Source organism: Equus przewalskii, chromosome 21, assembly GCF_037783145.1.
Source record: "Equus przewalskii isolate Varuska chromosome 21, EquPr2, whole genome shotgun sequence".
Taxonomy (NCBI): Eukaryota; Metazoa; Chordata; class Mammalia; order Perissodactyla; family Equidae; genus Equus; species Equus przewalskii.
The window spans coordinates 20,407,548-20,468,156 of record NC_091851.1 but is presented as its reverse complement, the minus strand read 5'-3'; the positions used below and the strand labels follow the sequence as shown (position 1 = coordinate 20,468,156).

The following is a 60,609-nucleotide window of genomic DNA, read 5'->3' as shown; positions in this document are numbered from 1 at the left end:
AGGCCATAGAGGGCGGGAGAAAGAGGCTACAGCCCTTCTCCCTCTGCCTGGCCAGCAAAAGTCGCATCTGAGGACTGGCATTTATTGAGGGCCAGGGACCCTGTTACCTCCACTGGCCTGCACGGTAGCTATGGTGCGTGCCCCTGTGCTGATGAGGAAACAAGTCCAGAGGAATGCAGCCTGCTGGGCGAGTGCTCGGTGCACAGAACAGGAACTTCAGCCCCTTGCTGAGGCAACGTCCCTTCCTACGTAAAATGGAGGTGATGATAGCTGCCTTCAGAGCGATTGAGGGTTAAGAAAGAACCTAGGATTGGGCCCAGTGCTTAGTAGGCTCTCAGCAAATGATTCTGTCGTTGCCCTTTCCCAAAGAGACAGTTTGGAGATGCTGTCCGAGGCTGTGGGACGCTGGGCGCTGGCTCGGGAAAGCCCACCCGCCTGCGAGGGTTGGTGTTTCTCGTGGGACCCACCACTCTGGCTTTTCCTGAGGAGACCTGGTGCACCCAGGAGTAATAAAACGACAGGAGGACAGGGTCAGGACTTTGGAATGTGTATTAGAGGGGAAGATAAGACAGGCTTCCTGCCTGATGTGAGCAGGAGCGAGCTGCGTTCCAGGCCTGGCCTTTGGCATCCAGTGGCAGCTGGCGATGAAGCTTCTTGCAAAGGATGTTTCTGTACTTGGCCTGGAAAATAGCCTGGAGCTTGGAGAAGGGCAACCCACAAGTTTGTTTTTTTAATAACATTGTTGAGATAATTCACTCTCTTGAAGTATACAAGTCAGTGGGTTTTATATTCAGAGTTGTGCAACCATCACCACTATGTAATTCCAGAACATTTTTATCACCTCAACAAAGAAACCAACACCCATTAGCAGTCACTTCTCATCTCTTCCCAAACATGTACTCCCAGCCCTCGGCAACCACTAATCTACCTTTTGTCTCCATGGATTTGCCTATTCTGCACCTTCCCTGTAAATGGCATCACACAGTGTGGGGCCCTTTGTCTGGCTTTCTTCCCTTCACGTTTTCAAGGCTCATCCGTGTCGTAGCATGAATCAGTGCTTCCTTCCTTCTTACTGCCGAATAGTACTCCATTGTATGGAATGCCACATTTTACTTATCCATTCTTCGGTTGATGGACATTTGGATTGTTTCCATTTTTTGGCTTTATGAATAGTGCTACGTGAGCCTTCATGTATACAAGTTTTTGCATGGACCTATGTTTTTAATTCCCTTGAACACATATCTAGCAGTAGAGTTGCTGGGTCATATGGTAAGCAGAGTTTTTTGAGGATCTGCCAAATTGTTTCCCAAAGAGGCTGTACCATTTTGCTTTCCCACCAGTGGTGTGTGAGGGTTCCACTCCCTCCACATCCTCACCAGTACTTGCTAATATCTTCTTTATCACCGTCACCTTCACGGGCACTCCAGATGTCTACACCGTTGTATTATTAATGGCGGATAAGGGGAGAACAGCAAACATACTCTAGATTCAGATTCAGTCCCTGATCCATCAAGTGTTAGGTGCCTGGGAGAGTTCAGAGAACAGACTGGCTCTCTTTACTGGCTCCTTGACCTTGTGGCAGATCACCTTTCTGACTTCATTTTCTCATCTGCAAAGTAATAAATGTCTATAGGGTGGTTGGCAGGACTACCGATTCTTCATGCAAAGTACATGGTGGGCCCTCCTTCAGAGCGTTTCCTTCTCTCCCTGGGTCCTGGGCACTGGAGTATTAGGGCAGGGTTCAGAGATGAAAGGGTTCCCAGGAGCTCAAGGTTTGGACTTGGCTGTGGGTGGTGAGGAACCTGGGACCTGTCACTGTAACTAACACAGGGTGTGTTGAGCACCAGTCTACGCAGAGGAGAGAGGTGTGTCGCCCAAGCCTTGGGGAAAGGATCTGGCATGCCCAGAGTAGGCCCGTGTCCACTCCAGTGGAACGAAAAGTTAGACTTTGGGCCCTGCTGACCTTCCGGAACCTCCAGACCTGCTCGTGCCTGTCCTTCCAGTTCAGCCTCTGGCTTAGTCCGTTGGTAAGTCCCCGCTCCCAGCTCCGTGCTGGTGGACCAGACAGGCCCTGCTGGCCAGGAGCCCCAGGTCCAGACAAGGAAGTACTCAGAGAAGACAGCTGCGTCATAGTGGCGTGCTGGGCCTGAGAGATGGAAGACTCAGGGGCTGTGGAGCGAGGACATAGGGACTTGCTGGAGGAGGTGAGGCTTGAGGGCAGCGCTCCTCCAACCTGCTGGCTGACCGGAGCCCCTGGCCCTCTCCAGCCGTGCTGCGGCGCCTCAGCCTGCCACACCCTGACCGACTGCAGCAGGCATGGCACCCTCACCCTTTGTTAGCCCTTCAACTTGGGAACTCAGCGTCTCCCTGCCTCCCAGGAGGTCTTTGCCTCATCATATCCCACCCTGAGGATCCAAAAGAGGGCCTGTGTCATTGAGACTCCCCCCCCCCCCCCCCGCCCCGATCTAGCCCCCACACAAGAGATTTCCTTTCAAATCGTCAGGTCATGGTGCAAAATCCTCTATCAGCTTCCTTTGCTCTTAGGGTATTACCCAGGCCCTCTCCTTGGTCTGTGAGGCCCTTCACCTTCCTGCTTACTCCTCAGACCCACTTGCTGCCCTGCACCCCTCTTCAGGCTCTGCTCTCTAGCCACCTTGGCCTTATTGCTGTCCTTCAAGCACACACAGGGCATTGCTATCTCAGGGCCTTTGCACTTAACGGTTCCCGCTGCCTGGAATGCATTATATATCATTGCTTCGTAGGGGTCTCTGCCATACAACTGAGAGATCTCTCCTGGCCCCCTTATTTAAAGAAACACCTCATCACCATCGCCATCTGTTTAACATGCTTCATTTTTCTTTCTAGCACTTATCATTAGCAGAAAGTTTTATATATTACATACACATATATAATAGCTATACATGTATGTAATACCATACATATATATAATACCTATATATATATACACACACACACACACACAGAATCTTTCTATATCCTTAAACAATGTCTGACATGGCCCACAGTAGACATTCGATACATGTTTATTAAGTAGACAGATGTTATATCTGTCTACTTAATAAACACAAGAGGAACACAGCTCCAGTGGAATGAACATGCTCAGGAGCCCACAGAGTGGGAGGCAGCCCAGAACATGAACCCAGGGCTTCTCTGCCCACCCCCCACCCCGCCTGGCCTGCAACTGAGGTTTATTCACAGTCTACTTCATTCTCACCAACCCCTGAGAAATAGGAATGGAATCGGCCGCTTGAGAAGGAATCACCAGATGGGGATGATGGTGCTGTTGGGGTTTGATTTCTTTCGAGTGGAATAGGGATCAGCGAACTTTTTCTGTCAAGGGCCAAAAGGTAAATACTTTAAGCTTTACAGGCCATGGACCCCTATTGCAGCTGGTCAGCTCTGCCATTGTAACACACAAGCAGCCATAGACAATAAGTAAGCAAGTGAGTGTGGCTGTGTGCCAATAAAACTTTATTTATGGACACTGAAATTTGGATTTCATATAATTTGCAGCAGAGTGTCACAAAATATTATTTTTCTTCAACCATTTAAAAAAGTAAAAACCACACACCCGAAGTAGTATAGGGCTTGCTTCTATGAGCTGGGCCTGTGGTGGAGAGCACGGCCCACAACTGATGGGTCCCATTCAGGGTGTGTCCCTGTGTCACAGGTTAGGTATGTAAGGGTGAATGAGAGGTTATGTTGGTGGTGGGACAAGACCCAGGCCCAGAGGGTGTACTGCATCTCGAGCTGGGCTCTTGGCTGCAGCTCTGGGTTTGCAGTGTAGGGAGAGGGACATCGCCCACCATCTGACGTATGTTCATGGATCCAGAAGCAGCAGAGTATGAAAAAACACTTGGAACAGGAGTCAAGAAACCTGAATCCAGATCCAGCATGGCCTCCTACCAGCTATGTGGGATGTGGCCAATTCTGTCCTCTCTGGGCCGAATAGCATGGTGGATTCTGGAATCAGACAGAAAGGCCTGGATTACTGCTTACCACTTGCAGTCTTGTGACCATGGCATGTTACTCTCTCAGCCTGTTTTCTCACCTATAAAGTGGCAACAGTTCCAGCGCCGACTTCATGGATTTTTCTGAGAATTAATGAGATAGCGCATATATAATCCATAGCACCATGCCTGGCATGCAGACAATCATCCGAAAATGGTATCTGTTGAAAATACTTTTTAAAGGGGAAAAACAGCCTTCGAGATGCTCCTCAAAAAAAAAAGGGCTCACATTCAAATACTGTGAAGGAAGGTTGTGTATTTCCTTCCCCTCCCGGAGTGTCCCGATGCATGCTAAAGGCTCTGAGACGTCCTGTCATGAGTCCAGTTTCCCAAGCTTCTCGAATCGTCGATATGTCTACTTTGGACGCCTATTCACATCTCCTGATACTAACGTTCTGCTTTGGGAGATGCTAGACAAGATCGTCTTTGCAGCGATCAGATCCTAATTCCCTGTCAGGGGACTTTAGCCACCCCATCCTGTTTCGCGGGGGGCTGGAACCCCTTCGCTCTTGCAAAAGCCTCCAATAATTGTCTCTGCTTAGTCTACTGGGTCCTTGAGGACAGATCAGAATATGAGGAATTTAATAACCACAGTCTGGGTCCTCTGCCAAAATGCTGTAGGGCCCCAGCCCAGACAACTCGAGTGTGGTGAGAACGCAGAGAGCAGTTCCCCAGCCAGCAGACAAAGCCACTGCCAAAACCCTCGCATTCCTGGTTCCCACGTTGGCAGAGCCCGGCCACACTCCAGCTAGTGTTTACCCAGCGCAGTGAGCAGTTAGCCTTCTCTGCTGGGAAGCACCTGTAGGTTGGTGGTCACGCACGCCCGCCCTGCCGTGAGACAGCCAGGGTTCACATCAAGTGGCTCTACCTCTTTAGGACTCAGTTTCCTCGTGTGTAAAATGGGGATAATAACAGCAGCTCTGTCTGTGAGGATCCAGGGTGGCTGCCTAAACAAGACCCCAAAGAACAGCATCTGGAATGAGAGAGGAGGTGGTTTCTCTCTCACAGAAAGGAGGCGTGAGGCGGCCACCCAGGGCTGTCGTGCTGGTTACAGGAAGTCATTGGATCCCATCTCCTTCTGTCCTTCTGCTCCAACGTCTTCAGCGAGTGGCTTCCGTCTGCAAGGTCACCTCCCAGTCCAGGATGGCTGCTGGAGCTTCAGGCACGTTCTCCTCCCAGGCCACAACGGAGAGAGAGGAAGAGAGCCTGCCCCTCCTTTTGTGGAACCGTCCCTGGCATCCCACGCCACCCTTCCACTTACACGTCACCAGCTAGAGATTTGCGCACGGCCGCCTCTGGTGCCAAGGAAGCTGGGGAACAAAGGAGCCAGTGGACCTCTTCCTACGGTTGAGGGGAGCCTGGGTGTTGGGCAGGCCAGTAGCCACTCTGCCCCGTAAATGTGCCTCTAGCTCATTCTAACAAAGGTTAGGTATTAGTATTAATAACGGCTCTGCAGACCTGGGTTCAAAAAGAAAAGAAATAACCAAATGAACCAGAGGGGATCCAGGGTGCCTTCTTCAGAGCTGGGACAATGGCCACCTGTGTGGTAACCAGGGGACCATCTGATGCTGGGAGAGTTGTAGGCTTGGGTTCCTGTCTGTGGTGTGTCATTTGTTCAATAAACATGTATTGAGTGCTGGCTGTGTGTCAGCACTCTTCTGGCTGGGGATGCAGACAAGATGGGTGCAGAAGCAGTTATTTTGTGGTGATTAAGAAAGTGGCATCTGAAATACAGTGCCCAGGTTAGAGTCCCAGGTCTGCCACTTCCTCTGTGATCCCGGGCAGTTCACTTAACCTCTCTGGGCTTCATTGTCTTTGTCTCTAAGATGGAGAGGATGATAAACACCATCACAGAATTATTCTGAGGGTTAAATGAATTAATACAAATAAAGTGTTTAAACATTGAAAAAAAATCCCTCTGATCTTATCCATGGACCCATGGGGCTCCTCAGTACCTACTTGCTTCTTCCTGCCCGCCTTGAGCATTCATTGAGCACCTTCTCTGCTGGGTGCTGGAGATTCAAGGATGAAATACACCTAGACGTGATTCCCTCATCACGGGGATGCTTCCTGAGCCCCCGCTGTGTGCCCAGCTCCGTGTCACGAGCTGACGGTGCTGAAGGAGACAAGGTCAAGGTGTGGAGTCAGGTGTGGGACACACAGAGGACATCTCCTGAGGACTTTGGTCCAGGCAAGATGGACCCAAGAGGCAAGAGACTTGGGGTCTGGTCTCAGCTCTGTTGGGGGGATGCAGCCTGTGGATGTCTCTATCTCCTAATTCTAGACAGGCAGCCGGGCCAGGCCTGTGGATGGGGCCTGGGGAGGAGGCCACCCAGTGCCAGCACAGAAGAGTCGTCCTTTATTTTCCTGAGTCATCAGATGAGCAGTAATCTGGGAACAAAAGACGATTAGCCGTGGATGCCTGCAGAGCCCAGACAGTTGCCCTCGCCCCAGCGCCCAGCCGGTTCTCTGCCTTCAGGGCCCCACACTCGCTTCCCAGGGCTGTCCATTTGACCTCTTCCCCACCCTGCCCTGTTCTTGAGACCCTCACACCCCATCCCCAGCCAGCTTTGGAGAGTGGTTAAATAGTAAGTTCTGCCCACCCATTATTAATTGATCGCCCCTCAGTTCCCAGTGCTCCTTCAATCTGTGCTCTGTGAGGAGCAGCAGAATTCCTTTAAGCATGTCTCCTTTAAAGTGAGCATGATTTTAAGTTCTCAGGAGACCACCGTGGAGGGACATTGCTGGAGGAAAAGGCTTCCTGCACTTTCCAGTTCAGGGTAGGGGCTCTGCGGTAGAGTCCTACCCCAGCCGCGGGCTCAGAACACAATCCGTCTGCGAGCCTGCAGCCTCAGCCCAGGGATAACCTTTCTACAGGCCTCTTGAAACCAAAGTCCCTCATGGCCTGCACACAGTCACCTGTGGCCTGGAGAGGCTCACCTGCCCGGCAGTACTCCCTCTGCAAGCCCGCATGTGCCCCGGGGAGTCTGAAGGTCCCCTGCCCCGCCGTGCCCAGACTCCCACTGCCCATGGCGATCACCGTTTGCTGAAGGCCTGCTGCCCACACATGTACGCTCTGGAGGTTGCCTGGTGCTTTTGCCCAGAAGCGCCAGACCAGCCTGGCTAAACCGTCAAACTTCTCTGCCACCTGGTGCCTGAACTACACCTTTTCCAACAAGGTCTAAACCCCTTCCAAGCATGTCCCTCTTCGGGCATTTATGACAAGACTACGGCTCACATCGTACTTAATGATAAAGACTGAATTCTTTCCCCCTGAGATCAGGAACAAGAAAGAATGTCCACTCTTACCATTCAACACCGTACTGGAGTTTCTAGCCAGTACAAAGAGGCAAGAGATAAAACCAAAGAAATAAAAGGCATGAGATTAGAAAGAAGTAAAACTGACATGATTCTCTATATGGAAAGTCCAATGGAATCTACAAAAAAGCTACGAGAATTAATTGAGTTTCACAAGGTTCCAGGACACAAGATCAATATACAACAATCAATTGTATTTCTCGATGCTAGCAATGAATAATCAGGAATTGAAAAAGAAAAAAATAATACCATTTACAATATCATCAAAAAATATGAACTACTCAGGGATAAATCTGGCAAAAGCTGTGAAAGACTTGTATGGTGAAAACTACAAAGCGTTGCTGAGAGAAATTAAAGAAAACCTGAATAAATGAGGAGATATGTCAATCCTCGTTATCTGTGGACTCCGCATTTGTGAATTCACATACTCACTAAAATTTATTTGTAACCCCAAAATCAATAATGGCAGTGCCGCTGCAACTATTCGCAGACGTGCACAGGGCAGCGAAAACTTTGAGGAGCCCAATGCGCACATCCCTGGCTGAGGTCACACCGGGCACCACGCTCTCTCCTTGTTTCAGCTCTTGTACTAGAGGCAAGTGTCCTTCTTGCAGTCTATTTCGTGCCACATTTTTTCACATCTGTATTTTTGTTGATTTTTACGTGGCTCTCAAACACAGTCCTGAAGTGCTGTGTGGAGTTCCTAAATGCAAGAAGTCTGTAGTGGGCCTTATGGAGAAAATACATGTGTTAGGTGAGCTTCCTTCAGGCTTGAGTTATAATACTGTTGGCCAAGAGTTTAGTGTTAATGGATCAGTAATAGATATCACATAAGGTGACTTGAAATTGAAACACATAAAACAAGGTTACAGATTGATCAGTTGGTGAAAGCGTTGGGCCTCGAGGCCCCCAGGAGCCAGCCCTGTGTTTCCCCCAGAAGCAGCGGTTCGGTATTGGCTAATTCAGTGTTCTTGGAGCCCTTATAGACCATGACTGCCACGACTAATGAGAATCGACTGTGCTTTGTTCATGGGTCAGAAAACTCAATCTTGTTAAGATGGCGAGTCTCCCCAAAGACAATGCAGTGGAGACAGGATCGCCTTTTTAAAAATGATGCTGGAACAACTCGGTAAACATATGAAAGAAAAAAAGAATTTCAATTTCTGCCTCACACTGTACACAAAATTAATTCAAAATGGATCATAAACCTAAATGTACAACCTAAAACAATAAAACTTCTAGAAGAAAACATAGGAGCAAACCTTCATAGCCTAGGATTAGGCAACTATCTCTTAGACATGCCACCAAAAGCACAACCCATAAAAGAACAAACGGATAGGTTGAACTACATCAAAATGTAAAAGGTCTGTGCTTCAAGGGACATTTAAGAGAACGAAAGATAAAGCATAGACTGGGAGAAAACCTTTACAAAGCCTATGTTTAAATAAAGAACTTTTATCCAGAATATTTAAAGAACTCTCAAAACTGAATAATAAGAAAACAAAGAACCCAATAAAAAAAAATGGCTAGAGATTTGAACAGATATGTCACCAGAGAAGATAAACATATGGCAAATAGCACATGAAGAGATGCTCAACATCATTTGTCATTAAGAAAAATTAAATTTAAAAAATATTCAATTTAAATTAAAAAATTAAATTAAAACCCCAGTGAGCTATTGCTATGCACCTAATAGAATGGCTAAAATTTAAAAGATTGACCATGACAATGAAGGCAAGTATGTGGAAGAAATGGAATTCATATCTGCTGATGGAAGGAATGGAAAATGGCATAACCACCTTGGACACACTTTGACGGTTTCTTAAAAATCATGTGATTTTATACCTCCCTTGTGATCTAGCCATTCTACTCCTAGATGCTTACCCAAGAAATAAAGAGATGTATGTCCATTCAAAGACTTATGAATGTTCATAGCAGCTTTATTTGTAATAGCCCCAAACTGGAAACAATCCAAATGTCCATCAGCATATCAACACGTGGATAAGCAAATTGTGATATATCCGTCCAATAGAATGCTACTCAGCAACAAAGAGGGATGAACTCCTGGGGCAAACCCAGGGCGCAGTGGTCAAGTTCATACGCTCCGCTTCAGCAGCCCGAGGTTCACAGGTTCAGATCCCAGGCATGGACCTAGGACCGCTTGTCAAGCCATGCTGTGGCAGCATCCCACATAAAATAGAGGAAGACGGACACAGATGTTAGCTCAGCAACAATCTTCCTCAAGCAAAAAGAGGAAGATTAGCAACAGATGTTAGCTCAGGGCCAATCTTCCTCACACACACAAAAAAGAGGGATGAACTCTTGATATACACAGTAACATGGATGAATCTTAAGATAATTATGTTGAGTGAAAGGAACTAGACATAAAAGAGTACAAAAGTGATTCTATTTCTATAAAGCTCTAGAAAACACAAACTATGGTAACTGAAAGCAGATCCATCCGTGGTTGCCTGGGGTGACGAAGGGCTCTGGGGGAGGATGACAGAAGCACACGAGGAGACTTTGGGGCCATGGACACAGTCACTATCTTGAATACTGTGATGGTTTCGTGGGTGTATACATGCATCCAAACTTAATACACTGGACACTTTAAATATGTGCAATTTATTCTATGTCAACTACGCCTCAATAAAATTGTTTTTTTAAAAAAAAAAAATAAGAGGACGTAAGAGTCAGCTCGAAGGGACTCCCACAGCCTAAACCTGGAACCATTTGAACATCAAAAACAGCCATGATGATAACAGATGTTTAACGCATTGACTAGTAATTAACAGAAGAATCCATAAGTGTGTGGTAATACTGCAAAAAGAGGAAAACTTTTCTTTACAGAAGAATGTAGAAAGAATAATAGAATTACACAAATCTCCATTTCGCAGGCACCAGTGCAATAATGGATTCAGGCAAAATATCAGTAGCTGCTAAAATCACTGTGTGATAATTTGTGGGGGAACAGGATATTCACACAGTCTCAAACATCATAATTCATTACACAGATGAATTATTGTTTACAAAGAGAAGGATTAGCTTTACAACTGAGAGATCTGTCAGAACCACTTTAATCAAATGATCACATTTAGCATCACTGGTGGTGGGACGAACTGGCACGGGGCCCTACTTACATAATGCACTGGGGAGGATGCGACCTCACCTCTGCAGTGTTATTGCCCAGAATGTTCCACCCAAATCTAACCACGAGGAAACAATCACATCCGCCCAAATGGAGAGACAGTCAACAAGACAACTGAGCTGTCTCTAAAAAAGGTCAATGTCATGAAAGAAAAAAAAGTGCCGTGGGTGGTACAGTGGGCACTCTTCATTCTGGAACAGACACTAAAGGAATGCAGCAATCAAATTAAGTGTCCAATCCTGGATGGAACCTAGACGGAAAAAAGTCAAAATAAAACAGCTATAAAGGACATCACCAAGACGTTTGGGGAACTTGGGAATATGGGCTATATGATGAGAGACTGTATGCTGAGTGTATTCTAACAGTGTTATGGTGATTGTATCATAACAACAGCAAGCATTTTGGTTATCTTGGTGTTTGGTGTTTTTGTTGTGTAGAGGAATGCCCTTGTTTTGGGGCAATGCCTGGGTACCTGCTGAAGTATTTAGGAGTGAAATGGTATGATAGCTATACCTATACTGCTAGACTTCCCTCTCTCTCCTCTCCATGGAGACAGTGAAAGCGGGGGAGGGAGGAAAAGGGAGAAGAGAGCACGTATGTGGTGAAATGCAAACAGTCAAGGCATTCATTATACGGTTCTTTTAATTTTTTTGTTGGTATGAAAATACTCCAGCTAAAAGTTGGAGGAGGGGGCTGGCCCAGTGGCATAGTGGTCAGTTCAGTGCGCTCTGCTTTGGTGGCCTGGGTTTGTGGGTTCGGATCCTCAGCCATGCCCTGGCGGCAACCCACATACAAAATAGAGGAAGGTTGGCACAGATGTTAGCTAAGGGATAATCTTCCTCAGCAAGAAAACAAAACAAAGTTGGAGGAGAACGGGTAGAGTTAGCTGGCCCAGAGAGGTCTTTCCAGCTTGGAGGGTGGGCTCAGACTTTGACCACCAGGCAATCCCTGGGCCTCTCCCGACCTACCACCCCTGACACCTCTTTCTTCTCCCAGAAGCCGTAGCCCTGCCCCATCTGGCCTGGGCCACTGTCCTCTCTGCCGGCTCCTCCTCCTGCCTCTTCCCTCTTAGAGCCCCCTGGAGTGGAGCTCAAAATAAAGCAGAGCTGGGTTGCCAGGCGAGGAAGAAAATATTGAGAATTTAGTACAATGGCAGCCTGCAGATGTCCTATGGAGCCCCTGCCACGGCTTCAAGAGCACAGGCCACCAGCTCTGTTTGTAGATGACAAACACAGTGTGTGCTTCCAGGGTCAGGTTCGCCCCACACCTGCTCGCCAAAACCCGGAGGGGCTTCCATCTCATTGTGGATAACAGCTGTAGTCCTGCCGTGGCATCCAGACCCTGCATCTGCCACTCTCCCCTCCGCGACTCATCTACTCTCCTTCTCACCTCACCATGCTGTTCCAGCCCAGCACTTTTGTGGTCTTTTGAGGACACACATCCTGGCGACACACTCCTGCCTCGGGGCTTTTGCAATCGATCACTCTCCTGAAATGTTCTGATAGCCACTCGGCTCACTCCCTCTCCTCTTGTCTTCCTTGCTGGCCTCATTTTTTCCTCCAGAGCACACACCACCCTCTCACCTACCATCTCTTTGTCCTGTTTATTGTCCATCTCTCCCACCAGGGTGCCAGCTCCCCCAGGGTGGTCATCTTTGTTCACTGCTCTATTCCCAGCACCTGCAGCATCGGAAGTGCTCAGTAAAGATTTCTTTTTTTTTTTAATTTTGTTGAGGTCACATTGGTTTACAACATTGTGTAAATTTCAGGTGTACGTCATTATATTTCAGTTTCTGTGTAGACTGCATTGTGTTCACCACCAGTAGTCTAGTTTCCATCCGTCACCATATATATGTGCCCCTTTACCCCTTTTGCCCTCCGCCAACTCTCTTCCCCTCTGTTAACCACCAATCTGTTCTCCTTATCCATGTGTTTGTTTATCTTCCACATATGAGTGAAATCATGTGGTGTTTGTCTTAGTCTGTCTGACTTATTTCTCTTAACATAATACCCTCAAGGTCCATCCACATTGTTGCAAATAGCACGATTTCATCTTTTTTATGGCTGAGTAGTATTCCATTGTGTACATATACCACATCTTCTTTATCTATGCATCCATTGCACACTTTGGTTGCTTCCAAGTCTTGGCTGTTGTGAATAATGCTGCAATGAACATAGGGGTCCAATATCTTTTCAAATTAGTGTTTTCATATTCTTCATATAAACACCCAGAAGTGGAACCACTGGATCATATGGTAGCTCTATTTTTAATTCTTTGAGAAATCACCATACTGTTTTCCATAGTGGCTGCACCAGTTTGCATTCCCACGCAATGTATGAGGGTTCCCTTTTCTCCACATCCTCTCTGACACTTGTTATTTCTTGTCTTGTTAATTATAGCCATTCTGATGGAGGTAAGGTGATATCTCATTGTGGTTTTGATTTGCATTTCCCTAATGATTAGTGATGTTGAACATCTTTTCATGTGCCTCTTGGCCATCTGTATGTCTTCTTTGGAAAAACGTCTGTTCAGATCCTCTGCCCATTTTTCAATAAAGATTCCTTGAGTGACCAACTCCAAAGCCAGGTTTCTGCTCTCCTCTGGACAGTAGTGTGTGTGTGCATGTGCACACATGTGCGAATATGTGTGTGTGTGTGCTGGGCAGGCCGGGAATGTGAGCCAGCTGGGTCGTCCTCCTGAGACTCATTTCCTGGGGTGTAGACAGAGTTCGCAGAGGGCTGAGTGCATGCCACTGGCAGCATTGACATATTACATAATCTGGCAGCGGGCGGGGGCAAGAGGGGCAGGCAGGGCCTTTATTCTGCGTTTGCCCAGAGAAGCTTCCCCAGGCCACATCCCGAGCTGCCAAGCCTTCAGCTTTGCGCTCTCTAATCGCCCCGACAGGGCCCAGTGCCCATTCACCCTGCCCACTGGCTCTGAAAGGAACCTGCATGGATGCTCGGGGCCTGGGAGGAGCACAGGTGCTGGTGTGTCCGGACGCTGTTGCCTGAGGCCTCAGCCCTGCCTGGGCATTGGTGACGCTGGGAGGCTGAGCTCACTTGTCCCCCTGCCCACACATGCCCTGGGCTCCAGGTGCTTACTTGGAACTCTGCCTATCTGCCTGCTGACTTTCCTGCGCTCGGACTCATGGCCTGAGCTGCCTTGAGGGGCACAACCCAGCACCTCAGGCATCCTCTTAGCCACAGAGTGACCAGGGCAGGTCATGGGGTTCTGCCAGCCTCAGCATCCTCCTGTGTCTGCCAGGGAGTCCTAGTGGTAACTGACCACACACGGTTATGGGTTGTAATGCACATCAGAGGCCCAGCTCCCTCTCAGAGGTCAGCAAGAGAGAGCTGCTGTTATGGTTCCAGTCATGGAGGGTCTACTCTGAGCCAGGCTGCAGCCAACGGCTGGGGATCCAGAGTCACGCATGCAATCTGCTTCTTCCTTCTTGGCACTTAGAGCCCAGTGCAGGGAGACAGACATCAATAAAAGTATGCAGCAGGCGGTGAGTGCTTCGAAGGGGAGAAATCAGGGCAATGGGACAGAGAGGGTCGGGCGCCAGGGTGCTTCCCCGCAGAGTGACGTTTGAGGAGGGGCCTGGCTGAAGTGAGGGGTAAGCTGGGCGGATGGCTAAGGAGGGGGAGCAGGAGGTACGAAGGCCCTGAGTGGAGGATCTGGGTGGGTTGGAGGCCAGGGTGGCCGCAGCAGAGTAAGCGAGGGGAGGAGATGAGGTTGGAGCATCAGACCACGCAGGGCACTGCAGGCCACTGCCAGGTCTTTGGTGTCTCCTCTGAATGGTAGGAGGAGACTTCGGAGGGTTTGAGCTGAGTGATAGGATCTAGATGCCATTTTCAGAAGGTCCCTCAGCTTCTATGTTGGGCGTAGATTTGGGGTGTGGGGTAGTTAGAGAAGCGGGGGGCGAGGGGTGTGGGGAGGCCAGCACCGTAACCCTGGGAGAGGCGGCCGTGCTGGGCCTGGTGGAGGTGGAGGTGGGAGAGGGAGCCAGAGTCTCCTCTGAGATTCTGAAGGCAGAGCCACCAGGATTGGCTGACATTGGACTTGGCAGAGGGGACCAGCTACAATAATGACAACTAGTGACTAACCCTTTCTCAGGGTCCTGCCCTTACGTACAGGAGACATCTCTAATGACCAGCACCCTGAAAGCAGCACATTATTGTCCTCATTTTAAATATGGGGACGGGGCACAGTGAGAGGGGGTTACTTGAACCTGGTTCAGCCTAGGCATGGACACAGAGGGCTGTCACTACCTTTCTCAGAGAAATTTCCTTCTCAGGGTGGTGGGGTCCCAGGCCAGGGCTCACATCTGCCTTTCAAACTCTTCCTTCTACCAGAAGGACACAGCCAGACACCACTTCCCCATCACATGACGGGGCTTGTGAAATTGCCACACCTTCAGCCGTCTGTGCCGCAGCCACCTGCCCGGGGCCTCAGCCCTGCATCCAAACGTGCCCATGACTCCACTCGTCCATCCAAGGGCACCTCAAGGTCAACAGGTTGAAAGTGGAGCTGACCTCACTCCGCATCCTCCCTCCTTCACACTGTTCCTCGCAACTCTGGGGCAAGGCCACCACATGCCTCCCTCAGCGCTTAGCAGATATTAGCTGGCTGGCTCCTGGCATCTGCCCTACGAGGTAGCACCATGGATAGTCCCACTGTGCAGATGAGAAAACCAAGGCACAGAGAAGAGAAGTGTTGCCTAAAGTCAGCTGGCTGCTGGGCGGCAGGGCTGGGGTTGAACCCAGGCTGCCCCCTACTGCAGAGCCCACCCTGGGCTGCCCCCCATCAGGACCAGGAGGAGGCTCAGGCCCCAGGAACACAGGCTCACCCCCCACCTGGCCTTCCCACAAAGTACCGCCGACTCTGGTGAGGAGCTTCTATCCTGCCCATTTTACAGATGAGAAAACCGAGGTCAAGAGCTGCTGAGTCATTAGCCAATTTGGCACCACTAGGCAGCGGCAGAACAAGGGCTGGACTTGCGTCTGTCTGACATGGAGCTCATGCAGACCTTGAGGAAGATAGTTTCTTCAATGAGCCTGTTCTACGTGACCATTAAGTGGAAGGGGAAGGGGGAGAGGGGCAGGATCCCCCGTGTTCGCTGCCCAGCCTGGGGGAGTCCCGAGAAAGCAAATCCGCGGCTTACTGTACACTTTGGGGTTTTCTTCTGGGTGGAAAGAGCAGTTCATTATCTAGGTGGCCGCTGCGTTCCGCCGCCTGAAACGTCGATAGCCGAGGTAATTGGGGGCCTCTGTCTGGCCGCTGGGTCCCTGGGAAGATTTTTCAGGTAGATTTCAGCCGGGAGCGCTCACTTCTACTTTGAATGTAAAATGCATGTGTGAAGCGCTTTCTCTGAAGTGGGAATAGGTAATTGATTTTTTAAAGAAGGCGACCTTTCTGGGCTCTGGAAACCGCTTTCAGGCTCCTTTCTTATTTTTCTGGGCACAAAGGCAATTATCCCAGGTCAGCACTCCACACAGGAAATGGGACTCGCTAATTTTGCACAACAAATGTTTCAGTGTCACTCTACAAGGATTATTGTATCAGCTTGTTTCACATCAGACAGAAAACCAGGCCCTGCCTTAAACAGGGGCCTGAGGTGAGAGATTCCAGAGGGTGGGGAAGATCCCCACTCTGCCTCTAGCCACCGTGCGCTGCGTGAGAGGCTCTTGCCCTCTCTGTGCCTTAGTTTTCTCGTCTGGACAATAGCCATCATCCCAGCAGCCACCTCTAATAATCCCCGCGGGTGGTAAATGGTGAAAATGGCCACACATTATCCCCTTCCTCCATCCATGCCCTTTGGTGGCCCCCCCTCACCTTGACTCGGGGCCCAGCTGTGCGACTTGCTCTGGTCAATGGGACACAGGCAGAGGCTTGCAAAGCACGTGCTGTTTGGGACTTTGAGACCACCATGTGAATGAGCCGAGCTGGCCCACCGGAGGACGGGAGTCCACGTGAGACAGAGATGGGCCATCCCAGCAGAGACGGCCAGACAGCACGCGAGGCCGTGCTAGACGTTCCCGCCCCAGATGGGCTAGTCCAGAAGAAGAGCTTCCCAGTAGACCCACAGAATTGTGAGAAATAATTGCTTGTTGGAATCCACAGATTTTGCGGGGTGCTTTGTTCCACAGCATCAGCTAGCTGATCCATCCCCTCTTCATCTGGTTCTCCATTAGGTTCTTTGGTACTCGCGTAAAAGGAGGATTTATTGGGAGATTATTAGGGATCAGAGAATTGACCTAAAGGCTAGAGAGCCAGGCTGGGGGTCAGGCAGGAATCAAACCGGCAGCTACGTGATTGTCGGGGCCCTGCCTGTGGGAGGAGCGACTCCACCAGTCCTCCCAACCTCGAGTCACTCTGCGCAGGAGTTAAAGTCCCAGGCGGCTGATGAGGCCACATGTCTGGGCTCGGTTGTGTGGTTGCAGTAAGAAGCAGGGCCAGAGGGAAAGACCCCACAGGGCAGTGATAAAGCAGGAAGCCTCCGGGCCAGCCTACCTCAGTCCCACTCCCCTTCGGCTGCAGACGAGCAAGCTCCTCTCCAGGCCTCTGCAGACGGGCCGGGAGCCGCATCTCTACGTCCCTGGGTAACTGCGAAGATGAAATGAAGCGGTGTGTGTAAGGCTGAGAACAGGACCTGGCATTCAGGAAGCACCCAGTAAATGTTCCTTGGTATTATTATTATTAATTGTTATTATTATTATATTCTGTAGTGGGAGGGGAGAGCTACAGAAATTATCTAGAGGGATCTGTCATATTGCTAAGGCTCCACGCAATGTGGGAAAGGTGATCTCCTTAAAGGAAATCACGGCATTGTTAGGAAGGGGAGGATGGCGGCTGGCCCGACCAAATTTGATAAACGTCCCCACTGCGGGTGCTGTGAGCACTCAGCTTCGTCATTCCTGTCACTGAGCCGAGTGCTGTGCAGGAGGACAGAGACACCTGCCACCATGGACCTAGTCCCTGCCCCCGGGGCTGACCTTCTAGCTGGGGGGAGGCTGGCACTGAATAAGTGAGTCGGTGAGTGACAGGAGGACTCCTGAGAGCACCAGGTGCCAGGACGAGTGGGAGAGAGGGACGAGGCGCTGCTCAGGCCACGTGATGGGATGAAGGGAGGCCCTCGTGGTACTGGCCTAGAGGGAGTGAGTTACCGTCCTATTAGCTGCTGCTCGGCGCACGCGAGGTCCCAATGTACTCCTCCGTGTTGTCTCTCTCCCCTCCCCCTGGAAGCCCCAGGTGGGGATGTGGAGGCCGGGCTTCTAGGCCTTGCTGGGCTCTTTGGGAAAGCCCCTTCCCCTGGGTGAGCCTCAGTTTTCACGTTGATGTAATTAAGATGCTGAAGGGTGGGCAATCTTTCCAAAACATCCTAGCCTTCCTTTGTTCCTTGTAAGACACAAATAAAATGGACGAAAATGGAGGAGGAGTCACAGAGTCCCACTTGTGAGCTCAGCTTTTCTGTCACCTCCCCTCCGAGGCCCCTGAGACACTTCTGCAGACACCTAAGGCCCCAAGGAGTCCCACCTGCAAACACAAGTGTACATAAACGATGTCTTGGAATGGACAGATGTGGCTAGAATACTGGCTTTGCCGCTTTCTCACTGTGTGATCTCAGGTTAGTCACTTGACCTCTCTGAACCATATGCATCATCTCTCCAGTGGAGACGGGAATGAGGAGATCAATCTGCGTTCTAGAGCCCACGCTCCACCACTGACTTGCTCTGTGTCTTGGCAACTCCCTTCCCTTTGCTGAGCCCCAAACGTGATGACGGATAGGGATCTTTCATTCTAGCCTCTCCTGGGGCTGCCTCTCAAGGGGCATGACAACTTACGGAGTCCCCAAAGTACAGCCTGTCCCCTCCTCCCTCCCAGGCTCAAAGAAATCTAGGAGGCCACTGGCAGCCCCCACAGCCCAGAAATAGCAGGCCAGCTGGTGGGCGGCTGACCCTGAGGCCCAGGGCCTGAGCTGAGGCCTGTTGCCTGGCAACAGGCAGCATCCCACACTGTGGGTGGCCAAGGGTTCCGGTGGTGGCCCACGTCACCAGCCCAGCCGAGATCTGCCTGGGCGCTGCGAGGGCAGGTGGAGAGTCCTTGGAGGCCTGGGAGCAAAGCTCCGTCTGCAGGGGATTTTCATGTGGTTGTCCCCGCCCCCAGCCTCCAGCATCTCCTAGACGTGCCCAGGTTCTTCTGGGTCGTTATTACTATCTTTAATCCTCACGAGAACTCAGCACACAGCCATCATCATTCCCCCTCTGCACAGGTAAGGAAACTGAGACTTGGCCCGGCCAAGGGTCTTGCCAGAGTCAGGTGGTAGGTCAGCAGACAGCCCCTCAACTGTGGCCTGAAGAGAGGAAGGTGCGGAGGGGCCTGAGGACTTGGTGGGTTTCGGGGCAGGTTTTGGGGGAGAGGTAGAAGTGGGGAGGTAAAGAGAGAATCGTCTGTGGGCCTCATGCTTCCCAAGTCCTGGTGATATAAGGTCCAGGGAGCAACCGCGGCGGAGGCGGCCGTCCCCGGAAGAGAAGTGGTCAACGTCCTGAGCTGCGCGGGGTGGGACGGGCCTGCACGGCATCTGGGCCACGCCTGCAGGAGGCAGTCCCTTCAGTGGACACACTCAGGATCTTGGACCTGAAGCATTGAGCCTCTGGGTCCATTTCTACGGAATCCGCAGCCTACTGATCCATTTCTTCAGACCCCACCTCATCCTTCCTTGGCCAATCCAGCTTGGCTCTTTAGGGAGTGCTTCGGGGTCTGGGACAAAGACCCCTGGCCTATGCATTGCACAAACCTCAGGCTCCAGCTTCCATGTGTCTGCTCGCTGTCTGTGCGACCCTTCACAAGGGAGTTGGCACTTCTGTGTGTTACGAGGATTTCTCCTGAGGACACTTCATAATGGGTATCCTTATTTTTATTCCACAGTTGAAGACAAAGACTCAGAGAGGTTCAGCAACTGTGCCAAGCCCACACAGCTGGTAAGGGCAGGGCTGGGATTCAAGGTTATTATTCCAGTTATCTCTTGCTGCACAACACACTACCCCACGACGTCATGACCTAAAATAGCGACACTTATTGCGTGCGTGAATGTGCAATTTGGGCAGGCCTGGTGGAGACAGCTCAGCTCTACTCCAGCTGGCGTCAGCAGGGTTGGCTCAGAGGCTGGGGCTGGAATCTTCTGAAGGCTTCTTCACTTGTGTGCTGTGTGGCTGGTGCTGGCTGCTGGCTGAGTCTCCAGTGGGGCAGCTTGCCATGGGGCCTGGGCTTCCTCACGACATGGCGCCTGGGCTCCCAGAGCCGGAGTCCTGAGAGGGTCTGTCTCCCTCATGTCCCGCTGCCTGGAAGGACTGAATGAGTGGAGAATAAAGCTCCAGGAGGAGGGAGGAGCCTGGTGCTGATGGCCTCCATATAGGGTCCAAGCAGAATGTTGTCTCTGAAGCCTGAGTAGGCCTGGAGGGCAGCTGCTCCCAGAACCTCTCTCCGAAAGGAAGAGGCGGGAGGAGGGGCTGGCCCACCAAGGTCTCAGCTGGTCCAGTGGGCCAGGGAGCTGAGACAGAGGCCCCAGGCAGAAGCAGGCCTTTAAAACGCAAAACTGCCCCTGACACAGCTGCTCCCACTTAGAAGCCTCGCCCCGTTCAGGCCAGGAGCCCAGGAGCGCCCGTGCTTCCTCCTCTCGCCCCACGCCCCACAGTCGAAAATTTATGAGTCCATCTCCTTCCCGCAGCTCCACATCACGCCCGGGATCGGCTACCGTCAGCTCTTGCCTGGACCATTGCCGCAGCCTCACTGTCTCCCTGCTGAACTCCAAGTCATTCTCTGCTCAGCAGAGGAGAGTTCCTAAAACTGCAAACCGAACAGCACATCACGCCCTGTTTAGAGTCGGAGGACTTCCTATCCTTGGACTCAAACTCACTCTCAAACTCCTGCCCGCGTCCCCGCAAGCCCCTTGCCCACTTCACTCCCTCTGCAGGAACGAGGAAATGACCTCCCACATCTTTGAGTGGTGGGTTCCTTCCTCGTCCTTCTGGCCTCAGCCCCAGCGCCACCTCCTTGGAGAGATGCTCTCTGACTACCTGGTCTGAATAAGTCTTGACCCCAGCCTGAGGTCGTCTTGATCACCCTGTGACATCACTGTATTTGTTGGCTGGCTTTTTTCTTTGTCTCCCCTCTCCTCAGCCCTGGTTCATGAAAGCAGGGACCACATCCGTCTGGCTCTGTGTCCTAAGAATCGAGAGCAGGGCTTGGCACAGAGTGGCCACTTAACGAACGCTTGTGAATAAGTGAGAGGGTCGAATGAATAAGTGCACCCATAGACTCTCACTCCGGACACTCCAGCACATGCTCAGACCCTCTCCCACACTTGCAAACACTCACACTCATCCACACCTGGCTCACACCTTCAGACACTCCCAGACGCATCCTGCCAAGAATCTCTGCCATGCTCAGGAGCCTGTAACCAGTGACGCTGCCGCCCCCTCCTGGAAAGATTGGGGAAGTGCAGCCAGGGTCTGGCCCCGGGAAGTCAAACCAAGCGCGGGAGAGAAGCGGGAAATGCATGACTCAGGCGAGTTGCTCCCCGATTCCCCTTTCTAAGCCAAATTCAGGGTCATTGTCACAGGCCTGCAGGGTAGATGTGTAATCAATGTTTGTACCCTCAGAGGTTTGGAATAGCATGTGAAAGGCTTCGAATGCCAGGGTGAAGCCTGGATTTTGTCCTGTAGTTTACAGGGAGCCATCGTGAGTTTTTGAGAAAGAGAAGGACAGGATCAGAACTGTGCTTTGGAAAGATAAACCAGACCGTGTGCATTCGTTTGTTTATTTGTTCATTCGTTCATTCCTCTAACAGTCTCAGAATCCGGCAGTGAGCAAACAGAGGTGCCATTGGCCTTCATGGAGCATGGTCTGGGGTAGCATGTACAGCAGTGGAGGTTCGGACACAGAGGGGGCGTCACTCCTCTCCTAGGCATGGTGAGTCCTGGGGTGAGGCGAGCTCATATAAAAGCCCAGCTCCTGCCCAGGTGAGCCCTGTAGGCGGTGCAGAGGTGAGAGTCTGCTCAGCACCCGAGCAGGCGCAGACCTGGGGCGGGCCAAGTGTGGTGCTCTCCCACTCCCTCCAGCTTGCCTGCCTCAGGAGCCACATCTGTAGATTTTTTTTTCCAGTCCAATCAAATAGATGCAAATTGCATGCAAATGTATGCAAGAGGTCCTAATTCAAGGTGTGTTAAATGTATTATGATCTGCCTGCTGCAATTATTGTCAAACGCAGCACTGAAGATGTGCCCGACATGAAATAGTGGACTGATTTTAGTATCAGACAGCATAATCACTTCAGGGACAAGCTGAGGCAGAGCCCAGGGACCCAGACACGCTGTACGGGGAGATGCCCATGTGGGTAGGTGTTTGTGGAAGATTCACAGCACTCAGGAGGCGAGAAAAGAGGAAGGGACAAACTCCATCCCCAGCCAGGGCTGGAGCTTCCGTCCTTCCTTCGAAGGAACGTGGACGAGGGGTTAGAAGTCCTGGTCCCACTCCCTGCCTGGGCTGCTTGGCAGCTCTGTAACTTCCAGCCTGTCACTTCCCCATTCTGTTTTCTCATCTGTGCAGTGGGGACAGTGACAGGGAAGCATGAAGGAGACTATGGCAGGTGTCTTAGGTTAGGATCCCCAGGAGGTGAGCCTGAGACGAGGATTCCTGTGAAAGTAAAGAAAGGATTCCATATACTATAGTATAACATAACCTGACATAGTCTACTTACTGTGAAGCATCCCCAGGAGGGCTGGTAGAGGATGGGAGACCAGGACATGGAAGGGACAGAAGCCAAGCAAGGGTGTGTCATCTCAAAGCCCTGCTTTGGATGGATCCTGCAGCTGTGCCTGGGAGACAGTGCAGGTCACGTCTCGGAGTCGTCCCACTGTGGGGCAAGGGAGCTGGGGTGTTTATACTCCTGTACTCACCAGTGACTGGAGGACGTGAGTTCCCCTCAGGAGGTCATGCACTTCCAGCTCCCTGTAAACGCAGGCCCGGCGCCAGCCTCTGAGAGACACGGGTGCTGGCTGCCCGCGGTGGAAGCATCTGCTCCAGGAAGGGAGGTGCTCTGTAAACTGTAAGTGCTGCGCCAGGCGTGGGAGGGTCCTCACCTGTGCTCTTCTTTGAGCTCACTGATCACCCTCAGGCAAGTCATCTCACCTCTCTGGAGACCCACTTTGTTGGAAGAAAGAGACTTCTGAGGAAATGAAAGCACCGATACCCACGGGTTGTCACGAGGGTAGGAGCAGTTGGGAAATGGTGTCTATCTGGTGGGGAGTCTGGGGATCAGCTGCCTCACACACTGCTGGCGGGAGTGTCAAGTGCTCTAACCGCTACGGAGGGCCAACGCGGTGGTATCTGTCAAAGTTGCAAATCCACGAATCCTTCAACCCAGCAGTTTTATTTCTAGGATGTTGTCTTACATTTATACACGCACACACATGAAACAATCAGTTTATCTGTTGCAGCACTGTTTGTAATCGCAAAGACATTAAAATAACCTAGTTGCTGAATTATGTACACACATGTAATGGAATATTCTGCAACCAAAACAAAAAGGGAACCAGGAAGTGCTCTCTATACTGTTATTGGATGATCCCCAAGCCCTATAGTTACATTATAAAAAGCAAGATAAAGAAAAAATCAGGATAAAGGACAGTGTGTATATTTGACAAACTCTTATATAGCCAGGTATAGTCATGCACCGCATAACAATGTTTCAGTCAACAATGGACCGGGTGTACGACAGCGGTCCCATAAGTTTAGTACCATAGAGCCTATGTGTGTAGTAAGTGGTACCATCTAGGTTTGTGTAAGGACACTCTCTGATGTTCGCACAGTGATGAAGTCACCTAACGACACGTTTCTCAGAATGTGTCCCCGTCGTTAAGTGACACGCAACCGTATTGTCTTATATGCTTTCTAAATATGAATTCACTTGGTCTTCTTAGCAATCCTATGAGATAGGTGTTCTTATTATGTCCACTTTGCAGATGAGAAAAGTGAGGCACAGAGAGGTTAAGTAACTTGACCAAGGTCATGAAACAAGAAAATGGCAGAGCCGGGGTTTGAGGGGTGGACGGGCTGGAGACTGCGCTTTTTATCACTACGCTGTATTTCCTCTCCGTAGCTGGAGATTACTCCTAACTAAAAACTATTTTCCTGGCCAGTGATTGGTCTGAGAAGGCCACATGCTGCACTTCTGGCCAATGGGGTGTGAGGGGATGTCTGCGGGGCACTTCTAGGAAAGATTTTCTCATTGATTCAAAGAGATGCCCAGAAACAGTCTCCTCTCTTCCCGATGTTTTCGTGATGAAGCTGACAGTGGAGGCAGCCACCTAGTGACTGGGAGCGGCCAGGCCTGAAGACAGACTCGTGCTCTGAGGATGGAGGACTGGAAAGACAGACGGAACCTGGGTCCTTATAATGCCCTCGAGCCGCTGAGATAACCAGCCCTGGGCCCTCCTGTGCTGTGAGATAAGCATCTTTACTGCTTCGGGCAGTGGTTCTCAAAGTTGAACGGGCATTAACATCACCTGCTAAAACACAGCTGTCTGGACCCCACACCTAAAGTTTCTGATTCAGTAGGCAAAGCCAAGAATTTGCATGTCTAACAAGTTTCCAGTGATGCTGGCTGGCCTGGCAACCACACTTTGAGAACTACTGTTTAAAGCATTTTGAGTTAAGGTTTTTGGTCCATGAAGCCAAAAGCATCTTGAGGCATCCTGTGACCTGGAGCTGCGTGCCTCCCAAATCCTCTGGAGTAGGGGAAGCCAGAGGTCACAGGTCGGAGAGGCAACACAGGGCGGTGGAATGAGCACCAGAACGGGAGTCAAGAACCCAGGATGCTCCAGCCCTTCCTTGTGACCTTGAGCAACGGATTTCTTCCCTGCGGGCTCTGTTTCTCCATCCATCAAATGGGAAGGAGGTTGGACGAGATCACAGCTAACTTTCCTTCTGGCTTTGACACTCTGTGTTCCAGAATTCACCAGAACGGAATGGTCTGCCCTTGGGGACTCCTCCGGTGGTGTGGAGCCAGGCCCCTTCATTGTGCCATCAGCTCCTCTCTTGTGCCCGGGGGGAGGCTGCAGGCTCCTGCAGCATTAGGCGTGGGGAGGCAGAGTCAGATGCCACAGTCATTTTGAACACATTAAAGTTCCAGGCAGAAAGCTCTTTTGCAGCCTGAGTTTGAGCTGGGAAAAGAGAGGCCGGAGCCAAGCCTCTCCCCATGGGGATTTCGTTTCCCCCAGCTGGAGCTGGGGTGAGTCATAGCCGGCATCCGAGGGCGAGATGCCCAGGCCCGTGGGAGCCTCTCCCCAGGGGTTCTCACTTTGAAGGTGTTGGGTAAACACAGACTTTGGCCCGATTTCTCCCTCCATATCCAATCAGTCACTGAGAACTGGCTTCCACCTCCTCAGTGTCACTCCAATCTGCCAGGTTGTCCCTGTCTCTCTGCCCTGGATTCTTGGAATCAGCTCTGACTGGGCTCGCAGCCTCCGGTCTTGCCCCCTGCGCCCTCCTGCCCCACAATTAACACCTGATACGGCCTCTGGAAAAACCTACACTCCTGAGCAGGGAACACCCACATGGCCTTTCACAGTCTGGCCCCCGCCACCTTCTCTGGCATCCCTGTGCTTTCTACGCTCCAGCTGGAAGAAAATACTACAGTTTCCAGAATGTTCCGGGCCCTCTTTCACCTCTGAGGCTTTGCACATGCTGTGTCCCCTGCCTGGAACATAATGCTTTGCATCCTCCCTCCCTCCAGGCAGCCTCTCATGTCTCAGCGTGGATCCCACACCAGTAAGTACCCGATACCTGATTTGCTGGGCCTGGCGCAAAATGAAAATGTAGGCCCTTGTTCAAAATGTATTCGGAATTTCAAGATGGCAACAATGAAGCATTAAGCCAAGTTTGGGGCCCCTCTAAGCTAGAGTGCTGTGTGATTCACTGCATAGGTTGCCTGCCCATGAAGCGAACCTTGCTCCTGGTTGTCACCCCAGGGTCCCCTCTGTGCCCCACAGCCCTCTGTGTGTCCCAGTTATGACCTCCCGCAGTGATTGTCTGTTGTTCTCCTCCTACTAGGGTATGAGCATCAGGGGGCAGGACTTGCATCTGTCTTGTTTCTGGAACGTTCCGGATGCCTGGCACAGAACTTGGCAGAGTAGGCGCTCCTTAAAGATCTGTTGAACTGTCATTCAGCGCATAAACAATCTGTTCAACACATATTTTTGCACAGCCTCTGCTGTGCCAGGCACGAAGCTAGGCGCTGGGGCGACATTCCCTGAACCAAACAAAAAGCCTTGCTCTTGGAGCGTTTAGGTTCTCGCAAGGGAAAGCCACACTGTCCTAGGTTGGTTCTGGCAGAAGCAGACCCCGAGGCTGGGATCTGAGCGCTGACAGGACGCACCGGTAGGGAGAAGCGGAAGTGAGACAGAAAAGCGAGAGAAGCCACACAAGGAAGTGAAACAGCGGGTGACCGCTGTGGGCACGGGGGCTCAGCTCCGAGGAGTTCTGGGGGACGGTGTCCCACCTGAGAGCGAGGAAGATGTGGGTACTGATCCATCGCCTCCCATTCTTCTGCCGCTCAGGGCTGCTCCTGGCCTGGCCCACCTGCAGGCTGAGCTGCTCCTGCCCCCAGATGCGGGTCTTCAGGCAGCGTCTCGGGTGCCTGCAGCGAGCAGCCACGGGCAGGGCAGAGAGAGAGCCAGAGAGCAGCGAGGGCTACGGGCGAGCCACATATGCAGTAAACAAGAACCACGAAGAATAAGAAAAACGTGTCCCAGGTGAGAGGGCTACGTGGAGCAGAGTAAGGGAGTTGGGGGCATGTGGGGAGGGGCTGCAGAGCCCTCTTGATGTGGAACTGAACCTCTCTCACCTTCAGCCCGTCCTCGGCCCTCGGCCCTCCTTTCCCCACCCTCCCTCCTCGGTCCCACACTATAGTGTTTTTCTTTTAATTTGGACCATATATTAGTTTCATAGGCACCGATGGCATGAGAGATGAGGACCCAAATTGCCAGAGACTTTTAATTCGGCTTCTGACAATCCCTGCCCTGGCCTGCTGATCTTCTGGAGAGCCCGTCTACCCCTCCCGCTGGGCCTGACAGCCTAGAGCAGTTTCAGTCGCTCCCCAGGGAGCAGCTCCCATCTTCTGGGAGGAGCTGCTGATGAAAAGAGGCAGGAGGAGGCCCTGGCCCGTCTCCAGCGCCTGATGTCCCCACAGGCTGCAGAGGGAGGGTGACTAAGGCCTGTGGCATCAGCGGGGCAGCAGTCAGCTTCTGCAGGGAGCAAACCCTGACAACAAAGACTGGCTGCCCCTGTGAAGCACCTTTGTCTTGATTTTGCCTGGATTTGCCACCCTCGGCAGCAACAGGACTCTGAGGCCAGTGCCAGGCCAGGGTTCTAGTTTGCTGCTGGCAGGGCTGGGTCCCCAATTCTCTTTTGAACCAGCACCTGGCCCCCTCGCACTGCACCCCACAGTAATTCACAAAACGAGACGTAGGAGCTCTCGTGGGGCGAGAACGTAGCTCACTCACGGATTCTTTTCGAAGGTGTCTCACATCCTTGATCTCATTGCCCCCAAAGCTATCTATGGATTTGGCAGGAGAAGTGTTGCTATGCCTCTTTTAGAAAGAAGGCAGTGGACATTGAGGCAGGTTAAGACAAGGCGATGAGCTGGTCCAGAACCCACATTCCCTGAGCTCTAATTCAGTGCCTTCTCCATCATACCACGCTGTGTCCACCTTCCAGGAGCCCTCTAGTGGGGAGGAGATCTTGCGGGAGCATCTTTTTTCTTTTTTAACTTTTTATTGAGATTATGATAGTTTACAACCTTGTGAAATTTCAGTTGTACATTATTGTCAGTCATGTTGTAGGTGCACCACTTCACCCTTTGTGCCCTCCCCCCACCCCCCCTTTCCCCTGGTAACCACTAATCTGTTCTCTTTGTCTATATGTTAACTTCCACCTATGAGTGGAGTCATACAGAGTTCGTCTTTCTCTATCTGGCTTATTTTACTTAACATAATACCCTCAAGGTCCATCCATGTTGTTGTGAATGGGACAATTTTATCCTTTTTACGGCTGAGGAGTATTCCAATGTGTATATATATATATATATACACCATTTCTTCTTTATCCAATCATCATTCAATGGGCACTTAGGTTGCTTCCATGTCTTGGCTATTGTAAATAATGCTGCAGTGAACATAGGGGTGCATGGGACTTTTGGAATTGCTGATTTCAAGTTCTTTGGATAGATACCCAGTAGTGGGATAGCTGGGTCATATGGTATTTCTATTTTTAATTTTTTGAGAAATCTCCAAACTGTTTTCCATAGAGGCTGCACCAGTTTGCATTCCCACCAGCAGTGTATGAGGGTTCCTTTTTTGGAGAAGCATTTTTTTAAACTTTTTTTTAAAAATTGAGATAGAACACAGATTAAAAAACAAACAGGGGGCTGGCCCCATGGCCGAGTGGTTAAGTTCGTGTGCTCCACTTCAGTGGCCCAGAGTTTTGCTGGTTTGGATCCTGGGCGCAGACCTAGCACCGCTCATCAAGCCATGCTGAGGCGGTGTCCCACATAGCAGAACTAGAAGGATCTACAACTAGAATACACAACTATGTACTGGGGATTTGGGGAGAAGAAGAAAAAAAAAGGTTGGCAACAGATGTTAGCTCAGGGCCAATCTTTAAAAGAAAATAAACACAAATCATAAGCACACACCTCAGTGAATTTCACAAAATGAACACACTGTATATCCAATATCCAGTCAACAAACAACGTTTCCCCAGAAGCTCTAAAGTTTGGTGTCACCAGCCAGTCACCACCTGTGGGGAAACATTGCTACTTTCAGTTTGGCTTTTAGTCACATCTTTACCCTTAGAGCAAGAATTTCCATTCTTAGGGGAAAAAACCCACCAGTCTCCAGGTGGACATCATTTAACGTTAAGAGATTGGGGTTCTAGTCTTGACTTGGTTCCAAACTCACTGTGTGACTTCCGGCGTGTCCCTTCTCTCCCCTGGGCCTCAGTTTCCCCACCTGAAAAGCTTAGTGGTTTCCTCAGGCTTTTCTGTTTGGGACTGGAGCTGCAAGCCTGCTCCATGGACCTGAAGTTGTCAGCAGCCCTGGTCTGAGGTTCTCTAGGGGATGCCAGCTCTCTGCAGCAGCTGGCGGCCAAGCCACATTCTGTACCGAGTCTGAGTAACCGGCCCATGTGACCCTGTGGGGTTCGGGCTCAACGTATGTATGTCCCCCTTGGTAGTTGCTAAGAAAAGTCCACAATGGGAGTGGGTTATGTTGAGAATGAGAACTCGTAATGCCTTTTCAGGATAGGCCAATTGCCAATAATTGCCGATACCCGCTAACTTTTACTGAGCGCTCACTGTATCCAGGAGCTCTGCTAAGGGCGTTACACACATCTCTCATTTCGTCTCCAACAGTCCAGGGAATAGATATTATTCTTACCTCTACTATGTAAGCTATGGATCCCTTTGGCTACAGGTAAAAGATTCCCCTTTTTAAAAAATTTAATTGCATCGTATGATGAAATCTGAAGGGAGGCAGTTCTCCATTCTTGCAGCAGCTCAAGGTGTCATCTGTGACTACACTTCTTCTGTCTTTCTATCCAACCATCCTTGTCTGTTCTGGTCAGTTGCAAATGCCCCATCAAGAGATGGAGTCTGTTTTCCCACCTCCCGAATCGAGGCTGGTCTTGCGACTGTCTTTGATCAATAGGATGCAGTGGAAGTGAGGGTGCGAGAGTCCTGAGTCTAGGTCACCAGAGGCCTTGAGCTTTCATTCTTGTCCTCTCGAAATGCTGCTGCCATGTGAACGAGCCTGGGCTAACGGCCACCTTGTGCAGAGAGAGACTCAGCCATCCCAGGAGGCCGTCGGCGTAAGGATGACCCAGGCAATAACATGCGGGGCAGAGATGAGCCGTCCTTGCTGAGTCCAGCTCAAATTTCTGACCCACAGCATCCTGAGCAAATAAACGATTGTGAAATTTTAAGCCACTACATTTTGGGATGTTTTGCTAGTCAGCAAAACCTAACTGATACAGCTGTGCCGGTTTTTTGTCCTTGGGTTTGTCGTCTGTCTCATGGTCTCATGGTTACAAAACAGCTGTGTAGCTTCATAAAACTGAAGTCAGGGTAGGGAAAAAGGATGGATCAAAAAGAGACAGTTTTTTTTCTTTTTTCTGGGACAAAACTTACTCAATAGCCTTCATGCTTCGCTGGCAATTCATTAGAACTTGGTCTTAAGCTCACTCCTCACCAGTCATTTGCAAAGGGACACAGCACCATAGTAAATATTGCCACCCGTGAGGTTTCAGGGCCTGCCCTCAGGGAGCTCACAGTCTCCGTGAAACGAACTGACAATACAAGGCAGCTAGCAAATGCCAGGTGAGGTGCCCAGATGGGCAAGTCTGCAGGAGCTCAGAGGAGAGGGGGATGCATGAGGGTCTGAGTAATCCAGGAAGGCTTCCTGGACGAGGCAGCTCTAGGGTCTGCACCTGAAAGATGTATTGGTCAGTCTCAGAGAACAGAATTACTCTTGCTAATTTATACAGAAAGGACACTATACCAGAGGACTAAGTGGCTTACAGAATTGTCAAAAGAATTGAAGAAACAGCCACTAGGCTCACCTTGCAGAAGTGACTCCCAAAACCACACAGCAGAATTGGGCTACCAAGTGAGTTCCTGTCCCTTACAACGAGGAAGCTGCCCCCTAGAAGGAGAAACAGCGGCGCTGCTTGCCGGCTCCACCACGTTGCCTTGCTGTGACCCATACAGCACAGCTAGGGCCTGCGTCCTGCTCCATCCCCATTAAACTAACCTCTACATCCGAGTCTTGCACAAGTGCGTCTGATCGGTCAAAAGAAATTACATCCACACCCCCAGCTGCACAGGCGTCTGAGAAACGTGTTTCTAGCTTTCCGTTCGCTGCAGAGATCGCACGCTGCAAGGAGGTGCAACCAGAGATGGTTAGAGTTCGCGGAGAAACCACGTGGGCCTGTAGGATGCTTTGTGGAGGGTTTGTGATAACAAACTCAACATCTTCGATAGCTACAGTGCTGCTCATAATTTCTGTTTCGTCCTGTGTCAGTTCTGCTGTTTTGTTCTTTCCATCTGAGCTGCTGAATTTGTTTGCTAGGCTACATGGTAATCAAGCCAGTCCACTGGGTTCACTACGCATGCGTGAACTTTGTCCTCAGAGCTGGGAGATGCTGGATGCTTTTCACAGGTTTGGACCAGAGCTAGGTCAGCTGCCTAGATGATAATGCGGGACGGAGGGGTAAGGGGACACATCAGAGGCCTCTCTGCGGCCAGGCCAGCTCCTTAGGAGAGAACAAAAGCTCTTGTGTCTGTCCATCCACAGCTGCAGAAATTAAAATGTCTGATGTGTTGGGGGCCTTAGTGTTTCTTGAGTACAGAGGGTGCCTTTGGGGATGCCTGGCATAACTCTCCCTGGGAACTAGTCAATCACCCAAACCATAGGGTAGGACCCAGGCTGTCATGTTCAAGCAACGTGACCAGCCCGCCCCCTGCTGTGGATTGGATCAAGGTATACTGCTGACCTGACTGAACCAGTCTGTTTCACAAGAATATAGATTTGGCACCAAGAGTTTAGTGTGGGCTGACCTCTTGAGTGGAGGAGCTATAAAACACGACGGCTCTTGGTGACCGTGGCAGAGAAGGATGAGTATGACAGTGATGCAGTGAGTGACACGGAGAGAAAGTCTCCCAAAGGCCTTCGAGTCCCAAATCTGTGCTCTACCTTTGTCCCTGGAGCTCCAGGAGAAACATCTGGATCCTGTAATTCTTTCCCCTCAGCTTACTTTGGAGGAGGTGGGGTCTCTGTTATTTGCACCCAAGAATCCTAACTATTTACGGGATTCTCTAAGACTGGGAGTTGGGACTTAAAGTCATTTGGGTGCCCAAACCACGGTCCTCATCTTCTTTAATTCAGCCGAGTAGAACAAAGTGCAAATGAGGATCATGGCAGAGAGAGGAGGACAGCTATTTGTTGAGGCCCTACTATGTGCTGGGTGCATTCACATCTGTTATCCTATTAATTGTATCATCATCACCGTTCAGATCAGCCAGAAAGGATGCAGAACAAGGGCTGTATTCCAGGAACTTGACCTTACAGAGTCGTGGGTGTTGGTTACGTTTACCCGTCCGTGGTTGTTGCTCCTGTGTCTGGTGTTGGCCCTGAAGTGAGCAGGCCAGGCAGTTGGAAAGGAAAGATGATTGTGAAGTAGGTAAAAACGAGGAAAACTAGGATCCAAAAGGATGAGCTGGAACCTATTTCACTCCCTCACCAACCCCGAGCCTCCGACAGGGACGCTGCAGGCGACTGGTGGCAGAAGAAGCTGCACAGGGGCCTGGCCCAGGGTCAGGGGGACCGCGGGAGGAGCCTCGGCCGGAGCAGAGGGGCTGTGGCTCCAACAGCAGGTAAGCTGGCCCAGGCGGCCCGGGCGCGGGAGCTGCGCCCACCTCTCCACGCAGACACCCGGCGGCTTCGCTTCCACCTTCCAGCTCTCACACGCGTTCCTCTCGTGGCTGACACCGACCTAGAACCACAAAGGAAGTGGGTTTGCCAGCATACAAAGCCTCCACGTTACTCCATGCCACAACCCGACCATGATGGCTTTCCTTACTGTTTCAGGGAGAGGAAACTGAGGCTCTGGCTGAAACGACCAAGCTCAGGCGAGGAGAAGGAACTGAGTCAAGAACCTGGTCGTCTGTCCCAAAGCCACTGAGGTGTCCCATGTGGAGAATGCTCACAGTCGGGTCTCCACGGGGAGGACCTTGTCATGCCCGCCTCACCGGGTTCCTGGAAAATCCAGTGAGGCGATGAACGTGGGAGCCCTGTGGAGTCAAGTTTCATATATATTTACATGCAAATATACAAATTAATGTGCTTACTTATGCATGCTCAGTGCACGTAAGCAAAAAGAAGATGAAAACTCTCTGCAGTCTCACCCTGAGTACGGATGCACACGAAGGAGACGGTGACAACGGGCGGCCTGGGAAGCCGCTGGGATTGTCTGAGCTTTCCCCAAGGATCCGTGAAGAGAATGTCGTGAGCGACGTGGACCCTGCCAGCCACTCATTTCTGAAGGTGGTCAGAACGAAATGGCTTCAATCCAGTGGATCCTGGTCTAGCCGTCCCCCACCCCCTCCCAAGCCCAAACTCGAGGGTTAACTGAGATCTTCACCACTGCACAACTAAAGCTGGGCATGCGATCAGGTAAACTCGTGTTCACATTTGGCATTGGGGCTTCTCTGGTGGGGAGAAGGAGTGGGGAACCCTCCTCGTCTGGAGACATTCCTGGATAAGCCGCTGGGGTGGAAGGTGAGGGTCCGGCTGGTGGCAGGGTCAGGGCACCAAAGAGAAAGAGCCAGCCCGCTCTGCTGACGATTGTGGTTTCCTCCAGGGAGAGAGAAGGCAGGCGGGAGAAGAGAGCAGAGGAGGGAAGGGGGTGAGCTGTGTAGAGATGTTGGGCCTGGACCGCACGGGGCAAAGGACCTGAGGAGAGCCTGGCGCTGGCAGGCCGGACGGATTTTGAGAACAGGGCTGGAGAAGGCGCTGTGGTGTTGCTTAGGGAATATCGCCCTGCGCAGCTCCTCCCCGTGACACCACGCTTCCTTAAAGTCGGCCATTTCCCAGAAGCATGGCGTGCATTGGCTTTCTTTTCTTTGGTGGGGGATGGTGGTGCTGATGGAGAGGACAGAACGGCGTGGGGAGTTTTCAGGGGACCCACAGTGGAACAGAGAGACCACTTGAGGAAATAGGAGTCCACAGCTGGAATCGACATTGAGGGTATCGGCTGTACTCCTATCCACCCTGGAAGTTCACAATACCTTATGGAAATCTTTCACAGGGTTGGAGCCAAGAGTTCTGGCCGATCTTATTTAGATCTCGAGAGGCGGGGAGGCCCCAGCTAAGGTAGGGGTTGGATAAAAACATAGCAGATTGCAACTCCAAGCACCATCTCCAAAATACAATTGCAGCAGCGTCTGACGAAGGTTGAGGTAGACATGCCCAGGAAGACCATGTGCCCAGACCCATGGCATGCATCATAATTGGCCTAAGCCCATCTCAACAGTCCTGTTCTCCACTTTCCCAGCTAAGGGTGGCCTTGTGACCCAGTTCTGGCTAATGAGACCTAAGCCAAAGTCGGCTGAGTTGGGCATAGGGTGGGGTTGGAGGTTCTGAAATCTTTTGTTTTCTCCTCCTGCCTTGAACACAGACATGATGGCTGGTGTGATGGCAGCCACCTTGTTACCATGAGGGAAAGGTCAAGGAACTCATGGAGGCATGTGTCCTGATACAGGTGAGCTGCTGAACCAAGACCAGCAGACACCTACCTCTAGTATTATTATGTTAGAAAAATTAACTTCTATCAGTCTATTGCCACTATAGTAATGTTTTCTGTTTCTTGTACTAAACACATCTCTCACTGGTGCAGAGGTGGATGAAGGAAACCACTCTCCAAATGACTTGGTTTTACTCATGTTTGAGAATTAAAGACAAATTCAGAGGACAATTTGATCCGATGCCTGGAACCAACAGGCTCAGCTCCAGCCCCGGTAGAGAACAGAAAAGAACTGCCAGATTTCATTACGGAAGGCACAGAACAGGCCTCCAGTGAAGCATCAAAGTTAATAGTGTAGCTCAAGCTCATCTGCTGGCAAAGCCGAGGCAGCAAAATGAAGCCAGTGACGGATGCTGCCGTATCAGCGGACGGCTCACTGAGGTTTTAGCGCCTTAATCACCAACAGCTTTAAGATCCCACTGGAGAAACGGTTGATCAAACAGGAGAACAGAGAAGGGGCACGCCCCCTCCAGCTCGCAGGAACAGGAGCAGGCATTCACGGGCAAGAAAAATCAGCCGAGAGTAGGGAACTGTTGTCCCTGGTTTAGATAGGAGGACACAGACAGGATGAGAGTTTTAAAGGGCTTTGTTTGTATTTTAATTAATTGACTCATTCATCACACACTTATTAAGTACCTCCTGCGTGCCAGGTCCCATGCCTGGTGTCAGTAAGATACTCTGAGTGTGGTGGGGACAATAAACCATGGACACAGATAATTACAACATAAACCAAAGGGACGTTGGGAGCCGTGATGGGGGAGCAAAATGTGCTAGAGTCTCGGGGAGTGACGTAACTCTGACTCTGCGTTTCCAGCGGATGGAGGAGGTGATTCCACTCGGCTGCACAGTTATTGCTGGGGCACACATGACATGAGTGTATATAATAAAAGGAGAGGAGGGAGAGAAAGGGGCTCAGCCCTGAGGCACGGACCCTGTTCCTGATTGGTCCCAGCAACTGGAAAGTACTAATGAGCACATGCATTCGTCCCCTGCGGTGGTTTGAGAGGCTCTAGGCTGGGCACCTTTGGAATGTGGCTGGAGGGGTCATTGCCATTATTCAGAAGAGGACTGAGACTCATAAAGGAGAAGCGTTGCCCACGGCCTCCCAGCTAGAGAGTGCTAAGTCAGGATTTGAGGCCAGGTATGCCTGAATCCAAGTCCACACTGAATCCACACCACCACACTGACTCCTTCTACCCATCAGAACATCTTCAGAAAATCCAACTGAAACCGACTTAAACAGAAAAGGAACCATGTAACCAAAGAGTCTAGATGTACATTCAGGTAAGGGTTGATCCAGCAGCTCAAATGATGTCACCAAAGGCCTACTTTATGTGAGGAAGATTGGCCTTGTGCTAACATCTGTTGCCAATCTTCCTCTTTTTGCTTGAGGAAGATTGTCCCTGAGCTAACACCTGTGCCAGTCTTCTTCTATTTTATGTGGGATGCCACCACAGAGTAGCTTGACGAGTGGTGCTAGGTCCATGCCCGGGATCCAAACCTGTGATCCCCAGGCTGCAGAAGTAGAGGGTGGGAACTGAACCACTTCCCATGGGGCCAGCCCCACGGCCTACTTTCTTTTGATCTCACAATGCTGTGTTGTTTAGCTTCTTTCTCTGGCTCCGTGTTTGCCCCAGCACAGAATAGGCCTGCGTCCTCCTGTGTACACAATGGCCCCATTGTCCTAGACTTCACATCATCTATGTAGCATTCTGCCATTGACTAACAGTAGCAGGGGGAAGGCATGCCATGGTAGCCCTCGTAGAAAGCAGAGGAAAACAGCGCCACCTTTCCAGAAATCTTGCCAAACGTTGTCTCACAGCTCATTGGCTCTGGTGAGTCATGCGTCCATCCCTGATGTATCAGGGTGGGTCCCCTGAGGATGATGTTTATACACAGAAAAGACTCTTTTGGATTACTTTAAATTTTAAATTTAATGTTAAATATATGAATTTTAGAATTAAAAACCTAGTTCTTTAAATTTTTTTTTCTTCTTCTCCCCAAAGCCCCTCCATGCATAGTTATATGTTCTGGTTGTAGGTCCTTCTGGCTCTCCTCTGTGGGACGCCGCCTCTGCACAGCCTGATGAGCGGTGCCATGTCTGCACCCAGGATCCGAACCTGGGAAACCCTGGGCCACCGAAGCAGAGCGCAAACTTAACCACTCAGCCCAGGGCTGGCCCCAGTTCTTTAAACTTTTAAGTTCAGTTTACAAATCCTTATTCTACCTCTAGATCTAGCAAACTTTCATAATCAAGTTTTAGGATCCCTTGCCATTAACTTAAAAATTTTAAACTGCATTATTAAATTTAATAAAGTTGATTTTACTTTTAGGTACTTTAATGATGTGCCTAATAAATAAAGGCTTTTAAATACCGAAGCAATGCCTGCAGATGGCGACTCTGAAGACCTTACGTGTTTCAAATCAATTTACAAACAATATAATCACTTAGACTTTTAAGGTAAAATTGTAAGTTTAAATCAATTATTCAATTACACTTTTTAATTGGAATCATAAATTAATCTCTTAGATACTCCAATATACCAAATAATCTTAAACATTGCAGGTACTTTTTATTTTATTTTATTTTATCTTTTTATTTTGAGGAAGATTAGCCCTGAGCTAACATCTGCTGCCAATCCTCCTCTTTTTGCTGAGGAAGACTGTCCCTGAGTTAACATCCATGCCCATCTTCCTCTGCTTTATATGTGAGATGCATGCCACAGCATGGCTTGACAAGTGTTGCCATGTCTGCACCCAGGATCCGAACCGGTGAATCCTGGGCCGCCAAGAAGTGGAACGTGTGCACTTAACCACTGCGCCACTGGGCCAGCCCCATGCAAGTACTTTAAAAATAACAAATATACACAAATTATTTCTAAACAAAATGCACAAAAAAATATTCAAATTGTGGGTATGACTTACCTCGTCATTTCTATTAACAATGCCAACACTTCTTGCAGTTAAAAGACTCTTCCCCATGGAGGAAACATGGTCTTCTAAGCAAGAAGGTCCCCGTCTCAGAGCAAAGAGTGCAGGCGGACCCACAGAAGAGTGGGCTGGGGCCAAACCTGAGCCGCTGGTAGGACGTGCTGAAACCTACTTAGAGTTGCCATACTAGAGATTCCATGATTTCTAGAGAGGTTGTGGCAGAGTGATAATGACAGGGGGAAGGGGAGGGCTTCAGCCACATAGGATATATTGGACCATTGTAATGACTTTGGCTCTGAGTAAGAAGGGAAACCCTTAGAAGGTTTTGAGTAGAGAAGTGGTAGTCTCCTTATTTTAAGGGTGGATGTGAGATCCAGTTATTGCCAGGGAGTTGTGAGAAGAAGTCTGCCTGAGGACTTCTGGGAAAGATTTCTTTGGTCTTAAAAAGAAACATGAGGAAGAATTCACCCTACCCCACACACCCCTTTTGATTTTCTTCTGGACATTGTCCCATGAAGATGTGGTGCCTGGAGCCATGGCAATCGTCTTGTGATGATGAGGAAGCTAGCTGAAAACAATCTGACACTAAACATGGAAAAGATGCAATTTTTTAAACAACTTTATTGAGATATAATTCACATACCATAAGTTGGCCCTTTTAAATTCAATGGTTTTAAATATATTCACAGAGTTGTGCAACCATCCCCCAAACAATTGTGGAAATTTTTCGTCACCGCAAATACAATATCTTTACCCATTAGCCATCACTCATTTCCCCTCAACTTCCCCAACCCTAGGCAACCATTAAATTACTTTCTGTCTCTCCAGATTTGCCTATTTGGGACACTTTATATAAATGGGATCATACCGCATGGGGTCTTTTGTGGCTGGCTTCTTTTATTCAGCATGTTTTCAAGGCTCTTGCTTGTTGGAGCCTGTATCCATATTTCATTCCTTTTTATCGCTGGACTACATTTCTTTCTATAGATGTACCATTTTTTTTCATCCATTCATCAGTTGGTGGACATTTGGGTTGTTTCCACTTTTTGGGTTTTATGAATAATGCTGCTATGAGCATTTTTTGTATACACATGTATTTTAATTTCTCTTGGGTGTATGCCTACAAGTCTGGCATTGCTGGGTCATATGGCAACTTTGTGTTTAAGCTTTTGAGGACCTGCCAGACTGGTTTTGCAAAGTGACTGCACATTTTACCTTCCCACCAATGTACCAATGTACAATGTCCAAGGGTAACAATTTCACCACATCCTTGCCAATGCTTGCTATTGTCTGTCTTTTGCATTATAGCTATCCTAATGGTGGGAAATGGTGTCTCAAGCTTTTGATTTGTATTTTCCTAGTGGTGAATGATGTTGAGCATCTTTTCATGTGATTGTGGCCATTTGTAATTTTTCTTTGGAGACATTCTATTCATTCGTATCCTTTGCCCATTTTTAAATTGGGTTATTTGTCTTTTATTGTTGAGTAGTAAGAGTTCTTTATGTATTCTGGATACTTGTCACTTTTCAGATATGCGATTTGCAAATAATTTCTCTCATTCCCTGTGTTATCTTTTCCACTTTCTGGATGGTGTCCTTTGCAGGACAAAAGTTGCTAATTTTAAGGAAGCCCAATTTATCTATTTTTTCCTTTATCACTTACATTTTTGGAATCATGTATAAGAAGTCCTCGCCTAACTTTAGGTCATGAAAATTTACTTGTATTTCTTTTTTCTGAAAGTTTTATACTTTTAGCACACACATTTAGGTCTGTGATCCATTTCGAGTTAATTTTGGTGGATGATGTGAGGTAGGGGTCCAACTTCACTCTTTTGCCTGAGGCTGGCCAGTTGTCTCAGCACCATGTGTTGAAAAGCCTATTCTTTCCCCCATTGCGTTGCCTTGGGACCAGTGTTGAAAATCAATTGACAATAAAAGTAAGGGTTTATTTTTGAACCCTCAGCTTTATTCCATTGATCTGTCTGTCTACCCTACGCCAGTACTACGCTGTCTTGATTATTATAGCTTTGTAGTAAGTTTTGAAATCAAGGAGGGCGAGGTCTCCACTTTGTTCTTCTTTTTCAAGATTGTTTTGGCTATTTGGGGCCCCGTGAGATTCCATATGAATTTTAGGATCATTTTGTCAATTTCTGGAAGACAGATAACTTGGACTAGATAGGGATTGCATTGAATCTGTAGATCGGTTTGAGGATTACTGCCTTCTTAACAATATTGAGTCTTTAATTCATCAATATCAGACGTTGTTCCATTTATTTAGGATTTTAGAGCAAAAGCCTTGTACTGATTTTGTTAAATTTATTTCTAAATATTTCCCCCTTTTGATGCTGTTGTAAATGCAACTGTTTTATTAATTTCATTTCATACTGTTCATTGCTAGTGTATAGAAATACAATGGATTTTTATACCTGGTATCCTGCAAACTTGCTGAACTCATTCATTTATTTGAATAGATTTTAATGGTTTCCTTTGTACAAAATTATGTCGTGTGCAAATAGAAATAGTTTTACTTCTTCCTTTCCATCTGAATGCCTTTATTTCTTTTCTCTTGCCTAATTGCTCTAATTACAACCTCCAGAATAGAAGTGGTGAATAGAAACGTTGAGAATGGAATCCATTTCTTGTTCTTGACCTTAGGAGGAAAGTGTTCAGCCTTTCAGCATGACGTATGATGTTAGGTGTGGATTTTTCATAGATTCCTTTTTTCAGGTTGAGGAAATTCCCTGTTCTCTAGTTCGTTGACTTTTATAATACAAAACGGCACTGAATTTTGTCAAATGCTTTCCTGCCTCTGTTGAGATAATTTATGCGGTTTTTGTTTTTCATTCTACTAATATTGTATATTAGTCAAGGTTCTCCAGAGAAACAGACCCAATAGGACAGACATAGATGTAGATATACATACAGATAGATATATAGATAGAGATATAAAAGGAGGCTTATTAGGAGGAATTGACTCACGTGATTGTGGAGGCTGAGAAGTCCTATGACCTGCCATCTGCAAGCTGGAGTCCCAAGAAAGCCAGTAGCATAACTCAGTCCTAATGTGAAGGCCTCAGAACCAGAAGAGCTGACGGCGTAAATCCCAGACTGAGGACCTGAGGAGATGAGATGAGATGGGCGGAGCCTTCCTTCCTCTGTCTTTTGCTCTATTCAGGCCCTCGATGGACTGAACGATGTCCACCACGTTGGAGGGCAATCTGGTTTACCAAGTCCACTGATTAGAATGCCAGTCTCATTTGGGAGCACACTCATAGACGCACCCAGAAATAACGTGGAGTCTCAACGCCCGTGGCCAGTCAAGTTGACACAAAATTAACCATCCCATATTGTGTATTAATTGATTTTTAGATGTTAAACCAAGCTCACATTCCTGGGATAAATCCCACTTGGTTGTGGTTCATTATACTTTTTATTTGTTGCTGGATTTGGTTTGCAGGATGTTTTTTCAGGATTATTGCTCCTATATTTATGAAGGACATTGATCTGTAGTTTTCTTTCATCTTTTTCCTGGTCTTAGTATTAGGGTGATATCGGCCTCATGGAATTAACTGGGAAGTGTTCTCTCCTATTCTACTTTCTGGAAGAGTTTGTAAGAGATTGGTGTTAATTCTTTTAACATTTGGTGGAAATCACTGATGAAGTCATATGGGTCTGGTCTTCTATTTGTGAGAAGTTTTTTAAAATTTTTATTTGTTTATTTATTTATTTATTTATTTTTGAGGAAGATTAGCCCTGAGCTAACATCCGTGCCCTTCTTCCTGTATTTTATGTGTGGAATGCCTGCCACTGCATGGCCTGACAAGTGGTGCATATGTCCATGCCCGGGATTCGAACCTGCAAACCCCGGGCCGCCAAAGTGGAGTGTGCAAACTTATTGCTGTGCCACCGGGCTGGTCCCTATTTGTGAGAAGTTTTTGATTACCAATTCAATATCTTTACTTGTTATAGATCTATTCAGATTTTCCTTTTTTTTTTTCTTTTGAGACAGTTTTGGTAGCTTGTGTCTTTCTAGAAATCTGTGCATTTTATATAGTTTACTTAATTTGTTGGCATACAATTGTTAATCATATTCCCTTATGATATATCTTAATCTCGTAAGATTGGTAGTGATGGTTCTCTTTCATTCTTGATTTTAATAATTTGAATCTTTTCTCTTTTTTCTTGGTCAGTGTTGCTAAAGGTTTTCAATTTGGTTGATCTTTCAAAGAAGTAGTTTTTGTTTGTTGATTTTCTCTATTGTTTTTATAGTCTCTAGTTCATTAATTTCCACTCTAATATTTACTATTCCCTCCATTTTGCTTTCTTCTGATTTAATTTGCTCTTCTTTTTCCAGTTTAAAGAGTTAAAGTAGAATGTGAGGCTACTGACTTGAGACATTTCTTCCTTTTGAATATACATACATCTACGAGCACTGCTTTAGCTGCATCCCATAAGTTTTGTTTTTTTGTGTTTTGGTTTTATTAATGTCAAAGTATTCTCAATTTCCCCTGTGGTTTCTATGTTGTTTCATTTTCACATATTCAAGTAATTCCCAAATATTCATTTTTTATTGATTTCTAATTTCATTCCACTGTAGTTGGACAACACACTTTGTATGTTTTTAATCCTCTTAAATTTATTCAGGCTTTTTTATGGCCTGACATATGGTCTATCCTGCAGGACGTTCTACATTCATCTGAGAAGAATGTGTGTTCTGCTCTTGTTGGATAGAGAGTCCTATAGACGTGTCTTAGGTATAATTGGTGTATAGCGTTGTTCAAGTCTTCAGTTTCCTTGTTGATCTTCCATCTAATCACTCTATCAATTATTGAAAGTGGGTTATTGAACTGTCCAACTATTACTATTGAATTGTTTATTTCTCTCTAATTCCATCAGTTTCTGCTTCACGTATTTTATGGCTGTGTTGTTAGGTGCACATATGTTTATAATCGTTATATGTACACAGTGGAATGACCATTTTATCATATAAATGTCCTTCTTTTCCTCTAGTAACAATTTTTTTCTAAAGTCTATTTTGCCTCATTTTTACAGCCACTCCAACCCTCTTTTGGTTGCTGTTTGCATGATGGAGCTTTTCCCATCCTTTTAGTTTGAACCTGTTGGTGTCTTTGAATCTGAATGTGTCTCTTGTAGTCATCATGGAGTTGTTTCATGGAGTTAGCATTTTGGTTTTTTTGTTCATTCTTCCAGTCTCCACCTTTTATTTGGAGTATTTAATCCATTTACATTTAATGTAATTACTGATGAGGTAGGCTTTACTTCTGCCATTTTGCTTTGTTTTCTGTATTTCTTATGTCTTTTGGTTCCTCTATTCCTCCACTACTGCCTCCTTTTGTTATAGCTAAATGTTTTCTAATGTACTGTTTTAATTCCTTTGTCTTTTACTATATTTTTAAAGTTATTTTCTTAGAGATTTCCCTGCAGATTACAATTAACATCTTAAATTATAACAATCTACTTCAGATTCATATCAACTTAATTAAATTAATACATAAATGCTTTGTTCCTTTATAGCTTCATTTCCTCCCTCTCTTTTGTGCTATTATTGTCATACAAATTACATTTTTATATGTTGTAAGTCCATTAAAAGAGTATTATTATTATTGCTTGATGTAAGTGTCTTTTAAATCAGGTAGGAGAAAAAAGTTACAAACAAAATATCCATTTATACTATCTTTTATATTTACCTATGTATTGGTCATTTTTATTTTTTCACACGAATTCAAGATACTTGCTAACGTCATTTCATTTCCGAATGAAGAACTCCCTTTAGTATCTGTTGCAGGGAAGATCTGCTAACAATACACTTCTCAATTTTTGTTTATGTGGGAATGTCTTAACTTTTTAATTGAACTATAGTTTTACTTAATATTGAATTGTGGTTTTTTGGCACTTTGAATATGTCATCCTACTGCCCTCTGGCCTTCATACTTTCTGATGAGAAATCAGCGGTTATTTTCGAAGATCCTGTGTATGTAATTAGTTGCTTTTTTCTTGATACTTTCAAAATTCTCTCTTTGTCTTCAGCTTTCAACCGTTTGATTATGATGTGTCTAACGTAGATCTCTTTGAGTTTATTCAACTTGGAATTCACTGAGCTTCTTGCATGTTTAGATTAATGGTTTCCAACAAATTTGGAAAGTTTTTGCCCACTATTTCTTCAAATATTCTTTTTTTCCTTTTTGTCCCTTTCTCTCTCACCTCTCCTTCTGGGACTCCCCTTAATTGTGTATTGGTAAGCTTGATGGTATCTCATGGGTCTCTGTGGCTCTTTTTATTTTTCTTCCTTCTTTTTTTCTGATTGTTCTTTATTGTATAATCTCTATCAATCGATCTTCAAATTCACTAATTCTTTTTTCTGCCAGCACAAGTCTACTGTTGAGTCCTGCTAGTGAATTCTTTAATTTCGGTTATTGTACTTCTCAACTCTGGAATTTCTCTTTGACTTTATTTGTAATTCTTATCTTTTTGTTGACATGCTCTACTCAATGAGACATTGTCATTATACTTTCCTTTAGTTATTTTTTAAGTGAAACCAAACTTATTTATTTAGAGCTATTACTTAAATTACTATTTTAAAAACAAGTTTTTAATATTGTATTTTTAATATCATATATATCTGTGATTTTGTTTCATTGCTTATAAGGAGACTTTGCTCTTATGAGTGTTTGCTGCATACAAAAAAAAAAATGTGGGCAACAGTGAAAGAAAGTTGTCTTGTTTTTGAACCGGCCTTGTATTTCTTAGATGCTTTTGCTTAGAATCCAACAGCCAAAGTAGGAAAACTCAGAAATTTTGATTATCTAAATATTTAGCCACATGAGGTGCTTTCCACATTTTGAGATTTGGGAGCAAACATTTTGCTTAAGGCAGCAAAATGCTCTTGGTGGATTTATCTATGTATTTTTAATGATGATTGTATCCACTGTACTCAATGTAGTAAGATTAACAAGAGTGGGCATGCATTTAGTGAAATTCACATTTTCGTTTTGTGGTTCATGCCTTTAACTGATACTGGCATGGAGAACACAACCAGCACACCTCATTCAGCTGGAATTGCTCATACAGCTAGAAATTATCTCTATTGCCGATGTTAACTTTCCAGATAGCTAAGTCTTACTCATCACTGATGAAAATCAATCTAAAATATATTATGTTTTCTTGTCTTATGAGACAACACTGAACATATTTAGACTCTAAAAAAATCAGAACTGTTGCTAGGAACATCCATTTGTGAAATGTGCTATAGTATGGAGAAGGTATACAGCTGTTGAAGGCTGTTGTCCTATTCTCTCAGCAGCTCAACCTCTTCATGCTCTTGTGCACAGTATTAAAAACTGGTTCTCCTCTGTTAGGCTCTCAGCTTCATGTCTAACTTCTGCTAGTGTGCCTTAGCCCTGTCCTTTAGTTCTTTAGTTATGGTTTCTTTTAGTTCTTTGAATATATTTATTTTGGCCTCTTTGAAGTCTTTGTCTGCTAAGTCTGGCATCTGGGCCCTCTCAAAGGCAGCTTCTGTTACCTGCTTCTCCTCTCGATTGGCCATACCTTTTGTTTCTTTGCATGTATCTAATTTTTTTTGAAAACTGGAAATTTTAGATAAATATTGGAGCAACTCTAGATAGATTCCCCACCCTCCCCCAGACTTCTTGTTGTTTGCTAGTTTATTTGGTTAGTGACTTTGACTATTTCAGTAAAATCTACTTCTCCCACAGGGTGCAGCCTCTAATGTTGCCTCTTAGAGAGCACAGCCTCTGGCATGAGCACGGTCACCCTCAGATGCCAATGTATTTGGCAGGGCTCTCAGACTGTCTTTCATTCTCTCTCTGTTAAGCTGTCTGCCTCTCTCGGTATCACACCTGGCTGTTAGCCCCCATTAATTGACGACTTGCTCTATTGTTTTTGATAATGCCCCAGGGCATAAATTTCTCCATCGTCGGCTCCAATAAAATTTGGACTTCTTTGCAGGGATAGTCTTTAAGGCCAGTCTTCAAGGGTTGTTCTCATCCCAGGAGGACTATTCTAGCTGCCTCTTTTCATGATTCTCTCTGTTAAACTACTAGATCGTCTAGGGTTTAGCTTCTTGCTTTCAAGGAGCTACCAACCTCCTTATAATTGCTTACATCAAAGTCTTCATTGTTTTTGATTGCACACTCAGGCCTGAAATTCCCCCCTATTCTGTTCCCAATAAAGTCAGTTTTGGGGGGGAAAGCATCAAGGTTTTCTGTTCTTCAGGCTTCCCTTCTTCCCCTGGGCAAAAGCTTTGTACCACTCCTCTAGTAGCCTGCTCTTCTTGCAGTAACATCCCTGCCGCTGTACAAGTAGGGTGCTGGGGTCATGGCCTCTGGTCCTCTTGACTTGCCTCTCCTGGTATGGAACCTCCACTTTATGACTGAGCTGGAGTCAGGCAATCAGGGTCCCAGTATTCTCAGCCTGCCATGACTTGGGTAGAGCCTGTGTTCTATGAGTGGGGGCTGGATAGAGGAAAGTAGTCCCAGACCTCTCAGCCACTCTTGCCTGGAATTAGCCTCTGTAGCACGGAGCTGGGTGGGACGAGAATTTCTGGTGGCTTGCAGTATTCTAGGTCTAAGCATGGATCTGGAGAAAGAGGGAGTCCCATGTTCTTATCTGCACCCACGTGGGGCACAGCTTCATCCTCCTGAGCTGGGAGAGCATGGGGGGAACAAACCACGGCTCAAATGGCATAGAGTTTTGCTCTTCTTACTTCCCATGAAATGTTTCTTCATTTGCTGCACGTCCATGAGACAATTTCAAGGGACTTTTTAAAGTTTTTTTAAAAATAATTTTACCAGTTATGGTTGTTTCCCTGGGGAGATGGTCTGCAGAGCTCCTCATGCAAACATTCTGGAAGTTGCTTCAAAGATGGAACTGGATCTTTGCCTTAGCCAATCCTGGACATTCCATGCCTACTAACTTCTTTGACTTCTTGTTATGGAGGTTTAAAAAAGAATCCTTATTATGATATGTTTCTATTACTTGTAGCCAATAGCATCCAGATTGGTCCTAAACTTAAGGAAGACTGAGCCAAGGCCAGCAGAACTTTTTCCATCTATAAACGTGACATCAGGTAAGACCTAGCTTGAAAGGTACTCAAGCACAACACCTAACAATTTTGTGTTATTTTTTCTGTTTACTGGCATATCTCTTCCATGAGACTGTGCTCTCTTTAAGTCAGGATCCTTGGAAATGTTCTCGTTTATTTCACTATTGCCTCTCCAGCCCTGGGCCTGGTGCTTAGCATATATTAATGGAAAATTAGCAAGGAATGAACGGCTTATGTCAAGGTGCCTTAATTACTTTAGGACCATTCACCCTTTAGTCTGTCCCCACAAACTTATTAGATCCCTTTTGGAATTTTGCACCAAGAAGTGACCTACCCAGCCAGTCCTACTTATCTTGGCTGCTGAGATATCTGATAATGTAGGGGTCAGACAGGGTTTGAATTATGTTTCTATCCCTTTACCTAACAACCTTGGCTTGTCTGTACTGCAGATTTTTATCTGTTTGTTGGAGATAACAATACCAGTCAACGTTAAATTTTACAAAAATAATAACTAACATTGATGAATGCATCCTGTGAGTTAGACACTGTTCTAAATTCTTTCCATGTATCAACTAATTCAATCCTCACAACAACCCTTTGAGGTGAGCACTACTGTTATCCCCTACCTTACACAAGAGAAAACTGTGGCAGAGAGATTCATTTCCCCAAGGATACACAGTGGTAAAGCTGGGATTTGAACCTGGGCACTCCAGCTCAGAGTTCTTACCCACCACTTCTAATATAAGTACAAGGCACTTTGAGTTCAATATATTTTCAAATTGGTTTGGCAGAGAAATTATCACTGGATAAAATTATCACCACCCCGGCACCTCTCCTTGCTGCACATTTATATTTTGTTTCCGTGACTATTTTGTAGTATTTAGACAGTAAGCTCCAGGATTTCCAGGGTGCTGCTCATCTGTGCTAATCACCGTCTGGCTAATGCCTGCTTTCTAGCGGGGGGGAACATTTAACATACTTTGGAATATTGACAAATGAATGAATGATTAATAAGTGCTTCTGACCTAGACTACTGTAGCCCCAGGCCTCATTCTCAGCCCAAGGGCGAGAATCTCAAAGTTGTGTCTGCCGCTGCCCGATGCGATTGCTTACTTCAGCCACGTAGATCAGGAAGACCTCATTCATTTCATTCGTTCAACGACGATTCGGTTCCTTTCACGTGCTTGGTATTGTTCTAGCAGCCCGGATTTTAGCGGTGGACAAAACGGTGTCTGCTTTCACGGAGCTTACATTCTGGTGGAGAGGGGTGGTGTAGAATAAACAGATAAAAGTGTTGAATAACGTCAGGTGGAAGAAAACCAAAACCAAGCATGGAGTGGGGATGGGTGGCCACTTTCGCCAGAGTGGCCAGGGTGGCTTCTCTGATGCGGTGGCGCTGGAGCAGAGACTTGTACAAAGGGATAGAGCAAACCCCGCAAGGGCCTGGGGAACGGCCTTTTAGGCAGAGAGAAGAGCCGGCGCCACTGTCCTGAGCGAGGAGCGGGCTCAGCACATGCGCAGAAGGGCGGGAGGACCACGCGGCTGGAGCAGTGCGTCAGGGGACCCGGTAGAGGACCAGGGCGGAGCGCTGCGGGTTACACCCCAACTCCCGAGGGCCAGGAAGAGGGACGTGCGACCGTGGTCTCTGCACTTAACGTGTTTGAGGTCCTGCTGGAAGCCTGCACTTAGAGACAATGGAGCTGGAAATGAGGCTGTTAAAGAGGCCACTGGTGCCCACTCAGCAACACCCTCGGAGGGGTCAAGCAGGCCCACGCCGTCACACTCACTGAGGATGTCTCTCTGCAGAAGTGCTTCTGGCCTCAGAATCATTGTTTTCAAAACTGAAGCACTTTTGGGCTCCAGCCGTCCCGCTCCTCCCTTCCCTTCTGCCAACTAGTGATTACGCGTGTGGGATTAACTGAGACGCCAACCAGGAAACTAAGACGCCCAGAAACCTCAAGGCCAAGAGGACGTGGAGGAGCCTGAACTGGGGGCTGCAGGGCATCGACACCCACCCCCTCGAGATGACCTAGCTCAGTGGTCCTCACACCTGAGCGAGCCTTAGTGTCACCTAGAGCATGTGTTGAAACACTGAGGACTGAGCCCTGCCCCAGAGAGTTTCTGATCAGCAGAAACTCTCAGGCCCTATCTATGACTATCATCTCCGCCTGCTCCATGGGGTCGACTTTGGCTCATGGGACTCCTAGCTCGTGTGTCTGACCACTCTGTCCGCAGCCAGCATCCCGGGTAGCACCAGTCACTCCTTCCCGGGCTCCTTCAGCATGTTGTGAGAGCCTGTTTAGCATGGTGGTCCAGAGGCCTGGTTCCAGATGTCCAGAACCCGGTCTGGCCATGAGAAGTTCTGTCACGTTGACCGAGTTATGTCCCCTCTCTAGGCCTCAGTTTCCTCATTTATAATATGTCAGCGATGTCTTCGCCAACCTGGATTTGCATGGCTCCCTTTCCTCCTTCATCACATATTATAGTAATATAGTATAATATAACGTAGTGTTTTATGACATAGCGCTGTGCGGTGGAGATGACGATGGCTCCCTCCTCCTGGATTTGCTAGGAGGAGCAGGGAGTTAGTCTGCCCTCAGAACAGTGCCCGGGACAGAGGAGATGCTGAGTTCCTCTCGGCTCGAGTTGTTCTGGGCCATTCGGGTGAACCCTCAGGGCTGTTACAGCCTCCTTATTTGTACCCAAGGTGGACTGGACAGCCCGTAACAGAGTCACCTTGGTACTTGTTAAAGAGAAGAATTTCCGCCCCACTCAGGCCGCTGGGATCATAATGGGGGTGGGGGCGGACTCCAGATTTCTCATTTTTTACTAGTGTCTCTGGGTGAATTTTCCCCTGGGAGAGTCTGAGGCTTGAGTGCAAGCGCTTGAGCTGGCTGACCCCGGGTCTGGATCCACCTGAGGCACTCAGTTACTGAGTGGCCTTGAGCAGGGCGCTTGTCTAGGACCCCCTGGGAACCTCAGGTGTTAAAGCATCCAAGGGGTGCAGACCCCCAGCTGCCGTGCCCAGCGCAGGGAGCCTCACCCTGGTGCTCGTGTGCCGGGAGGGCTCCGCAACTTGGCTGGGGCCTCCAGGCTGCTCTGTCTCCTCCAGAAGACCAAGCTCCCCACACCCCTGGCACCAGACCAGGCACCTTGTCGGCACAGTCAGAACGGGCCTCAGATTCACCCAGACTGAAGGACTCGCTCCTCCCTGGGCTCCGTCTGTTAGTGTGGCCTCTTCTTTCTCCGCCTTCTGATGCTGCAGCGTTATCAGCATCCTGTGTGTGAGGCCCCACGTGAGGAGCCTGATGGGGCAGCAGAGCTGGTTTAGTGGAGGAAACAGAACTACACGGAAATGTTACATGTACCCTCCCGTTATAAGCGCCTTCTTCAGAAAAGCATGCTTTCTTCATGTTTGGACTCTAGTTAATCTTTTAAAGTTATTTGTAGAGTGGTAGCTGCCTGGCGCGAACACTCTACTCACAGCTGGAGCTCCAGCAAGGGTGCTGAGGGGTCTCATTTGAGCCTGGAATGGTGACTAGCATCCTAGTTTTATCGTTGGATGAAGTGGCCTGCCCATGCATGCCCAGCCAGATACTGGCATGGCCTAGATCAGAACGCGGATGTTGAGGTCACTTCTCCGATGATCCAGCCGGGAGAAGGGCCCAGGGAGGGGCCTGGCACTGGGAACACCAAGAGCGGGAATTCACCGGAGAATGAGATGGTTTCGATCAGAGGGACTTGCCTTAGACAGGCTCTGGCGCCTGGCTAAGTCACGTGACCTCTCAGGCTCTGCTTTCCCATCTGTAAAATGAGAGGAGGAGGTTTTAGCTACTTAGCAAGTCGTTCACATTAGGTAGGACCACGTGTACAAAGCACTTGGCCCACAGCAGGGGCTAGCAAATGTTGGTGTCCCCCTTGTCACCCACCCCAAAGGACGGAGGGTGGCCTCCGTGCCTCACACTCCTGCATCCCGGCCCCGCCCAGCCTCTGCTGGCTTTGGCGTCATGATGAATGCATTCTCCGCACTGTACTGAAGACTGACGTGAATCAAAGAGCACAAAACAGCTCCTTTGTTCCCTAGATTTTGCAAGAGAGAGACATCTTAAATTCTCAGTTGTGGTCTCCCTGGCACACCCTGACTGGTTTCCCGGAGAACAAACGACAAAGCTGATTGCCACTTCACAGAGGGGAGGCGGAAAGGGAAAATAGGACACACACTTTGTTAAGGCTTTTCAAATGTCAGTGCCTTAGCATCAGGGAGCTGCAAGCTAGGGGGCCTATTGGGATTCTGCTTCCGGGAGATTTCGTGCCTTCATTTTGCTCGTTTAAATTCTGCATTTCAGCCTGCTCTGCCTCTATTGATCTGCTTCAGTCTGATATTCCTAAACTGAGTAGCTCTAATTGGCTCAGAAGGATGGCTGCAAGGTAAACACTCTCCACGGCTGGCACCCTTTGGGGACTGTCTATGGGGGCGCTGGACTTTAACCAAGGAGAGCATGGAAAGGGCACAGCTTTGGAGACAGACAGGCATGTGTCATCCTCTGCATGACCTTGGGCAATACTGGGCCCCTCTGAGCCTCAGTTTCTCTGCTCACAAAATGGAGATGATGTTTGTGACTGCCTAAGGTCACTGCGGGGATAAGCAGGGTCAGATGTGGTGGCACAATGACGCAGAAATTTTTGACAATGAGCCACTGTATTCTCGCAAAAAATTTTACTACGCCAAAGAAAATGTATGAGCACTGAGATGCCAGGTAGCACGATGGCTCTGTGAGCAACACAGTGCTGGTGACATCTGTTGTCAGATTTCAGAGATTCACTGCTTCCTCCAGGTCCTTACAAATCCAGCCCTTGTTCCTGCGGTCTGCGGTCTAAATTGAGAAAATAAAATATGAACACAATGTCTGGAAAATGACTTTGCATTTCAGCACTTATGTTAGAAGACGGGTTCAATTCTCCAGCTTTAAGTGTTGGTGTTTCTGTCAGTTATAACGAATAAACGCACGGAGGTGAAACTGATCAACCGTTTCATTGCTTTTCAGAAACGGAGAGATGACGGCTTCCCTAAGTCAGCGCGTCACTGCGTTTAATTTGATGATGTTGTTTAGAAACTCTATGTACTGTTTTCCGGGCCAAAACGTATCAACCATTGATGAGGAGAAAATCAAAAGACAAACGACCAATTCTCAGTAAAGGGGGAAATTATCGTGGTGATTGATTACAAGCATAGACTCCATTCCCGGGCAGGGGCCGGGGCTCCTGCACAGTCAGAACAGTGAGGAGAAAAGCCTGTGGCGCTCAGGTGCTGAGCAGGGAGCCAGAAGCCTTGGAGTGGAGACCTGCCTCTGCTGCCCGGGTAACCTGACCTTGGGCAGGTCGCTCCCCTCCGTGGGCGCATCCCCTCATCCTCCACAGAATGACAGTCATCCCCATTCAGCCTTCTCCCTGGGTTGTGGTGAGGCTCCACGAGCGAAGCCTGCCAGGACTGGCACTTTATACCTCAGCTTTCACTTCATCTTCACAAAACCCAGTGAGGTTTGTCACTTGCCCAAGGTCACAGAGCTAAGAAGAGAAGCCAGGATTAGAACTCTAGTCTGTGCGCTGTCACTGTGAACTGTAAAGAAACGAAACAAGAGCTATTATAAATATCATGGCTGTCAGGACCTCTAGAAGGTTGCAGCAAAAATAGAAAAACACTCGCTCAGTCATTAACAAATATTTATTGTATAGTATGAGCCAGGCAGTGTTCTAAGCACCAAGATTATGGTGGCGTATGAGCATAGCAGGGAGACATACAATAAGCAGGTAAATAAAACAATTTTAGATGATGGTCATTGCTGTGAAGAAAGTAGAATGTGGATTTGCAGCGATGGGAGGCGAGGGGTAGCAAATTTAAATTGGGGTCGGGGAAGACGTCTCTGAGGAAGGGACTTCTGAGTAGAAAGTATGGAGGGCTATCTGGGGAGGTCAAGGTACAGGGGTCAGGAACAGCAAAGCCCCAAGAAGGGACTAAGCTTGGCATGTTGAGGTTCAGGAGGGAGCAGAGTGGCTGGAACTTGGTGAGAAAGTGCTGGAAGATGAGAGCAGAGATGGGCGAGGCCCCGTTGTGAGGCTTTGTAGCGAAGAAGGACGAGGAGACTAGATTATCTGTTAAGTGAGATGAGAGAGTTCATGATTTAATTCGTGTAAACATTCTAATTTAATTGCTTTATCGTTGAACAGGTAATAGGGTCATCTGATTCAAAATTCAGGAGTACCGAAAGGTAAACTATCTCCCTCCCTCGCTTCCCCCACCTGCCCAGATCCTCTCCCTGGAAGCCATTTAGGTACTAGTTTCTTGTGTTTGCTTCCATTGCCGTAAGATATTACACATAAAGACATCAAACACACACACTCCCCATCCCTTTTGCTTTTACAGACGGTGGCATAACATTCACACCTTGCTTGTTTCCCTTCCCATCCTGGAGAGCCTTTGTATCAGCACTGGTAGGGCGTTCTCATTATCATTTTTTGGGTATGTCTGCATAGGGTTCCACTCCGTGGGTGTACCATATTTATTTAACCAGTTCCCTACTGATAGTCACTTAAGTTATTTCTCTGGAGGGTTTTAAGGGGAAGTAACATTCTGATTTATATTTTAGAGAGAGCCCTCTGGCTACTGGATGGAGGACGGCTCCTCGGAGCTTGACGGTGGAGGCAGCAGCCCAGCCCTGCCCAGTTAGGGAGGGCTGCTGTTCTCCAGGAAAGAGAAGATAATGGTTTGGGACAGGGTGGCAGCAGTGAGGGCATGAGAAATGCGGGCATGTGGGCTATTGACGAGATAGAACCAACAATACTAGTTGATGCCTTAAATGTGGGGGGTAAGTAAAATGGGGTCGGGACAGCTTTTGAGCCACAGCAATTGGGGCGATGGTGAGACTCCCTTAATTTCTCAACAGCATTTCCCGTCTGACTTCTGCAAACAGAGCAGGTGGTAAAGGCAGGAGAACTGGCAGTAAAAGATGGGTCCTCTGCATGAGACTCTTCCTTATGTGGCAAAAACTTAAAAAACATATTATAAGCACTACATGTGATGGAACACATTTGGAATTTTCCACCTTCCATGTCTGAAAGGAATCAATCCCAAGGAATTCCCTCCCATCTCGCCAGCTGCTCTTTCTCAGTCTCCTCTGCAGGGCTCCCTCCGCCTGGCGTCTGACGGCCAGCATTCCTCAGGGACCAGCCCTGAGCTCCTGCTCCTCCCTGCCCACATCGTCTCCCTGGAGCATCTCGTTCTGCCCTGTGGTTTTTAATGCACCTATATGCTGAGTCACAGATTCCTGTCTCCAACTCTGGCCTCTTCCCTGAGTTCTCCCTGGGGACTTGGATACCCAGCTGCTTACTGACATCGTCACCTGCATGTTTAATAGACATCTCACACTTAACATGTTCCAAACAGAACCCTTGACCCTCTACTCACAATCTTGTCTTCCCACGTGTCCAATATGTCTGCCATATATCGGTAAATGGCTACTCCATTCACCATCCACCCAGGTGCATGAACTATAATCCTAGGAGTTATATTAGATCACCCAGCTTCTCTTCAAGCCTTGTTGGTTCTAACTAGAAGTTTCATCTCAAGTCCATCCACTTCTCTTCATCCCCATCATCCACACCTCTCACCTCCATCATCTTTCGCTGGATAATCCTACACCGGTACCTGCTTATCTACGCTCTCTGCCTCCATTCTTGTCTTCCTGGAGCCTCTCTCGACACATCAACCAAGTGGGTCTTTTCAAAGGTAAGTCAGCTCACGCCACTCCCCTGTTGAAAACTTTAATGTGTTCCCATCGCAGCTCAAATAATATCGATTATTATTCCCTTCCCGTGGCTCCTGCCTACCTTCCAATCCTATTGACACCTCCTCCCCAGGCTCTCTCTGCTCCAGCCATAGTGCCCTCCCTTTTCTTTCCTGAACACCTGGGACCAGCTCGTTTGCCCTCACTGTCCGTCTGCCTGGAACACTCTTCTCTTGGTACCCCACGTAGCTGGCTCCTCTTCACCTTCATGTAGGCCTACCTTGAAAGTTGCCTCTTCCGCTTGATCTAAAGCCCCTCCCCCCTCATCCTGTGCCGCCTACATCAGTGGGAGTGGGACCACTTAACAGTTTGCCAACTCTGAAAGAATGCTGTGGGAAACTCTCAAGCAACTGGCACCAGATTTCCAGTCTGTCACCTCGCTGTGTTAGTGCTGCTTATGGACGAGTGCTCTGGGCAGCTGTGCAGATAACCCACCCCTTTGATCTGCTCAGCCTGCCACACAGTACAATAAATGTCACGATAAATGTCAGCCAGTATCACTGTGCTTCCTGCACCAACACTAGCACAGAGGGTTTCAATAAAGAGTGTCCTATTGCTTCATTAACTTTTTCTAATTCAATGCCATTTTGATCGTTAATGCATTTTTGCTCAAGAGTTCTACGAATTTTGTTTTGATAAACAAAATAATTTCTCAAAAATGTACGCAACCATTTTGGCAATGTGCAATCTTCATTTCTCCACTTGGTAACAGCACTTAGCATTTAGTTTAAGCTTCTTTCCAGAACCTCCATCTCCAGCAGAAGTAGTTAAAAATCTGAAAACCAATATTTTGATGTATTATGAAAGGATACTATTAAATTCTTTTATGAAATTCAAGTTTTATAAAACAGAGCCTCTTCAGTGTGGAAGAACTACACAGAATCACACTAAAGGACTTTAAATATTTTTATTTCAAAGACTGCCACGTATCACACTGCTGCACAGTCACCCTGGACACAATTTCCTTCAAGGACACCACTTCATTTCAGTACAGCCACTTCAACTGCTCAATCAATGGCTAGAGAGGGCCAGGAGCTTCAGGAAGCCGGTGGGAAGCCTTCGTCAAGATCATCAAAGTCCGTCGTCCTCCTTTCTCAACTAAGAAAACCAATACCCGGTCGTGTTGGTGCCTCCTTTCTCAGAACAGTCATGTTCTCTGAATCATACACAGTGGATCTTTTATACACAAAATTGTATTCTAATTGCATAAACAGACTGTTCTAATGAAGCACCATCCACTCCATTTGTAGAGTAGTCTATCTGGATAGTTAGAAAAAAATTGGTGTTCTCTCCAGTAGGGCACATCGGGAGAGCAAAATGATCCATTGGGGTGGGAGAAGAAGAGAATGTTAGGATTTGTATTTATGGCTATGTTCATCTTAAAATAAGATAGACATCAAGCTTTGTTAGCATTTGCTCTGTGGTTTGACCCAGAAGGCCAGCCTCAGTCATGTGTCCTGGACAGTAGGCATGAGAATCCCAGCCTGGGGGGCTGTGGCTGTGCCAGTCCTTCACTGGCCTTCAGCATATCGCCATGTACCACGGTTTCCCTGCTGTAGGATATCACCAACAGGGCTCATTTGGCAGAACTCAGATCTTTAAATGGTAGAATTTTTACAGTACTTTAAAGGTTGGCTGCACATGCTTCCAGATTTCTTCCCTAAGCATCTACTAACAAATGGTTCTATTAAAAAACAAAAACAGGTTCATAATCGACCTGTATCTTTTCTTCCACTTCACCATCCTGTTTGGGCGTCTTTCATGTCAGTGTATGTAGAGCTGCCTCATTTTTCCTGTCTTATTCTTTTGAATATTTGCATTGAATAGCCTTCCTCCTTTATTACAAGGTTAATTTGTTCCCAAAAAAGTTTGTAGGGGAATTTTCATAAGTAGAAAGGATACTTACTATGTAAACTGATGGCGTACAATTACTGCAAGAGTTTATAATCAAAACACATACATGATTTTCAAAGTTATGAAATTGAAAAAAACCCACAGTGACAGAGACAAAGGAAACAATGCAAGTGATGCCTGAGATTGCCACTGCTATAAAGTAGCACACTTAACTACCACCGGCACCGACTAGGCCACTGGGGAGAGGACAGCCTGGTGGCGGCTCCTGAAGCACAGTATTGGTCCCTGTAAATGCAGTGAAATTCCTCCAAGCCAAAGAGAGGAGATTAAATGAACCTCCTCATGAAGTCAAAATCCTGAACTTGCATGGGCATATCTTGGGCTAAGACTCTTTTCTACAATAAGGATGCACCACCACGATTGATTTCCCAACTGCCCTATTATTTAGACATTTGGGTCTGTATTAGTCCCATAGAGCCGGCACAACAAAATACCACAGACTCAGGGGCTTAAACAACAGAAATATATTTTCTCACAGCTCTAGAAGCTAGAAGTCCAAGATAGGGTTGTGGGCAGGTTTGGTTTCTCCTGAGGCCTCTCTCTCGGGCTTGACAGATGGCTGCCTTCTCACTGTGTCCTTGCATGACCTTTTCTTGGGATCCCTGGTGTCTCTTCCTCTTCTTTTTTTTTTTAAGATTGGCACCTGAGCTAACATCTGTTGTCAACCTTCCTTTCTTCTTCTTCTTCTTCTCCCCGAAGCCTCTCAGTACATAGGTGTATATTCTAGTTGTAGGTCCTTCTAGCTCCTCTGTGTGGGACGCCACCTCAGCATGGCTTGATGAGCGGTGCTAGGTCCGCATCCAAGATCCGAACCGGAGAAACCCTGGGCCGCCGAAGCGGAGTGTGCGAACTTAACCACGGGGCCGGCCCCTTCTTATAAAGACCAGTCATTCTGGATTAGGGCCGACCCAGATTACTTCATTTACCCTTAATTACCTCCTTAAAGACCCTGTCTCCAAACACAGTCACATTCTAAGGTACTGGGAATTAGGACTTCAATATATGAGTGGGGGGGCACACGATTCCGTCCATATTTCTCACAATATAGTCCCTCACTTCACACAGCCCTCCATTCATGCCCATCTGATTCCATCCTCAGCACTTGCTCCACTGAATACGTCCCTCCTCAGATACCACGTGGCCCAATTACCATCATCGCTTCCTTGAACAACTGCAGCAGTCTCCTTCTAATTGGTTTCATGGCATTTATTCTCCCCTGCCCCCATCCACTCTCCACACAGACATGGTAAAAATGTATTTCTAATCTAATCAGACCACTCCTTTTCTTGATGCTCTTCCCTGGCTTGTTGCTTTTAAGTTAAAATATAAACTTCTTAGCGTGGTGGACACGGCCTTGCAGAACCCAACTTCAGTCTACCGCCTTCATTCCCCCAGCGCCCTCCCTCAGTCCACTTTATGCCAGCCTCTCTGGCCTGCGTTCATGCCCTCAGAAGGGCCTATTCTCACTGCAGGGCTTGGGTTGTTCCCTCTGCCAGGAAAGACATTCCAACTCATCCTTCACATCTCGGATTACGAGTCACCGTCAAAGAGGGCAGGGACCTCATGAAACTTGTTTATCCCTGCATTCCCAGCTCCCAGCCCAGTTTCTGGCATGGAGCAGGCAAAAATAAATATTTCCTGAATGAATAAACACCTTGTATTCGGCTGTTCCCTTCATCTGGAAGGCCTTTTTCATTCTCGTCCAACTGGCAAATTGAGGCCAGCCAGCTTCTCTCTCTCTCTGATTAGACCATGAATTCCTTCACAGCAGGGTCTTGTGTTCCCAGTACCTAGTAAGGACACGGTGGCACATGGTCAGCCTGCCCAGTAAAACAGAACATCTGTACTTTGCTGTGTATCCAGGTCCTACATCTTTGCCTTACTCATTGGTTCTTGAGTCAAGAAGTAGATAAAAATTATCAACCTTCTTTCCGATTCACAATGACTATCACTGGTAGAAACAAATAGTACAAAATAAAACTGACAACAGTTAAGAAGGCACCTCCTAAAGTTATTTTTAAAAAAACTTTCAGAAAACTCATATCTTGAGGATAACGTTGAAAATTACAAAAACTGGGAAAATCAGATCTGGTTCAAATAACCAATCAAACTAAAATAGATTGCCCAGCTTAAATTTGTTATTAAAACTTTATGGAGGGGTGCCAGCCGGGTGGTGCAGCGTTTGAGTGCACACGTTCCGCTTCGGAGGCCCAGGGTGCCGCGGTTCGGATCCCGGGTGTGGACATGGCACCGGTTGGCAAGCCATGCTGTGGTAGGCATCCCACATGTAAAGTAGAGGAAGATGGGCACGGATGTGAGCTCAGGGCCAGTCTTCCTCAGCAAAAAGAGGAGGATTGGCAGATGTTACCTCAGGGCTAATCTTCCTCAAAAAAAAATTATGAAATTCCAGTTTTGATGGGGAGGTAAATTTGCTAGTGTCTTTGGAGAGCCATTTGGTCATATCCAAGGAAATTAAAATTGCATTTGGCTTTTGACACAGCAATTTTACTTTTGGAAATTTATTCCACGGAGAAAATTCCACATGTACACAGAGGTATATACAGGGATCTTACTACAGCATTGTTTGTAGGAACAAAAGATTGGATCAAAGTTAATGTCCTCTAGCAGGAGACTGGTCATATTTATTATGGCACATCCATGCTACCCAAACTAAGCGGCCTCGAAAACGTCAGGCGGTCCTGCAGCGACAGGGATCAGCCACCCCCGTGCACCCTCACCCCGCGAGGAGAAGCCAAGAGAGTGAAGTCACCAGGGGCCCCAGGAAGCTGTCCAATGCCGGGAAAAGCCCTCCACCCAGACAGTCCTAAGAATCTTGGTAGGCCCCTAGTGTAACTCTTTCATCCCCATTTAGTATCCACAGTCGGGGGCTGGTGGGAAGTGGAGAGCGGACCCCTTGCCACTAGTGATCCGACCTCCTCCGAGGCCCGCATCACCATGGCAACCGGGGGCTACCGGGCACTGATGGCGGGAAAACGAGGACGAGACCCGAACGGCTGCGGCGCCGAGGCCCCTTGGAATTCGGAGAGTCCAGAGGCAGTCTCTGAGTCCCCCAGGCCTCGTTCCTCTTGCTGCTGGGTGGTGCAGCCCGGCGGGGAGGGCGGCAAGGAGCTTCCCGCGACTCCTGGGAGACCCAAATGCCCAGGCCAGGGTCGAGCAAGGGCGCCGGGGCGCGCGCCTGCAACCACGCGCCCGGCCCTTCCGGCGCGCCTCCGCATCGCCATGGCAACCGGGGGCGCTGGGCCAGCTCTCCCGACTCTGGGCGCGCGCCTGTGGCGCGGGAATCGGGTCCCTCCCAGCGCGTCTCCCCGGGCCCGCGTCACCATGGCAACCGTAGGTTGGGCGACACGGGCCTGGCGCCGCGTCCAGGGGAGGCAGCTGGGCTAAGCCCTGGCGTCCCAGGGAAAGGGACGAAGGGAGTGCAGGACGGAGGTGTGGAAAGGGAAGTAAGGGCGGAGGGAAGAGTGCAGAAAGTGCAGGGCAGTCGACTTGGGTTTTCTCCCGGGTGGGGCGGGGACTGGGGAACTTTGTGGCGGGCTGGGTGTGGTGGTCGTGCTGCAAGTGGACCAGGGCCCGGCGGCCGTGCGCCTTCAACTGCAGGCAGGGCTCTCCCCGGGGAGGGCCGAGATGGGCGGGGGACTGGGCTCCAGGTGTAGCGGGCAGCAGGGGGCAGTGGCGACTCGCCGTGCGCGGAAGATGCCGGCACGGAAACCTCCCAGCTGGGGCGATCTGGAGAGGCGGAGGGCCTTCCTCACGCTCAGATCTGACCCCGGCGTGGCCCTAGCTGAGGATTCCGCCGTGACGCTGCATGGGCTCTGCCCAGTGCCCGGTCCCCTCGCTCCCAGGCTGTATCAGCTCACCCTGCACGTAGCGACTTCGCTAGTGATTACAAGCACTGGCTCTGAGCTCAGTGGGCTTGGACAAGTCGCCCTCCTCGACCCGCGCTACCTTCATCTGAAAGTGATGATAATGATTGATTGTAATTATCTTAGGGATGCTTTGAATGTTAAGCGAGGTAATGGGACTTGTCCAGTTTCTAGACTCAGTTTCTGGCACATGGCAAGTGCTCAATAAATGCTAGTTGCTATGAGGCCACCTTGGGCCAGTTACCTAATTTCTCTGTGCTAAACCTTACCTCACTGAAAAATGGAGATGGAACTAGTACACACCTAACCGTTGTGAGCATTATGAGCTAATATTTGTAAAGTCCCTAGAATGGTGCCAGGCACACAGCAAGTGCTATATGAATGCTCTCCATCATTACCCTAATTCTATTGTTACCACTGTTACCAGCTGTTTGCCCGCAGGTGCTTGTGAATTGGAGGACTGCTTTTGTCCTGCTACCACAAGGACGTTTAGCCTCTGGCTAGATTACAGATTTGTTTGCCCACATTTCTCCTTTTCCCTTTCGAAGTTTTTCAGCCTTTCACCGAGTTAGAAGTGGCAGTATGGTGTCCTAAAAGATCACTGGGCTGTGAGTCTGCTGGATTTGGGTATTTGTTATGCTGCTGGTTCTTTGTGTGACCTTGGGCAGATCAGTTACAGTTTCCTCCTCTATCTTTAGGGCTCTTTCAACAGAGTGCCTGTTACTATTTGTTTGTGTATGGCTAGCCTTTCCTAGTGTGGAAATTGATAAAAGAAACCTTAACTAAATTGGAGTCGGGAAGGCCTGTAGGGGGAGCTCTCAGGCCCTGTCATCCATCATCAATTACAACAAACAGGAAGAGAGGGAAGCTTGCACCTTCATGGGAAGTAAAACTACTTTACTACTGAAGGAAGACTTTTCTCCCCACCCAGCAACAGCCCAGCCAACGAGAAGACATTGCGAGCCTGAGCTGTGACTTTCCCCCAGAGAACTTCCCTTTAGAACAGCCCCTCAGCCCCCACTCCCGTCCATACGCCCCCTTTTTCT

At 48.3% G+C, this 60,609-nt stretch overlaps 2 long non-coding RNA genes across 4 annotated transcripts; both read left to right on the top strand.

Annotated features, from left to right (window-relative positions):
* Positions 1 to 13,356: 13,356 nt before the first annotated feature.
* On the top strand, positions 13,357 to 21,539 carry LOC139078183 (uncharacterized). Its single transcript, XR_011531023.1, has 4 exons — positions 13,357 to 14,005; positions 14,853 to 18,769; positions 19,426 to 19,478; positions 20,225 to 21,539. It is a non-coding gene; the product is annotated as an uncharacterized lncRNA (long non-coding RNA).
* A 4,407-nt stretch (positions 21,540 to 25,946) lies between these two features.
* LOC103559773 (uncharacterized) lies at positions 25,947 to 58,807 on the top strand. 3 transcript variants are annotated; one of them, XR_011531022.1, is made up of 3 exons: positions 25,947 to 26,309; positions 45,864 to 45,948; positions 50,970 to 58,807. It is a non-coding gene; the product is annotated as an uncharacterized lncRNA (long non-coding RNA). The 3 variants fall into 3 exon arrangements; XR_011531020.1 differs by adding an exon at positions 32,199 to 32,783 and having other exon boundaries at positions 45,864 to 58,806; XR_011531021.1 differs by lacking the exon at positions 25,947 to 26,309 and adding an exon at positions 32,823 to 35,196.
* Positions 58,808 to 60,609: the final 1,802 nt, after the last annotated feature.